The sequence below is a fragment of the Haplochromis burtoni genome, unplaced genomic scaffold (genome assembly GCF_018398535.1).
Source record: "Haplochromis burtoni strain Fernald_Lab_line unplaced genomic scaffold, NCSU_Asbu1 Contig_116, whole genome shotgun sequence".
Taxonomy (NCBI): Eukaryota; Metazoa; Chordata; class Actinopteri; order Cichliformes; family Cichlidae; genus Haplochromis; species Haplochromis burtoni.
In genome coordinates this window covers 737,531-803,554 of record NW_024582477.1, presented here as the reverse complement: position 1 = coordinate 803,554, position 66,024 = coordinate 737,531, and the positions used below count along the sequence as shown (strand labels likewise).

Below are 66,024 nucleotides of genomic sequence, written 5' to 3'. Positions count from 1 at the left end.
TGTAACAATATTTTTATTGCACACACACACACACACACACACACACACACACACACAGCTGCATTTAAACACACACTGTCACACAGACAGGCTGATACACACGTCAGCTCCTCTGTGGAGGAAGAAGGTAAACAATTTCACAATCAAGTAGTGATTCTTCTACATAATGAGATCAATAATCCCATTTGAAGTCACAAAAGAGTGGCAGTAATGCAACACTGTGGGCGAACTTCAAATGATTCCTCTATAGAAGGCCTCCTCACGAAAGAAACTCCTGTGACGGCGCCCTCGGCTGATCTGGAATAAAAAGACCTCAAACCGACTCACATGTGCATGAGCGCCATTTGACTGAATCAGTCCACTAATTTCATTTTGCCGTTATTCCCTCAGATGAAATGAGACTGTGACTCTCAACGTGAACAAAAGCCCTAAATGTGAATGTCACGACACGTCAGCCAAAGAAGAGCCCAATCTCCAAGGAACCCACTTAATAAGAAAACCCAAATAGCACTTCAAATGAATCTGTATCACTGAGTGCTTCATTTACCTCCCATTCATAATCCTTTTGTATACCAGCCCGCAGCCGTATAATCTGTCAAAATCAGTATTCTTCAGCAGTGCTGCTTTTTTAAGTTGCGCAGAGGATGCGTTAAGAGGTTTTTGTGTAACACAGGATGCTAAGAGGGGAGATGAGGGATGGGGCACAAGTGAGAGAGTGTGGAGCACAGAGTCATGACCAAATCGTCATGATCGCAGGCAGGAATGAGAACTTTCAGTCCTCCTCAGGGGATGCGTGCGCGCAAAGAGAGCACTTCATCAGGTATAACAACGTTTTCAAGGAAACAGCTTGCACGTATACGTAGGTGTCTGACTTGTGTGAGTGGAGCAGATGTCTAAAGCACTCCGACAAAGTTGAGAGGTCAAATAGTGTCTGCTTGATTAAAAAGGCGGGGGGGTGGGCTTTTAAGTTTTTGACCCGATAATGGCACTAGATAAAACGTTAAAGGAACTAAAACATCTCACCGCTAATGGTGGCACTAAAGGAAAAAGCCAGGGCATCACCTTGATAGAGATTAGTCATCTAGGATCCGTGCATGCCTGTGAAAAAGTTTGCTGATCCATCCAGCAGGTGTTTAGAAAGTGTACAGCTCTGAAGAGAAAACGCAGGCTTCCTGGCGATGCTTACAGATGAAGTCATGGGATCACTCATCCACTGGGAAACATGACTGTGTGATCATGAATTCACTGGATGCAATGTTGTTGAGATCTTTCAGTTTGCACCAAAGTGAATTAGAGCCAATCAGTACATTTCCATACAAAGATGTGGAGCATTCAGCATTTGCTCCTGTACTACATTGTACTTTTAGAGGTCTCTGGGGTCATACCATGTGAGGTACTGCTGTTGTACCCTGGACAGGGTGTAGTTATTTGTATGGTTTAGTTTTTACAGAGAGAAGTCTTGGTCTTCAGGTGACATTTTTCTATTTTATTCTCTTATTTCTTAATGAGGTACATGGGCTTCCATTAGTTTAGCTTTTTGATTAATTCAGAACAGGGTTGGCATTTTGTAAAGCATTTCTTAGTCTTGTTTGGCCCTTAGAAAGGTACATGTAGTTACCTTTAGGTCCAATCAGGGGGGAATATTCATGTGGATTGTTCCTCTAGGGACAGAAATTGACTTTTAGTGTGGCTTATATTTTTGAGAGCATTAAACAGCAACTCAAAAATATTCCTATGCAGGCCTAAAATTTGAACCCAAAGAACTTCCTTTGAGGCAGTGGATGAATCCCAAACTAAATATGCCTGTCAGACAGTGGATTAGGAGACACGCGCAGACAAATCGGTGTCTTTAGGGATACCTTTGAGCTTTTGAAACAGCACGCATCCTTGCCAGCAAGAGTCAAAGAGCCTTTAGACATATAGAAAGAGAAGCTCGGTAGATAAACTCAGGGAAAATATAACAAGTGGCGAATAGCACACCACTACATGAAGTCCCCCTCTGCTGCTTGATTGAAAGCTGGATGGAAATGCAATGCAGTTTAAGTGAATCAGAGACATTAATTGTGAGAAAACTCTGCAGTGCAATTCACACTGGAGAGGTTTGATGGGTGTAAAAGGGTGTTATTGTAAATCACTGTCAAAAGTATTTATTAATACACAGGTGAAAATAGTCCCCAACAAATGCACTTAGTCCTGCTTGAACTTTTCTTCTAGATATCCATTTAAAAAAAACAAAAGGGCTATGTCTTTAATTCATTATTTAAAGACTATTTTTTTAACAGTAAGAACAATATATAACACCACCAGCCTTATCATTTTACATCTAAGGTGAGACAGGGGATCAAAAATAATCAGCTAACAAGTATGCAATTAGGAGACATTTTGCCAGTGACATCTTTGCTTATTTGCGGCTTCTTTCTTACTGCACATACAGAGGATTAGTCTGTGCTTGGGGTTATAACAGTCTCATCCAGTGTTCTGTTCATTAAATATTTACATCATGATCTATAATTAAAAAAGCTCTGACAACCAGGTCAGATATTGGAGGAAATCTGGTGAATTTCTGTACATCACAAAAGAGGAAAAGGAAGAGGACGAGGGCACCGTTCTTCAAACTCAGGGGGAGAAAAATGGTTAAGTGACAGGGCTAAGAGAGTTCAGGGGAAATGTGATCATTCTTTTATGTTAGCATCAGCACTAATAATATCAGTGCTATTAGAAAGATGGCTACCAATCAGCCTAATACAGTCCCAGTTATGCTGGCTAATTAGACAAATTAAAAAAATACCTGCAATTAAGTTAACAATGATGTATCAATGCAGCACCTTTAAGGTAACCGCTGCAGAAAATAATTTAATGAAGAGCTGGCATTATCAGAAATCGGCTCTGTGGAGACCGACTCCTTCAGAGAGCAAGCTGTTTAAATGCAAATTTGTTTTCTCCTCCTCTCATCAGCCTCCTGGTTTGTACAATAAGTTCTCTCCCGGGATTTGTAGAGATGAAAAGGCTCGCAATTTTCGGCTGCTCTGAATGACACTTTTCAAATTTACAGTGTGTACAAGCGCACGAGGAAACAGAGACAAGCAGGCTATGTGCGTCGTCTCTGTCAGGCAGTTGCATGCAAACAGGCCAAATCCCATTGCAGCTTTGTGCTTTCTTTGGCTATAACGGCATTTTTACATACAACTCTGACATCTAAATTGCTGCTTTTGACTACACTATTGTGCAATGGTGACTTGTGGTAAGCAAGCACTACTATTACTTAGATAGGGCACGGCAGCTCCCGGTTTAGCTGCAAACTGAAGGTGATTTGAGCGCCATTGCAGAGGATTGTGGTTTGTCATCGATTAAATAAACCAAGGCACTGGATTAGCGACTTTAACAAAGTCTGATTGTTGCTTATATAGCTCTGCTTCATCATAATAACAATTGACTTACATTAGGTGACATTTAAGTTAACAATAGTTTTACAGAAAGATTTCTGCTGAACAAACTTCATAGAAGCATATCCACAAATGGTTCTTCTTTGTCTTGGCTTTGACATTAACTGACAGTCTTTGTAGGCAATTATGCAACATCTCAAAGAAACCTAAGCTTCTCCTCTACTTTCAGATCACAGAAAATACAATACTGACAACCCTCATAGAGGAAACATTAATTTCTTCTTCTGTTTATTCATTTCTTCTTCTCCTTATTAAACACCCACTGCTTTAAGAGTCAAACTGCTTTCACTCATTTTAATTTACCTGTCTTAACCTTGTCTGTCAGCGCTCCTTGCTGTCTCCTCTGATCTGTGTGAGTATGCGTCTGTATCTGTATGGGTGTTTGCAAGTGTGTCTCATCTGCTTCTGGGGTGAAAGCAGCACCAGTGTCATGTCAAGAGAAGCATCATATAAGGTCTTTTGAGAGACAGATGAACAGAAGGTCACGCTAGCAAGCTGTGACAGGTTGGTTCGGCTCAGGTGTGCAGGTGGGAGTCCTGAGCTTTTATATTAGGAAACCTGATGAAACCTGTAACACGTCAAAGGGCCCTAAACTTTAGTTTAATAAATGTTACGACCTGTGTAAGACCACGGCAGTCTGTGTGCGTCACTGTTATGTCTGCTGTCACATTGAATTGAATTTATCTGAGTCATTTTGGCGAGGTTTTAATTTTTTTTTGAGTGGCAGAGTGACAAAAAATAACCTTAAACAACAATTAAAATTGATTCTTTTAATTCTTTTAAAACGTATGTATTTAAACACAAGACACACAATCAAATGAATGACGTCACAATTTCCAAATCATAACTATTTAACATATTAGTATGTCTACTGAATACATTGACAGTACTTTTCCATCCATTTATTATACTGTAGCTGTAAATATATGTTAAAATATTTTACCAACTTATTAGATACCATATAGAAGACGCCTGGTAATAGTGTGTAAACAATGCATTAGTAGGCAAAGCATCAAGAGAATGTGCTGCATTCATAACGTTCACATTCACTGTGAATCAGCCACTGACTATGCCCCGATACTTATTTTGTACATTAAAAGCATCTGCAGATTTAATGTTATTATTAGGGTAGCATAATGCATGGTTAGGCTACTGTGAATACAGATGTTCACACTAAAACAGTGGGGATTTTTTTTACAACAAGTGCAATATTATAATTAAAACTGCTTATAAAGATGTTTGAGTTTAAGTGCTGTTTCTTGCATAATTTATTTACTTAGGATTAATGATACAAAATAGTACTGCACTTTAAGAGGCTTAAAATTGGGCTAAGTCTTAAGACAAGGGAGATATTATTCTCATCTAGGCTAAATGTTTTGACCTCTTATAATGGCAAATGCGTAATGTGCTTTAAAATGAACTGCTGCGGGAAACATGCTTGTTTCCTTTGTTGCTTCTTAAATAGGAAGATCCCACAGCTGTCTATTAAATGTAAATCCATGTAAAGCTAGGGTGGTTAGCTTAGCTTAGTCTCTGTTCAAAGGCAGCAAATCCACTAAAGCTCACTAATTAACCCATTATATCTCATTTATTTAATTAAAGAGTGTTTTACTGTATATGCAGAGTTTGAGCTGAGCACAAACACACAAGCACAGGCCCACAGAGAGGGTCACAGCACTTGTTGCTAGCCAGTGTACAGCTAATGTTTAACATAGTTGTTACATTGTTTGTTTAAGATGATTACAAATGGCCAAAAAGGGTGGATTCACACCAATAACAAGGTCAAGAAACATTTTACAAGAGAAAATACAATCACTAGTAATTCATCAGCGTGTCAGATAGGTGTTTTCCAGTCTTCCTAGTTTTTATGCTAAGCTAATTAGCTGATGCAACCCTATACTTAACTGAGAGATCTGAGGATAAATGGGACATTTCCCAAAATTGAAATGTATTCTCTGCGTACTATCTTTAAAATTAAGACTAGATTCAATCATCTGACACAGATTTTAGATTTGTGATCGTTAATTGCATGCTAATATATGCTGTCTTTAATGTTTTTATTTTTTGATATTTCTTTGTTGTTTTGTGTTTTCTTATTGTACTATGAAATTTCATGCTGTAATTTTATGTACTGTTGTAAATATGTATTTGGTTTTTGGACCAAATTGTTGTACATTACCTGATGGTTTATTAAATTTATTATTGTTTTTGTCTGACCTGCCAGGGAGTACAGACAAAAAGTAGGTTTTTGGCTTTTCTGGCATATTTACTTTACGCTGTCCCTTTAAAATAAATAAATTCATATATATAGGCATCAGTTAAGTTGTCAAAATCTGCTGCTAGGCTTTTAACATGCAGCAAAAGGAGTAACTACATTACATCAGTCCATGCAGGCCAGTTAACTGTTAGTTTTAGAATTGATTTCAAGATTTTACTGCTGCTTTTATTAAGTGCTACAGGTTCAGACTCCAGCCTATATCTGTGAGATGCTGACATAAACCTGCACTGGTCCCAACTAAAAGTCTTGGAGCATTTGAAGTTCAGGCCCCACAGATGTGGAATATTCTGGAGGCAGATCTTAGGTGGGCAAACTCTGTAACCTCTTTCAAATCTGAACTTTAAAAATGCATATTTGTTGCTTTTATTATTATTAGGCGCTTTGTAACTTTTATTTACTTTTATTAAGTGCTATATAAACACAAACAGTGTAAAGTCAATGGATTTTCTTTTTGTGTGTGTATAATTTACCTGACTTTAAGAGAAAAAAGAGCTACAGTTTTGTGGAAACTCACAATCAAGAGAAAGGACAAGAGTGAGTCTACAGCGAACCTTAGGCTCTGTCCTGCCTTGACAGCTATAATTTTAGATATTTTATATTCTGGGCCTGCTGTTACTTTACATTGTTACTGAAAAACAAATTGTGGAAACCCTACTGTCCTTTATCATTGACTTATAGCTTTCATGGTATCCTAGCATTTATAAGTGCCTCATGGCTAGGTTGAATCAATAACAGCAACACTAGTAACACTAATTCGTCTCTATCACTGGCTACTTTGTGTATTTGTTTAAACTCATATGAACTCCATCAGTGTTCATATATTTATGAATGAGTGTGTGGGTGTGTGTAGCTGCTTGTGTTTAAACACGTGCTAGCCAAACAATCATTAGTTATACAATACCTTTGACTCTGTTATCACAGTGTCTTACGAAAAAGCAAAATCCATTTCTCTCACCTCACTCGCCACCCCCCTCCCGAGTCTGTCGACACAGGAGGAGATCAAAGCACAGCATCTATGAAGTCAATTTCCCACTGTTTCTACCACAAAAGAGAGGAAACACACACATCTATGCCTTAGATTCATGAAATTCTGATTTTTTTTTTCATTCCTCTTACACATTACTCTGTTTTCTTCAAGTAAGAACAGAAAAAAGCTCTTCAGATTCTTTTGGTAATCAGGAGAGGATTCATGGAAAAAGACTGGCCTGCCACACTGAAAGTCTTGGGTTGAAGATGTTAGAAAATAATTTAGTAATCAGATTATTAATGAATAACTAAAATGGTAAACTAGGGAACTATAGATCTCACTACATATCCATAAACATAATATCATACTAATAATACTGTATGTTTGTGTAGTAGTAGGTCTACATTAAATTGGACTCTCACATTATGGGACATTCCAACCATTAGATTTGGTGAGAGTAAATTGTCACATGCTAGATAAGGAGGACCATTATGTTAATCATTTACTCATGAATTATATATTATTTATTATATAAATATATTTAATATGTAATTGAACAGTGTAAATCTTGTTTGTGCATTGTGGATGCAAAAGTGGAACAAGTGAAAATCATTTCCATGCTCTGTATTGGAAGTGAACTGCACTGTACCTTTTAAATAAATAAACAAACTGAAATTGAAATACTTATGTTATGATTTAGCATTTTTCTCTTCAGTTTTGGGCAGCACAATGGTGTGGTGGTTAGCCTCAAAGCCAGAAGGCCAGTATAGTTACAAAACCATAAACTGTGTGTGAAAGGTAGAAGTAGCCCCTGGTCTGTAACATGAAGCCACTTTGAAAACGCTTTAAACCTGCAATTTTACTAATGGCCAGCAGGGGGCAACTCTTCTGTTACAAAAATCCTGGTTATGTGGAAGTCTATGAGAAAATCACCTTACTGCTCATTTGATTTGTGTTCAGTAAGTATCTCATAATGAGTTTATAGTTCCAATCACTAGTTTAAAATCTTCCACAACATGATGTGATATTCATTGAGTAAATGTAAAGTAAAACAGGTAATAAAGCAGGTCATTCGTGCCAGCATGCTAATTATGATTGGCAAGATGCTAATGTATAGGTGTGCCCTTACATCCTGCAGTTTCTCAGCCAGATCTTGACAGTATTTGTTGCTTTTATTACCTCTGGTCACCTCTGGTTTTTCTGAAAGTCAACACAGGAAGAGCCAAGACGCAACCTTGGATATACACATGCATTCATTCAATTTATTGTTTATGTCAAAAAGCCATGATTTTAGCTAATAAATAGCAGTACACATAGGCTGTCTTCCTCCTTTCATCCTCAACTGATTGTGGCAGATGGCTGGCCTTCCTAAGCCTGGTTCTGCCAGAGATTTCTTTCCTGCTAAAAGTGCAGGTCATGCACTTTCTATGCAGCAAGTTAAATAAGAAATATCCATTGCAATAATTTGAAAACATGCCACATTATTTAATTTTCCCAAATATTTTGCACAGTACTGTTTTAAACCCTTTGTAAAGTGGTTATAATAGATGCTCTCTGAGTTCTTAGCATCATTTTGGGAATTCTCTTCAAAATTGTATCCCTAGATTCTAACTTAGCATGTAAGTGTTTTTTTTTTAATGTGTCAGAACCTATCTGTTGTGTTTCTCTGTGCCTCTGCATGAATAATTTTTACCCCTCTGTCTGTGGGGAAATTGCAGGAAGAGTTCTTTACCTCCAGTTAATTCAGTCTTTGTTTACGATAACTGTCACACGGGTAATTAAGTGTCTTCTTGCGCAGTAATTGCCAATTTAATCTTCCGTTCTTGTCTCTTGATTTGTTGCGTCGAATCTGTCAGTCAAGCAGGGCGTGGTTTCCATGGGGATGAGTCAAGTGTAGTAGTCATTCCCCTCAACAGGTTTCTGAACTAAATTACCTGTGGCCTCCTTAACGGGGTTGCTATGGAAAGGCAATTAAATTCAAATTTTATTTGTCACGTACAGAGTCATACACAGTACGATATGTAGTGAAATGCTTGGACAACTGCTCGTGACCTAAAGAAAACAAAAAAGGAAAGGCTATGAATAAGATAGGAAATAAATATGAAAAATTAAAAAGGGTAAATTTAACTAGGAAGGAATAAAATATAAATTAAGGTTAAAAATGAAATAACTGTACAACACAAATTAGAATGAAAGGTAAATTTAACTGGGAAAGATAAAATATATAAATTAAAGTTGAAAATAAAATAACTGTACAACAAAATACACAATTACACTAAATAGTAATCGTGCCAGACTAATTCGTCAGGCCTTTACCTCTTAAATTAATAGGTTTTTCACCTCTTGCTCTGCCTCACCCCATCCCACTCTGCGATAAGCAAACACTGTAAATAGGTAAAGTTTTTCTAAGAATGCTTGATTCTCTTCTAAGTAGCAAAGGAGAAACACGATTAATATTTTGAAGTGTGTAAACAGCTGTGATTGGTTGCATGCATGCTTTATTTAGCCTGATACCATGGGCATTGTTTACTCTGAATCTGAAGTTTCAGCTTTGAGATTTCAGATTCCTCTAGGTTCCTTTTTAAACACTCGCCCGCTGAGACCCAGGTGCATCCATGTCGTCCTTCGAGCACAGACCAACGTCCTTTCCCCCACGACCACCTGCTCAGCTCACTAACTCGCACAGCACAAACACATGCCAAGTTCCCTCAGGTAATGCCAACATTACAACACAGGTGACTTGAAATTCACTGGGCACCGCCAATGTGGATGCTGATCCAGTTTGACTTGCGATCATCAGAGTAGGAACATCTGTGTGGGAGTAAATCCTCATTTGGAGCCTCATTAATTGTGTTTCTAGGTTGAAGATGTTTGAAAGTGGGCTGTCAGTGAAGAATACATGACCCGCTTCTATCGTCATTCACTGGATGGATTAAATCAACTCTCATCATTCCTGATCTACCGTGAGGAATGGGATTAATCAATCGGAGACAGTACATCTATCTGCAAATTAAAAACTGCGCTCATCAGTGAGCACGTAGCGCCGTGATTCTGCTGTTATTTTAGTGATGTGTTGAGTGGGTGGCTTCTTCGCAACAAGAAAACGTCAGTCATAAATGGCTCACATGCGTAAACTGACCAGTTTTATAACTAAATGTTAGAGTGACTATTCATTGCCATAAGATTTTTAGGAATTAAACTTTAAGGACCACTAGTTCATAGAAAATATATTTCTGGAAGTGGAAAACATTCAATATAACTTCCAATCTTCCCAGAACTGAACATCCCAGGAAATTCACCCCAAGGGCCAACCATGCAACGTTCAGAAAAATTGTAAAAGAAAATCCAAGTGCTCGAGCTCAGACTCTACAGCTCTCAATTAGATGCTAACATTTGTGACAATAATCTTTGGCCTTTGTGTCACTTTGGAGAAAACCAAACACACCTACTGTCAGCACAGTGGTGGAGGGAAGATGACTTTGGCTTGTTTTGCAGCCACGGGACCTTGGCAGCTTGTTATCCCTGAGTTGACCATGAACTCCTCTGTATACTAAAAAGGCCATAGCTAAAGAAAATGGACAATGATCCCAAGTACAGCTGCAAATCTACAACAGAATGAATGGGGGGGGGGGGGAGTCAAGATCCTGCAGTAGTCCAGTAAAAAGTTCAGGTCTGAACCTGAGTGAAATGCATTGGACCTTGAAAGAGCTATGTATATACAAATGTCCATAAACCTCCTTGAGCTGAAGCAACATTGTAAGGCACAATTTAAGAGAGCAATCAAGACACACAGAAAACAATGACCTTAAATTCTTCAAACAAAGAAGAACCACCCATGAGAAAACTTTCTTTTTCACATGACTATAAATTGGCTGTAGATGTGAATGTGAGCAAGAATGGTCGTAACCCTCAACTTGCTGGCCCTGTGATAGATCAGCAACCTGTCCAGGGTGCATCCTTCCTTTCCTCTTATGACAGCTGGCATAGGTTTTAGGCCCCCATGACCCTGAATAGGAAAACTGGAAGAAGATAGACGGGTGGAAAAGTTTAGGAAAAAAGATAGCTGGTGAACAGGTTCCAAATCTTAGAAAAATGTTATGATGGTGATTGAGTAAAACTCAAAATGATAGCTGAGCAGGTTTTAATTTAGTCTTGTATTTTTCATCTTTGGTTTGCTGTTACAAATGTCTTCAGTCTCTCACTCGTGTAGATGATGAGTGGCTCTTGAGAAAGCTGCCAGGGCTGCTTGATTATGGAAAAAACAAAACAAAACTTAATAGCACTTATTTTGCCCACTGCTGAGATCACAGTTGTTTAATACAATTACACACAAACTTTAGGAAAATTGTAGTCTTATATACTTTAAAAAGGTTGACCTTTGAGTTTAAATAACTTTAATAATAATTCAACTGAAGATGACTAAATAAATAATTTAGTCATTCAGGGCGATCGTGGCTCAAGAGTTCGTCTTGTAATCGGAAGGTTGCCGGTTCGAGCCCCGGCTTGGACCGTCTCGGTCATTGTGTGCAAGGCACTTCACCTACCGTCTACTGGTGATGGCCAGAGGGGCTGATATGGCAGCCTCGCTTCTGTCAGTCTGCCCCAGGGCAGCTGTGGCTACAACTGTAGCTTGCCTCCACCAGTGTGAGAGTGAATGAATAGTGGAATTGTAAAGCGCTTTGAGGGTCTTGAAAAGCGCTATATAAATGCAATCCATTATTATACATCATATCTTAATTTTTACCATCATAGTCACACTTGTGAGTTTCAGCAGAGACGCCAAATAAAGAGGACCGTGGTTTATGCATCATGGCAGCACAAACAGCATTATAAAACAGACAACATCTACTTGATAAAGCATTGTTTCGTCTTCTTAAAAGTTCACAAAAACAGTGTGTCAAAATCTGGATCATCGTAATAATGTTGCCAGTGGTTCCCCCACTCAGCTCTTTGACTGAACCGATATACTGTATTGTCAGTAATTGTTCAGTTGCATGGTGGGATTTAGTCACAGCTTTTGCTGACAGCTGATTATATCACTTTGTCACGACACTGACAAAGACATACTTTTCAGTGAAAGCTGAAATGATTTCACTTTGAACCAAGCTGCTTGTTCTTCAACTCTGAAAAAGGCGTACCTTTGCAGTCCAATGACATTTTTTTAACCTTAGTCTTGCTTCTGCACACATGGTAGATTTTAAATCAAACAATCAACATGTGATGTGCAGATTTTCGAAGTTTCCGATTTTTAATTCAGGGGGTTTAACAAAAGTAGTGCATCAACTGATTGTAAATTACAGCCATAGCATATGCAGAGAAATGAGGGTGTGACTGTATGCAGATAGTATGCACAGTGAAGGCTGCAAACATAGCCTGTGGATTCCTTAATCTAAATATAGCAGTAAGCGGTTTACACATTCACCTAATAAGCGGGAAATCTCTGGTTCGATCCCAAGGGGAGACACAAATCCCTTTGGGGTTAAATCAGGAAGGCCAACCTACGGTAAAAAATCTGCCGAATCAAACATGCGAGCTACCCCTGTGGCGACCTCTTGTGAATAACACTGCAGCTTAAAGTAGCTTTCTACAGGACTATACTGTGTACACAGATGCAGCCAAATACTGCAAAACTGGAACACCATGTCAAAGTGCAAATGGATAATGACCCAAAGAATACTGCAAGAGCAACCGAAGAGTTTCACAATGCACAGAAATTAGATATTCTTCAATGACTAAGCCAGTCATCCAATCTGAGCCCAACAGAGTGTGTTTTATAGTTTCTGAAGACCAAACTCAAAGCACATACACCCAAAAGCAGCAACAGAAGGTCGCTGAGCATCTCATGCAGGAAAAAGAGCATTTGATGATCTCCATGGGTTCTAGACTTCAGGCAGTCACTGACTGCGCAGGATTTTCACAGAAGTATTAAAAATAACCTATTTCAAATTATGCTGGTTTTGTTAGGGTCCCTGGGTCATCGACCCAGTGTTTTGTGTTCTTGGTTCTTTGATTTTGTTATTTCATTATATTCTAGCTTTGCTTTATGGGTTTTAGGATTATTCTTAGTTTAGGTTCTCTGGGTGGGGTTTGGTTAGAGTTTTAGTGTTCTGGTTTTCTGTCTGTGTTCCATAGTTGCTGTCTCCCCTGTCTGCAGTATCCCCACGTCCAGTCAGTGTCTGTGTCTGCCCTGGTCCCACGTCTCTGTTCCCTTTGTTATAGTGCCTGCCTGTGAGTCTGTGTTATGTTTCCTGTTTTACTTTGAAAGTCCATGTCTCATGTTAATGTGTCTGGTTTTGCTTCCCCTTGTCTCGTTAGGCCTGATTTGCCCCAGCTGTGTCTCCCTCCTGTTGCCCATTCCCTGATTGCTCCCTCTATGTATTTAAGCCTTGTGTTTCAGTTTGTCAGTGTCATGATCTACTCTTATCTTGCTGTGTAGGTGTATTTTGTAGTCTCAGTTTTGTTACACTTTTGAGTTCAGCATTAAAGCTGTACTGAACGTTTGTCTCCGGAGTCTGCACTTTGGGTCCTTTTCCTGCCTGCATACAGTCGTTTCATAACAGGTTTATCTAATTACGCCTCTGTAAATGGGGGATAGTGTATAAAAATGGCTGTAATTCTTACAATGCTTACTCACTGCCTGCAATCCACACATAATCCGCATATCGCCACACCCCCATTTAGTTATACAGCTGTAATTCTTAATCAGTCAATGCAGGACTTTTGTTAAACCCTTGAATTAAAGCTTTTTTCTTTTATCTAAAATCTCCCAAAAATGACAACAATTTCAGCATTGTCCAAATATGTATGTATTGAGTATTTCATATTCATTATCCTATGGATACACACAAACCGATGTTGTATTTTATTGTTTGTTGGTCCCTCTCTTACAGAGAGCAAACCTTGATGCTTTAGCTGATGTTTGGTTGGTCTTTAATGCCGAGCAGCTCTGCTGAGGGCTTTCTTGATCTAAAAAAAAAATACAGCAGAGATTATGGAAATCATGTATGGAAGGAGGTGTCATTGCAAAATATATGCAAAATTATGGAGTAATCAGTCCACTGCATAAAGTTTGAATCTTTTTACACACTGTACTATAATCAAAAGAAAGACATATATTTTTGTGTCCACACAGCTGTACTCCAAATCGAGATAACCACACACAGTCTTTACTCTACACTTTTCACTTTTCATGAACAAATCGCAGCACTGCAGGTTTCTTCATTTCAACACTGACACTCCACTGCACTTTGCTGCCCTCCTATGTGCTTTAATGGAACTAACAGTACATACAGTTGAATGCATCCAAAAACACCCTAGCAAAGGCTGGATCACCAAATACCTCACTCTATAATTCAAAAAAAAAAAAGGGCTTTAATGGTCTTAGTGCTTATAGGGTGTTGGTGTTAAACCATACATGTGTAAAACGGATCTCTACTTTTGCTTCCCTTGGAAGAAAGACAAAAAGGTTATATGCAGTTATAGTCTTACCTGAGCCACTGATTTCCAAAGCTAGGTAACCATCAATCAAGGAGCTGAACCCTGTCAGCCCACCCATGGCAGCATAAGGGACATCCCTGCCCACAGGCTGACCCCGTGCCTGCCTCTCCAGTTTTGTCTCAACCTGCCAAGAAGATAGAGCAAACACAATAAAGTTTTATTTGAAATTATGCAGAGTAATAGAAATCTAGATCTAGCATCTGCTTCTTTAACAAGAAGAAAACATGTTTGATGTTTGAGTTGTCTTACCAGAGTCTGGTGTTCAGAGCTGGGCTGGCCACACCCACAGGTGTAGGGACTCTGGAATCCAGAACAAGAACTGCCTGATAAAAAAAGTCAGCAGAACAAGAGTCCACATAGGTGCTGGAGTTCACACTGAGTGGAGTAAACATGTAATACAATTTTAAAATGTAGTGATTTCAGACTCACAAGACTTGCACAAGTGGCCTGCTGCTTCACTGTGATGTTGAGGTAAGTGTTTACACCTGCAGCGCACAGGGTTTGGTCCAAGCCGAGGGACGTACTCGTAGGCAGGGCAACGGCATCCCTTGACTCTGCATGGTAAGGCCAGGGGTCGCTCAGAGGGAACCACTTCCCAGTCTGTTTTATGTTGCTTGTACCTGGATTACATTTCATTACTGAGCATGTGCAAGAGAGAAGGATGTCTGAGTGTGTGAGTTATAAAGGAATGTGTTACCTATGTGCACAGAAGCACTGTGTTTCTGGGCCAATCAGCTTACAGTCAATACCCCCAGGCACTCCATAGCTCACATATAACCGGTTTTTAAGTCGCTGAGAAAACATCTTCTTCCTGTATTCCTCATATTGCTCTGGAGTGAAGAGCTTTTCTCCATCATCATCACCCACAATCCTCCAGAAGACGAACCACCAATAGGAATAATATTACATACAGTTAAATCTATTTATATTCATTGTTTTCCTATAATACGAGCTTATCTAAGTGTAATAGCATGGTCGCTATGTTAACTTTGGCAAAAGCTGTCACGTGACGGTGACTGAAAAACCAAAACCATCAGTCATAAGACACTCGCCAAACAAACCTTCTGTATTCCCAGTAGTCATCAACTGCTTTTAAAGCGGATTGATCGAGATCTATTTTCTCCATGTTGTTAGAGGGTTTAACTTGTAGCTGTAGCTCGCTCCTTGCACAGTAGCTACTCTTTGTGTTTACAACCAGTTTTAAAATTGCCATGGAGATGGTTTTAGACTTCCCTCTAACGGGCGCAGGGTGAACTACACACACGCGCACACAAAGCAATGACGGATTTGTGGCTTGCTATCGTCGTGAACGTTACAATATGCCGTATGATTTTTTTTTACGGAATAAACTCATTGTTACTTAAAGGTTTCCCCTTAAATAATACTCGTAGATAAACGAAAATAATTCAATAAAATATTTGGTTAGAGGCGATACACCACGATAAGTAGGGTATGAATACATTTCCCATAATTCAATAGCACTGACGCATGCACGAGACGTCCAGTGGAACCATGACATTCAGCGCAGTTGCATGCTTGGAATTTAGCTGCCGACTTTTGCATACAGAGACCCCGTCGGTTTTTCGAGGCTGTGTCGGAAGGCGGCGGAATGACTTTGAGCCGGAAAAGACACCTTCACTCGAAGTTCGGTAGCTAACTTTTCGTTAACGGAAACAAAGGGAGGGTGCCGTTCACAACACAGCAACAACAGCCCTGGGTTGCCAAACAACAAGCATCATTCAGTGTCAGCCACCGGTAGCCGCTGGAGCTCACAGTCGCCTCGTCACTGCCTATCTGCAGCCTGCAAATTTCCACTTCAGTTCAAGTTAGTTTCCCAGATAACACGGTGGGTTGAAATGTGTGTTTTTTTGAAAGGTTTTGGGACACGAAAAAGGTTTACCTTCCCTTTTCGCTGTTGACTGTATGGTTTCAGTGCTGGCGAGCAGAAATGTCGAGCTAACGTGAAATATCGACAGAGTTGGAAACCGCTTCAGTGACTGTTAAGTAGTTAAAAACAAATGTCCCGAAATGCCTATCAGAAACGAAGCACACGTGTGGTTTGGATTCGTTTTCAGTGCTGGGTTGGATAATCTACTTTAAACATGTTTATTTTATATTCTGCTAGGTGATAAACAGGTTCAGTAAGTTCTGTATTTTGTTTTTTTGTAAAACCCAAGCACTGTTGACAGTTCGGTATTGCGCACCTGTCGCCCAATTGAACCATTCGCTGACCCTGCCAGTTGTTTGCCTGTGCAGATGACATGTGACAGCTGTTGTGGTCAATATTTAACTTCTGGGATAGATGTGAATGGCTGGTAAGGAGTCCGATAAGCCATGCGCCCGATTAGGCACGCTGTGTTAAACAGTCCTCTAACCAGGTGGAAGATTATTTGTCTGAAACGTTTGTGTTTCCATGAAATTATGGTCCGGTCATGACAAGAGTCTCACTTCCTGACTTACTTATACCGTTACTTTAAGAATTTCTTCCTAGTTGAGTTTGTATTTGCTGATAACTGGTTTTGCCCAGGTCACAGAAAGGACATGTTTGCGTGTATGAGAAGCATCACTTAACAGATTGTGTTACTCATCTTTTCATAATTTATCTGCTCAATCACCATCTCCTCTCCAGCCTCACAAAAAGAAGTGACACTCCCTCACCCAAGAGATTTTTCAGAAAATGAACCTGGTGACAAAGTTGTGAAAGCTGAGAAATTGTCTAATGTGCTTTGACTGTGCACAGTGCGCTTGCAGATTATTTGTCACTATTGTGCCCATTGTGGAATTGGGGTATGAATGCCCTCTGTCTGTTTCTCTCTCCCCTATTTGGAGCTGCAAAGTAGGTACGGTGAAATCTAAACTAGTAATCAGGTTTCTGGGCTAAGAGGGCTGAAAGAGATTTGTAGCTTAGTGTTTGTAACCAAAAGCAGTAAAAGGGGGAAAATGTCACTAGTAACAACAAAGTATTTCAGGAAACCTTGCTATTAATGATAAGATAGATGTGATCATTCACATGAGATTGTGCTTTCATTAACTCACCCAGAAATACTCATTCTGTGAGCCCTTACAAATTTAGAGGATGAACAAAAATGAGACTGCAATGGGTTTAAGCTTTTTTTTTAAGCTTTTTTTTTTTTCTTTTAGTCATGACATTGCAGCACTGCAAAAAAAAAAAAAATCCATCTCATCCATTTTCTTCTGCTCATCCTTATTAGGGTCGTGGGGGGCTGGAGGCTATTCCAGCTACCATAGGGCATGAGATGGTGTACACCCTGGGGAGGTCGCCAGTCTGAAGCAAGGCTAACACACACAGAGAGAGAGAATCAGTCACACTCACATTAACACCTGTGTATAATTTAGAATCACAAGTTAACCTTATCTCACTAACTGCATGTCTTTGGATTGTGGGAGGGAGTTTTGCTGCAGTGTTTAAAGTAATTGTTTTGTCAGATTTTTCATTGCATCCCTAATGTAAGCATGTTTTTCCTTCTATATTAATGTTTTTATTTCTGTCTGTTGTCTTCTTTTTCTTGTTCTTGTTTGTTTGTTTGTTTTTAAAGCATTTTCAGCCATGTCTGCTGATCCCCTGCCTAAAAACCCAGTCTGCATTGGTGATTTGGTCTCACACATCTTGCAACCCAAGCACCTTTCCAAACACCCCTGAGTGCAGATGTCTGTGGCTACACTTCTTGGCTTCTGCTGTTACTCCAGACTTCTTCATATCCCCTCACGATGAGCAGGATGTGCAGCAGACTTTGACAGCTTTGACCTCTGTTTGACTAAGGACAGCAGGATTTGTTTCCTGCAGGAACTGCTACGTTGTCAAGCTGATTGTTTAAAAATTCAAAGAACTCAAGACCTTCAGCCTCAGCCGGGCATTCATAGCCACCTTTCCCCTTCACCACAGTACCATGCTGGCTGCACTACTGCGTAGGAACATGTCTCAGAAGCTGAGTATGCTACTCCTGGCATTTGGCCTGGCATGGGGACTTATGCTGCTGAGGTACACTGTGCAGCAGCCTCGCCATCAGAGCAGTGCAGAGTTGCGTGAGAAGATACTGGAGCTAAGCCGGCGATATGTCAAAGTGCTGACAGAAGAGAACCAGAATGCACCAGGTGGGCCACAAGGAACCTCCATGGCAGGATATGGTAAGAATTTAGAAAAATTCAGAAGTGGTGCAATATTACCATACTTTTTAAATGGAAAGTATGATGATATTGCACCATATTTTACTAATACCTACATGACAAGTGTGTCTCATAGTTGCAAGAAAAGCAGCCTCAAGGACTGATTTTTTTTTTCCCCCCTTCTGTCTTTTTCTCTGTACTTTACTCAAACAGCTGACCTGAAGAGGACTATAGCTGTGTTACTGGATGACATTCTGACACGGCTTGTAAAACTGGAGGGGAAAATTGAACTGGTGGTCAATTCCTCCTCTACAAACAGCTCCCACACAGCAGGGGGCCTGCTTGCATCTGCTCCTGTAGCCCTGCAGAAACCTGTGAAGCAGCAGGAGAAACCTGGAAGTCACCCAGGGACATATCGCCTTCATCCACACATACCTAATAGGGCCCGACCACATTAAGAAGGCCAAATATTATATCTTTTTTTTTTGTTTTTTGTTTTTTGTTTTTTGTTAAATAAGCACACCAAGTTTTACATCTTTCATTGCTAATGAAGCAACATCAGATAAATAAAGAGCTGCAGGGATTCTTATGGATGCCCAGAAGCTTAAGTTATGGAATGTGTCTCAGAAATATTCATCCAACTCAGAAGAAAGAGGACCTCTTTAGTCTCTCAATGCTGATATTTATTTCATTTTTTTGTACCAATACTTCCAGCACATCTTTTTCTTGTTTTGTATTTCCATTGCTGAAACTATTATGCCTATTTTTTCAAATGTAAGGTGACTGTTTAAGTATATGCCAAAAGCAGATGCTTGAAACTGTTCCTGAATTCTAACTGCTTAATCATAAAACCAGCTTAAAATGCTCCCATCGCCAACAAGTTACAGTACTACTTCAACATATCAAAATGCTGTACATGTATGATAGCTTAGAATACAGTTTTAGTTTTTTGCTGCCACGATTGCTAAGAACTAAAGAACTTGAAGATTCTTCCTTTAGCTTACAGCTAATGAGGTTTTAAGGCAAAATTAACTAGGTAGTTTTCTTGTAACAAAAAATCCAAAGAATATTATTTGCACTCCATGTGAAGGCAATATAAATGTGTATGTGCTGTTGCTGTGAGACGTATGGAGAATATCATGGGATGATGCCTATTTGCCGCTGTAAATGCGTGCGAGTGTGTGTGCTTGCTCTGTCTCACTTCAAATCCAGTAGCTCAAAGAGACTGAATGTATATGCAGTGAGTTTTTAGCCCACTAATGCTGTTAGGATAACTGACTCACTGCTTACACATATTCATGGTGCACTGTGATTATAGAAATCTTTTAAAATTAAATCCTCTGCATTGGACCTGTGCTCTTAGCATAGTTAACACTGGTTTGTCCACCAAGAAAGAAAAACTTGTTGGTCGTTATACTGGATTTGCAACATTTTTATCAACATTTCTTCCTTTTTTTTGGCAGGAGGGGGATTATACAAAACACAGCATGAGTGGCAGAATAAAAGTGAGGAAAAATAAGGCAGTTAAAGCAGCTTTGTTTCAGCTTAACAGTATGTGGCGATCACAGGACTAAATAATCGAGTAGTGGCGCGACCTTAATTTGCTACATGATGCAATGAAGTAAAAATGATAAGGTGGTGACCTGATGGGAGATGTCTTTACTCATACAACCCTATTTTCCAAAAAACAAAAAAAAAACCAAACTAAAATAACTGATTTTTAAAAAAAAAAAAAATTAAGCAGTAGCAGCATGCTTCCCAGAAAGCCTAGTCCAACACTAAAAGAAAAATGCAGTTTAGTCCAGTACTAGGTATAATGCATGTCTGGGAATCTTTATTTAAATACAACAAAAAGAGCACTACTATTTGTTCATGTTTTTATTGAGAAGTAGAATAAAAACTTCACCATCTTCCAATGTGTATGAAGAAGGAAAGAAGACACAACTCCAGGAGCATAATGTAGAAAACAACTTTGTTGCTAACCCGTGGACTTTATTTTATGACCTCAAGCTAAAGTGTCACACTGCAGGAATAAAGTTGCTTAATATTTAACTGCAGCTGGACGTTTGTCTTTTTTGTAACTTGTATTTGGTGGCGCTTTTTTTTTCTTTTTTAGGAAATGGGGTTGTAAAGTGTGATTTAGACTTCTGCGGAAAATCTGGCACAACTGACTTTGCAACCGGGAGCTCCTAATATCTACACCGCAACCTTTGTCGCCATTCAAGTCGTTGACCTGTAGTTACGTTTGTCGTGAGGAGTACGTCAGGTTATACAGAAGGTTCCGGCGTAAGGTTAAAATGGGGTTCCGATTATGGTGTACATCTGACGCGGAAGTGTAATTCACCTGCAAATTAACATCATGATTTAAAAAAAAGATCACCAGTAAGTTTGTGTCCTGTCCTCTGACATAAAGAGAAGCACACCACTGAAATACAAACATTTAAATGTTTTTTTTAAATCATGTTTCTTCACGTGACTGTAGCCTCTACTCTGCCTCCAACGATCTTAACTCTCACTCTCTACAATGAGAAATTTTGCTCTACTTGACAATAAATTACTTTATCCTGTGTGGCAGGGTTGCTTTGTACTACAACATCTTAATGTTTCTCCGCGACACTAATGGTCCGTGAAAGAACATTACAACTTCTCCGTGTGTTCGCCATGTTTTTTTTATGTCGAAAGGGGGGGGGGGGCGTGGGAGATGACGTCAGATCCTGCGGCTCATAAACATATCAGCAACCTACGTTACGCGCCATCTTCTAGCTACTGACCAGAAAATATACGTAGCATATAAGCCCACTTGCTTATTTTTTGTCCAAATAACTGCTTTTATTAGCTATACCGAGCAATGAGTGACCTTGAGGAAGGAAACTATGAAGGGCGGGTAAGTAGTTCCCGTCGAATGATATCGGTGACATCTTCCTTTCTTCCCTTTCTCTTCCGTGTGGCTTTCAGTAAAGAACATTGTTAGGATACACTAACTACTAGCCAATGGTAATGTGTGCTAACTCTAAATAACCTGCAACGCTTCATCGGCTTGCGTTACAGTTTTCAGACAGAGGCAGAGAAATGCCTCAAGTTAACAGAAGAAAACTGCTAATACCTGTTTTAATGTGAAAGGTTAATGCTCTGCTAGCAAGGCTGCTTCTAACAGGCGCTAGCTAGCAAGCTAGTTGGCTTAAAATAATAACCAGTGTTAAAACACTGGTGTGTGCAAATTGGCTTCATGCTGTGTGAGTTTAATTGAGTGCACCTGACTCATTCGTTAATGAAAGGAATCACAAGTTATCTCTTACGTTATGCTAGCGTCCTTTTGTGCGGATAGCTCTGCACACTTACGGTTTTTTGTTTTTTTTTTTGTCTGTAGTACTGCTTTGTGTCAGTGTATGAGGGTTAGTCCTAAGCCACTCTTCGTTCTCAGCGTTCATTCTCTGGTTTATCAGGTTGAAACATTGCTAGAAAATTCATTTAAGCTCTTTTTATTCCCACATATGTTACATTGTTCTGCTCATTTGCATAAATTCTGGGTTATTCAAACCTAATGAAGCAGCACTGTAAATGTAATGATGCATTCAGTTTTCCTTTTCATTTCATTCACGATATTCTCCTTTGCTAAAACACTCTGATCTTAATTTCATTGAATGTTCTTTTTTCATTAAGGTTATTGAACCTGAAGGATTTGAAGAGTTTTATCCAAGAATGATGAAGAAAATTTTCAAGATAAAAGAAGGCTAATGAAAACATATACAGAACAGAACATAGAGCTGGAAAGGGAGGAAGTGTACCGGAAGAATGGTGTCAGATAGACGCGCTTGCAGTGTAATGGCTAAAATGAAACAGACCTGGAATCAGAAAATGAGAAAACTGAAAAAAGAAGAATGAAGAAGGATAGAAATCCTCAGAGAAGGGAGTAGCGTGTAAAGAATCTGGAAGAATGAATGTGTCCCTAGGTTAAGTAAATATATTGTTTGTGTCAAAATGTCTTTTCTTTATCATGCTCCGTTTCTGTAACATAAGAAAATGCATGTTTTTTTTTCCCGTGTTAATAGTCCAGGTGAACATGTACATTGTTTTAAATATAGATATTTTAATAATATGCCACACAGAGGTTCATTTATTGAAATTACATGATTACTAACCCTTTTTCCCGCAGTATATAGGCTGCACATTTTAGATAAGTGTACTCTGTGTGATACTTCCATTTTATTTGACTGCTTATTGTGATTTGTATAAATAAATAAATTTTGAATGATTAAAGGTTGTTAACATACTGCTATGGCAATAGGGGTCACGCTCCCCATCTAAATCGGATCGTGGGAGTCCAGCTCGGGTCAAGTCGGAGAGCAGGTCTCACTCTCCGAGCCCATCCCGGGTCTCCAAACACTCCGAGTCCAGATCACGGTCTCGGTCAAAATCCAGGTAAGCTTGGCCCCCACCCTTCCCAAAACACACACACATACACACACTCTGATTATCCTAAATGTTGCCATCTTCTCTTGTGTCGAATTCACTACTACTTCTTCATTTTTAGATCCCGTTCTAGACGGCACTCAAACCGCCGGTACAGCCGTTCACGCTCTCGGTCCTATTCCCACCGGAGGAAGTCCCGTTCTCGTTCCTACAGCCCTGAATACCGGCGCAGGAAGAGCCAGAGCACGTCCCCCATGTCAAACCGGCGCCGTCACACCGGCAGTAGGGTAAGTGTAACTCAAGATGTTGTGGAAGGAAAGGTAAAGAACGTATACATTCACAATCAGACTTGTAAAGACTGGGTTATTGTGTGTCATAGCTAGTAAGTAGTGAGGACATGAATATATACTGCACGATATACTTAAAGTGAAAATTTATACGCTCAAAATGCTTGGGGGGGGTTATTTTTAAAGGAGGCCATGCCTGTAAGTGAATTTCACACCACATTTCACTCAACACATGACACATTTTTATTTAGCGCACCTACATGTTTCCAGAGGCTTCAGGCTAATCTCAACAAAACAGTTTTGTCATTTTGGTTTATTTTTTCAGTATATATATTATGTTTGTTTGTTTGTTTGTTTTAAATTGTTATTAGGAATTACAACTGTTTTAACAGGAAGTGTTTAATTAAAAGTCTTTACAGTCCAGAGAAGTGTTCTCATTGTGTTATGTTATAAAAATATATTGTTGTGTAAAATATGTTTTATGTTATCAGTTGATTGTGGTAAATGCGGTGGGAATCTGCTTTGACATGACATTTAATAACCCCTTTGATAAACCTTCCCTCCCTTTCATTATATCAACAGAGCCATGACTTCACAAAAGAAGCATACAGTCATGGCGGTGGTGCTGATGTTAGGGTATGTGGACCTTCTGACATATTTTGGGGGGGTGAAGTAATGTTGTGTGTGGGTCAAAGTTACCACTCTCATTGCAGTGCTGCATGAGGTATAAATGCATAAATAATCATAGGGAAATTTTTAAAAATACAAATAACTTGATGTGTGTGGACACTGTGGCTGGTTTGCAACCAGCGTCACCTTTATTATCTACAATAAGTATTAGGTCACCTAATAAATCAAGTTATATTTTGAAACTCCAGTGGAAAAGAGGCCTCAACTAACATTTAAGTACTTAAAAAAATGCTGTCACTATTTCTTTACTGTATGTTTATTTTGTTGCTCCAGTAATTGATGATTTCTGATGTGTGTGCAGTTTTAATGCATATAAAGTACAATGTGCTATATGTGTTTGACAATAATTTTTGAGCAGATCAAATGATATACAAAGTGCCCTGCCTTTTTTAATTTATTTTTTTTTTAAAGTGACTTTAAAGATTCAAATGTAAAATGCTGGTAAAGTAAAAAGATCAGTAAAAAGATATTGTATATATTTATGCCATATGCACTAAAAGTAATGTGTTTCAGTGGTTCCTCATTTGCTGACATGTGCTTGCAGCACCATGTTTAACTAGTTTGACTAGCTTTCTTAAGCTCAATATTTGTAGGGCACAGCTGCTTTTTGTGGGCCATATAATAATACAAAACAGAGCAAGCATGAGGCAAGTGAAAAGGTTTTATAGCACGTGTGTGTATACATAGCTCTCCCTGTGACATATTTTTGAAAGCAGTTTAAGGGGTTATTAAAGCTGTCATAGTTTACCCACTGAGAATTTATTGTGCTACTGTTTCATCATCTTTTGTTACCCCATTATACAAACATAAATTATATGGATTATATCCTTCAATGCAACTCAATAACTGCCTCAGTTATAAGTCAAAAGTCACAATGTAAGAGCATGTATCCAGTGTAGGTGAAACAGTATTTTGTCCATAAGCTGCAAAACTGATCCAAAGCAACTATTAAGCATCAGCTGCATCAGTTATAAATTAATTGATTTAGTGTATTTTATTAGTGATTATTTTCTGTGCTGGGTTTTAGGGAAAGACCTTTTTCTAGCATCTGTGCATAAAGTATGTAAAGTGATCCTGTGTGTATGTGGTGGAGGGTGAGGGGGGCATCATAAATTCATTAAATATATTCTGTATGCAAACCATTACATGGGTCGATGTGGTAAGCTATGTCATCAACTCTTACCCCTATCGCTGACCTTTCCAGGCGAACCCTGATCCGAGCACGTGTTTGGGGGTGTTTGGTTTGAGCCTGTACACGACTGAGCGTGACCTGAGAGAGGTGTTTTCACGCTACGGTCCTTTGGCTGGAGTCAACGTGGTGTATGACCAGCGCACAGGTCGCTCCCGTGGATTTGCCTTTGTTTACTTTGAGAGGCTTGAAGACTCTAAAGAGGTATGAAAAATATTTGGGGTGTTATTTATGGATCAGATGCCCAGTGGTCTTCAGACTTGATGCAAGCAACTTATTTTTATTGTAATATTGTATTTTCAGGTTATCTCGGTTTTTTTTATTTACTATTTTAAATCTTTAAAAATGTTATTTAGATATCTGACTGAAATTTTGAAATGCATCTCAATTTTGAGTTAAGAATGGAAATGATTAAAACAAAAACATTGTTGGCAGAAATAGGCTCGTTATATCAACAAACATTATCAAAATTGCCAGAAGAAAAATGTTTACCCCATAAAATGAAAACAGTTTTGGCTACAGTTCCTAATGTTTCTGGACTATTTCACTGTTACCCCAATGAAACCCAAAGTCCAAAAAGAGGCAGTTCTCCATTTTTGTTACCAGTTGTTTAGATTTGCTTCTTCAGAAATTTTATTTTATTTTTTTCTTAAAAATTGGGTGTGATTACTTGAATATGCCACTAGGTGTCAGCCTTTCTTTACATTCTCTCACCACCCAATCATGGGGTCTAATATAGATGGTTTCAGTGTCCAATATTGGTGGGCCTTCATTATTTAAATACATTTTTACCAAAGAACTTACAGTGGTCTGACAATATCTTTGTATTCCCCTTTCCTTTTGTGTTCCCAGGCAATGGAGCGAGCCAATGGCATGGAGCTGGATGGGAGGCGCATCAGAGTGGATTATTCCATTACTAAACGTCCCCATACCCCTACACCAGGAATCTACATGGGCCGACCTACACAGTAAGATCAGCATTTGTGTCAAATCTTAGATACCTGTTCCCTTAACCTACTGCATGACACTGGAGCTCTATTTAAAATCTCCATGAAGCTTAAATGCACCTCTGAGTCATACTGATTAAATGCAGTATTGTCTGTGCTTAACATGGTGCTTTTTTTCCCCCTCAGGTTTCTCAGAAGTCATTTTACTTTTTTTTATGTATTTATTTTTTTAATTAACTTTTTTACATTTTTACAGCAATGGTGGTGGTGGTGGTGGTGGTGGTGGTGGCGGTGGCGGCAGCAGCAGAAGGGGAAGAGAGTCATATTATGACCGCGGCTATGATCGCTACGACAGATATGATGAGTACGACTACAGATATAGGTGAGCGCTAATTTTTCCGAGTACAAAGTGTTGTAGTGTTATATGGTAGAAGACGCATTTAAAGTTCCTTTTGTCTTTTTGCAGTCGCAGGCGCTCTCCATCACCGTACTACAGTCGATACAGGTCTCGCTCACGGTCTCGCTCCTACAGCCCACGTAAGTGTGAAGAGAAGTGGCGCACAAAAAGCTGGTTATTGCACTTGTTCGAACACATCTCTGTGCTTAACTCTCTGGTCAAATGATGATCAGTCTTTTTGCACTTCACAGACTTCAGCCATTTATTAACACAAATGTTTGTTTCTTGTCTTTTGCAGGCCGTTACTGAGTTGCTTCTTTCAACATTCAGCATCCCTCCAATAACTGATGGGTGTGTGTGTGTGTGTGTGTGTGTGGTACATCAAAGTGTTTCAGAGGGAAACATTTTGATTAAGCATGTCTATATCTGCAGAACTCTTGAGTTTTAAAGTAGTTCTTGTTTACATGAAATAGATGTCTTAATTTTTAGACCTTTGGATGCATCCGTGTTGAGTTTGAGCACAGAAATCAGCACCTGTGGCTTACTCTTGCCTCATTATTAGACCTCCATCTTTCCTTCCTCCTTCATTTTCTGGAGCTCGGATCGCGTGTTTTGCTCACTTATGGTTGATCAGATTTCTTGTACTCATCACTGTTAACTTTGTATTAAAAATGGGGAAAGAAAAAAAGTGACACTGGATTTTGCAGCCTGTGTTAATGATGCACTCTATGTGTATAAAGATAACAAATTAATGCCAGTGTTAATTTTGACACTAAATAACTTTAATGGTAACTAAATCAGGTGGTTAAAATGAAGTGCTACCAACATCAGAAGTTAAATTTTTTTTTTTTTTTCCCCCCCAGTCAAGAAGTCATTGTTTAAGTTTTCAGAGAGTTTTAATATCATGTTTTGCAATTTGTTTTATTTTTATTGTCATTTCTTTGTACGGAAAATACAAATTTATGAAAACCGCGGAAAGTTTGTAAGGCGTTTTTCTGACTTAATGTTCATGAAATTGAAGTTGGGATTTAGTTGTACAGGTGGGAGTGAATGCTGTAAGTTGAGTGGGTGAGGTGGGAAAGCAAGAGATTCACACAACAAGATTAATTCCAAGGTGGTGTGCGCGATAAGATATCGACACAAACTTAAAGTCGCCTGCTGTATTCTTGTGTTGAAACTACAGTGTATCCTCAATATACATTCAGTTTACTTTCATTAAGATGACACCAAGGAAAATAAACACAACGGCTTTTAGCAAGACTTTTATTCGACTGAGTTAATAAAATACAAAGTTCACATGGAGGGGTAATACATTAAAATGCATTAACTTCTCCACCGTTGTGACAGTGGATATTACATAATGAAAAGGAGACAACATGATTAGATTTGTTTTGCATACAATGGTGTTACCAGCCACAGGTACAACAACCCTGCAGAATGCATGAAACCACCATGATCACTCACTCTGTCCCCCACAAAGACAGCTAAAATTTGAACAGATTGAGAGGAAATGGGAATTTGACACAGCGGATAATCACAAAAGTAAACCTGAAGGAATGAAGGGTCCTTTATCTGTAGACCATGGGACCAATAACAAGGCACTTCATTCAAATGGGGTTAATAATCACTGCTGACATGTCATGGGGCCCCTCAGAGTTATGCATTCATTCCTAGTCATTCACATAATTCTTATGATTTCAAGGTAACTACTAGCTCGAAGGACACAAGGGTCAAAAACTCAACACTTTATCGTCGTCTATATCATCTCTAAGTGTGCCTGAGCATTCACTTTCACATTTTCATGAGTGAACTTGCACTTGTACGTACACTTGTTCCTATAAACATTTGATTGATGAAGCAAATTACAAAGTTGTTTCCTGATCTGAGTCCTGTGGTAGCCAAATTAGCGTTCAGCGTAGAGAGCAGGTGCAGGGAAATGAGAGAATCCAGGACATTTTCTAGATTGTATAGTTACATGTGCAGTTGTGGGGGGTTTTTTTTAGTCACTGAAATTGTCCTATGACCCAGGTGTCATGGCAGGGGTCGAGAACCAAAAGGAAATATGTTTAAGGGTTAGCGAGATATTATTGGGATTCCATAAATTACACCTATATACCTAGCTTCAGAGTAACATAGTGTGTTTAGACGAAGAATTAAACACATATACTACACTGATTTTTTTGAGAGAAAGATAACTAAATCATTGCAGTACACTGATTCTACATAAAATGTAGAACTTTCTGAATTTTCCATGAACCTTCATGCATACTTTAACTGTTTCATTTTTATAAAACTGAACCAAACAAGACCAAGGTTTACACCAGGTGCAACCTGTAGCTTTAACATGCCTTTGTGATTAGATTAAAACTGGGAGGAGACGCTTGCAGCGTACAGGACACCGTCTGAAGGTTAAGAGGCAGCAGGAACACTGATGGGGGTACTTCTGAATTCTTCACATTTAACCAATAAGCTTGGGCTTCTACTTGGAATAACATACATTAACAGTGGTTGATTACCTAAAAATTTCTATTTTTCTGTGAGCTCTGTTCTTAAAGAAATTGGGGTCTTACATAAATACCGCCGGCCTCTTTTAACTGTTTTCATTTGGACAATTATCTCAAATTCTTAATCTTAGTCATCAGATGCTTTCAAAAATTACATTTCTGAAAGTTAAATTCATTTTTCTATTCATAATTTAAAGAGATTTCCACAAGTTCAGCAGATAAACAACATTTTATTACACTAGGAGTGTATTTTATTGCTTTACAAACACTAGTCTAATTTGTATTAACATGTTAAAATAATTAAATAGCCATTTTAAAACATTTTAATGTTTTGCATGCATCTATACCTGACTGCTAAACCCAAATGGCAATCCACACACTAATTAAAAAGTTAATTATTATCTATAATATTTAAAAGCTAGATGGTTGAAGAAAATGCCCATAAACGATTTGTTTTTTAAACACTTAAATTAATGAGCAAAAATATTCAAAGTCACAGATGCTCATCACATCACTTTATTTTAAATATTCAATATTCACATGCTTTCAAATCACACCTGCATTTCTAATCAGAGGAAACGGACAACTTACTCTGCTTAAGATTCATCAAGTCACGTACTTTCTCGCACAACAAACACAAGCCCATTGCAAAATTGCAAAGTGTTAAAACTCCAAATAACAGCAAATCATGTTTCCATCTTCTTTCAGAAAACAAGTCATTGCTTTTTTGAGGGGGTGGGTTGGCGTTAAGGAAGGAATTGTTCTTAACACGTAGCACACTGTAACTAATCAATCAAGGTGCTGAAACCAGTAAACAACAGCTGCCAGAGGGGAAGGTTTCCTATAAGAGAGACAAAGCCACATGCTAAAGCATGGCCGTTCAGTATAGCTGCAATATATACCAAAGTCTGCAAATGTTCATGTGACTCTGCCTGAAAACTTTTCCTGCTGCATCAACATGTGCTGCTAATCTACACAAAGGCTCCACAACAATAGACTAAAAAAATGCAGTGATCTTCAGTTCACATGAAACACACAAAAATCAACAAATGTTTATGACGTCAAAGTGCATTTTTGTCCATTTGATGTTCAATTTTTAAAAAGAGAGAAAAAAGAAGAAGAAATAAGAATTCCTAATTACAGCTGCTACAAACGCCATGCTTTGAAGGGTGTGCACTAAGCTCAAAATATAACCAAATGATCAGCTACTTGGTAAATATTTTAATTACAAAAATAGATCAATTAATAAAGGAACAGTTGCTGCCAACTGAAACAAAACAATCGTGTGACGGCAGCTACGTTTGGCCGCTTTTTAAACCTCCCCTCCTCTTCCAGCAAAAAAACAAATGGATGATTATTTCATTTAAAACAACAGCATATATAAGCAGTACTATCATCTACTGATGGCATAGGAAGAAGAAACTTTTCCACACAAATTCCCAAGATTTAAGTTGTGTATGGGGGGGTGAAAAGGGTGTGTAAGACAAGAAAGCGAGAAAAAAAAAAGATAGAGCAGATTATTTTCTGGGATTATTCGTCTTTTTAAAAGAACATAAAAGAGATATTTTCTGGAATATTTGCTAATTTGCCAGCAAACTATGGCTATCCCCATTTAACTGCTGCAAGAAATATTCCTTGGCATGTGCTTTAGGGGGCACAAACCGCCATTTTCTAATGAGATGAAGGGTGTCATCTCAAAGCAGAATCTGTGGAATAAACATGCCCCTTTTTAAGGGTTTTTGGAGCCTACATGAAAGCACTTGATGACAATAGAAAACACATGTATGGAGCAGAAAAAGGAAAAAAAGAAAAACGCAGTTGCATTAACATCGTTAAGGACATTGTTTGCTTTTAGTTAATGATACTGTAAGGCTCTAGATTATTCTCAACATGGCGTTCACCATAGTCTTCCCTGACTCTTGTCCGAAGCGGTCAGCAACTGGATTAAATGGTTAAAACTCACGTGGAACGACAATGTTGTCAAAGATGCGAATCGCCTCGCAACAAATAAATAAATAAAAACATAATAAAGCAATCTCACCGGAAAACAGAATCCTTGATTCTCTGTAGCCTAAATAGGATTGTGAAAGAGCCTTGCGCTTGGCGACGTAGACTATATCTTGGAGCGAGGCCAGCTCAAAGTTGGGCTATAAGCTCTCTCTGTTTTTTTTAACCTAAACAATCTCCCTCCCTTCTTTCCCTCCTTGACTTTCCCTCTAGAAATGTCCTACACTGTGATTAAACAGATCGATTTTGTCAGTTCTTTTCCTACACCGACATTAACCGCAGAAAATCTTCCCACATAGGATGCAGTCTAGTCTGAAACTTTATGTCAGTTTTGCCCCCTATGGAATTTGTCCATAGCGAGGAGCCCTGAAGCTGGGGGCGGGGAGACTTTCTGTACATTCCTCAGCGATACATTCACTACTCCTCTTGCAGAGCCTGCAGCCACACGCACACACGCGCGCGCGCGCGGGCTGCAGCCATGCATCGGCTCATTTAAACCGACAGAGACTGGAGAGCAACTTAACATGACTGCTGTCTCTATACGTTCAGCCTGTGAGACTACCAGCTCTGAGACACTGCCCAGCTGGCAGAGCTGGCATTCACACCGACCCCCATCCGTGTGCGTTTCGTTATTTCATGAGGAGTGGAAATGGTTAACGACTAATAAACGGGGTTTCAAAAAATTGTATGAGTTTAACTAGGCCGACGGAAAGCTCCCTGGTTTTAAATAACCCTCATATAGATCCATACAGGAGAAAGAGTACAGAGATCTAAGCACTCACTCATAAGTTAAAAAGAAACTTTTCGGGGAGCAGGTCTTGTAACAAATTATGAAACGATTAAAAGTCGATAGAAAGTTGCCCTAAAGTTGAATTTTAAACCCTATTTCACGCCTTTATCGTTTAACCTATTTAAGGGTTGCCCTATAAATCCAAATACAACATAAAGTTCTCGGAAAGTTTTAAAGAGGGTATTTTTTTTTAATGCAAAGCGCCTCGGATTTAATCACTGGCGTGTTTCGTTACATCTTCATGCTTCAACCCATGACAAAAGCCAAACTGGGCAAACATGGGGAGAAATGCGTGATTGGCGCGCTGATTCATATAGAATAGTCGAGCCGGGGAACCAATGAATGAGCGCGTTGAGGCCGAGCCAGCAGGAGTAGTGCGGAGCAGGTTTGCGGCTCTCCGATTGGACAGCCTTCTCGACCAATCAGACAGCTCGGTGTGTTTGTTCAGCAGCAGCAGAGAAGTAGACCCACCGAGTCAGCCATGGCCCCGGTCTGTGAGCCAGTTGCTGAAGGGCCAACACTCCCTTTGTAACCTGCTTTACATGGACACGCACACCTTGGCCTGTTCATTAGCAGACGCTGCAGAGACGCGGTGCCATCACCTCAGCTCCAGAGAAAAGCTTTTGTTCCCTTCTCTTTTTTTGTAATGCCACTTGCAGGGCTGCAGAGACGACTACACCCACCTGCACTCACGTTTCTAACTCTTTCTTAAAATACTTTTCAAAATAAGACGACCACAAGTCAAACACGGGCTTACAATGAGTTAAAATAAAAGAATAATGATAATTAAAAAACAAACAAAAACACCATGCCTTTAAAGGAGAATGAGATGAAAGTTACTGCTATTGTGTAAGTTTTTTTTGTAGTTGACATTGTTGCTCTCTGGCTACTTCTAACTAACCCGTCACGCCGATTCATCTAACACAATTTTATGAATGAAAGCGTGCCCTCCTGTATCCCCACACACGATCCTGAAAAGAAAATAGATCCATGCAGCACATATCTAAAGTATACTGTGTCGCGTCTCCTGAACACGTGATGAAGTTTAAGCCTCGCTTTAAAGGTGCTGGGTTTAAAGCTGAACTTTAATATTATAATGCAGAGAGAGATGCATTTGGGTGCCAGCTTGTTTGGTGCATAAATCTGAAACTAATGCTATAAAATGAATGCTATCTTCATAAAAGTTTTCTACTTAGCTCTTCTCTCAAACCGCTTTAAAGGGGCACGGATTCAATTTTATGGTCATTTTGGCAGACACTGCGGCTGAATTATGCTCTCCGTATATTGCAGTAACGTTCAGCAACACTGCAAACTATACCCTGCACAAAGGCAGAATTTATTGTGGTACTTGACTGTACATGTGCTTATAAATTTACGCTTTGGGGGATCATTAGTGTTTTGAAACTTTGTGCCCTGACAATATATCATCCTATTGACATCGCCAGGCATGGATTAATCTGCCAATTAGTCCTGTGCATGCAGAAATGACCCGTGGAGCGACCCGTTCGTAAACTGTCGACCTCTGCCTATGGTTTACAAAATCTTACAGACAGTTGTGTAATGTTTTAAGACACGTATTCCACACGTGATTGAACTGGGCTTTGCTTTACATAGTACGCTAGGGGCACATTGGTGTGGGAGACCCCTCCCTCTTTCAGTAAATTCAAATCCATGCTGGGGTATAGCAGAGAGGATTCGCCATGTGTGATTCGCTCCACATGGCCAACGCTTCGTAGTTGTGCCAAACAGCCCGAAAGACGACAAAACAAATGGCGTGGCTGCACTCATTTCGCCCAAAGATACCCCCTCGACGTGACCAAGAGCAAATGGGGCCTGCTGTTGGACTTTGAGTTGTGGATCAGAGAGGGCATGGCTCCACTCCACTCAGAAGATGGATGCCGTCATGGAGAGTAGTAGCCTACGTGTCATTCCCACAATGCGTGAGGGCCCAAGGAGTTTCACAGGACCTTTCCCCACTCAAAATACGTACAACTGAATGCGCTCTATATGCAATTTGACAATATGGTGTCAAAAAAAAATCATTTATGAGTGGCCCCACCCCCTTTTCCATCCGCTGTGTCGCCAATATAGCGCACTTAGCACAGCCGTGCGCACAAGCCCTCGCAATATCAGCGTCTCCCTGCTATGGGCGTGCGTGCGCGCACCGCCGTTTTTACTATTCCTCATTTGACCAATGAGAGTCGAGGCTGTGCAGAGAAAGGCACACGAATGTGATTCTAGTAAAGATACACTAGTTTCTCACGGAATCCCTTTACGCACAAAGCTCGCCAGGTTTTTTCCCAACACCAATCCACTCTTCCCCTCCTTTTTTTCTTCACTCCCCTTTGCTGTCCCCACCCCAGACTCCCGTGCAATTTTCCCCAATCCCAAACACTTAATTGAGCAATTGGGATTCCTCACGTGTGGGCTGATTTGTAGTTTGAACACGTGGCTCATTCAAAAAAGCCGGAATAGCTGAGGATTTTTTTCTCTCCCCCTTCTTCTTCTTCTTATTCTAGGCTCTAGACTTAGAGGCGGGCGCCAGCCTTACCGTGTGTGACATTCTCTGTCTCTTTGCCAAGGGGTTTGGAGGAAGACACAAAGTAGTTTCTCCTCCTTTTCACCCAGCCCGCCATCGTTCGGAGACACGAGATTAATAATTGAGCATTTATTTATTGCGCGATAGAGACAGAGGGGCGAGGGAGCGCAAACGCACCGTGAGGCTGCCAGTTTAAATCTATCTGTGGCTTGAACGACCGGGAAGCACGCTACAGCCACTCCGTAGTAGTAAAGGCGATTTAGGCTACTCCAAACACTGCACATCCGCGAGAGCAAATAACTATCTCTCCCTCAGCGTAAAGATTGTCCCTTTCGGCGCAGAACATGAATAAGCTATACATTGGCAACGTAAGCGCAGAGGCGAGCGAGGAGGACTTCGAAACTATCTTTGAGCAGTGGAAGATTCCGCACAGTGGTCCATTTCTTGTCAAAACTGGCTATGCGTTTGTGGATTGCCCGGACGAGAAGGCAGCAATGAAGGCCATCGATGTTCTTTCAGGTGAGACAATCTGGGGCAAAAAGGTGCTATTAGGAAATTATCCCAAACTGCTGCAATTGTGTGAAGATTGCTTTACTTCTGGTGGTGGTGGTGGTGTTGGTGGTGGGGGTACCCTATGAGAAACGCATGTAGTCCTGTAGGGTGGGGGTGTATCCAAGCGTTTCTTTCTCTCACACAACCTTTACTTGGCCTTTTGACACCGTGGGGCTCACACAAATGGCTTCCCCCAGGTTTGAGTGAAATTCTGCCCTTGTAATTTGACTGAGTGTGGCTTGGTAAAATGCTAGAGTAAACTCCTCAGTGTGAGCAATGCACGTTATGTCCGTTCAGGGCAGCGAGCGGGGGTTGTGGAAGCCGTGAAGTGAACCCTTATTGTGAGCTCTATCACACAGCCCCAGCTTGGCACGATTGAAGAGTAATGTGTCGTCGCTTTCACCAGTTTCTACTGGAACTTGCACTCTTCTCCAGGTTTCAAAATACAGGCCTTCTCCAACAGCCTCCACTCGCTATACTGTGAAGCCATTTCGTCCATGCTGACACACCAGGTGGTTTAATTGTGTTGGCCTACATTTGGCCAACAAACTCAGGCAGGCAATCCACATTTAGCTTTTTTTTTTTTTGTACATTAATCACTCCAACCCTTCACGGCTTGTTGTCTAATTTCAAGTTAAGCGTGCACCTACAGAACACGTAACAGCTGAGCTAAACTCGTTCACTATTTTTACGAATAGTGCTAATGTCAGGCTCATTTGTCCTCGTGCTACCAGTGGCTCGCACACTTTGAACAATTTGTGCTCCTATGCGAGAAATATCCAGCTCGCAGTCATGCTTACGTATGCTTCTCTGGATTTTTAGTAGTAAACATTAACCCCTGTTTTCTTTTTTGGGGGGGTGGTTGTTTACTCAGCAGTATGGAGGCCTACACGAGATGTCATGTGGTTAATGAAATTAACGTAGCTGTATTTTGCTAATTTAAATTTCTCTTTTCTTTTTAAGGTAAAGTTGAACTTCACGGAAAAGTTCTCGAAGTGGAGCACTCGGTCCCTAAACGTCAAAGGTACGTGGGTTTTTATTAAATAGTGCTTGGTTAAACTCGTAGAAGCCCCACATATATTTTTAAATTGTAGTCACCCTCTCTTCCTCGTCACTCTTTTTTTTTTTATTTTACTTTGACCTCGTGTGTGTCTGTGCGAGTGTGTTTTAATAATGCTGCATGTGTGTTTGTTGCCAAACCTTTACATATTTATTTTAGTTAAAATACGTACGCCCATCACCCCCCACCCCCCTCTTTCTTTTTTCCCTGAATGCTTTTTGGGGTCAAATAAAAGGGGCGTATGGCGCTCTGTTCCTTCCTCTCGCCATGACTGAGGGGGTGCTCCCAAGACCGTCGTGCATTTGAGTTAAACCACCTCATGGTTGTCTTCTCCTCGCTTGCTCCATTCCCTCGTGTGTATGTGTTTAGTGTATATGTGCAGTTCTTGGCGATATTAAAGCACAAAGCTCAGGGCGAGTACCAAAGTGTGCAGGCTGAAATGTGTGCTGAGTGAGTGCAGGCTGGATTTGAGGCGTACAGGCCTTGTGAAGTCGTCCATTTGAGAATGATCTGCCCGTCATTCTCCCTTGTTTGCCCTACGCTTCCGCCCTCCTCAGCACATTGTGCTGCTGTTGCATGAGATGGACTCCAAACGCGAGTGGAATGGGAGGTTTGGGACCCAAGTCACGAAAACCCTATGGTTTCCGAGTTAGACGCCCGTAACCACACTGGGCGGTTCGGTGTATGATTTCCAAACCTTCACAGACAAAGGTGCACAATATATTTTTTTGTGTGGTTCTCGGGATATGTGCAGTGGACTTAAAAATAAGGGCCATTTTTGACATGGTGTGTATTTTTATATTATTTGGTGGCGATGCTGTTTGGTGAAAAATTAGCATTTTCCTGAATTAAATTGCTTTTGGTTGATGATAGTTGCGGCAATTTCTGACTAGTATTGCAGGTTTGCATTGCTTGCTCTCAACGTTTAACTGTGATCTGCTCTTATGTAAAGAAATGGGTCACACTTGAAATCACAAAGTCCTGCTGAAACACGTTGGCATAAAAAAAACTGCTCCCCGTGACTTGTATTTATTTAAAAAAGCGTTTTGGATATAAAATGGAGCAAACGCAGAATTCGCGAGACCTTTACATGAAATGTATTTTCCACGTGGACATCATAGAAGCATTTCCCGGTGGGCTGTTGGTCTAAATTGTAGCTTGGTTAAATAAACCAGGTGTACTTAAATGAGAATTTGCGTCAGATCTTCAGACGTCCCCTCTAAACGCTGTGGTGATTGTGTTTTTGTGCACACCGCAGAGTCGAGTTTGCGCCACATTTCAGAAAGGTAAAAAACGTGCCCTTCCTTTACAACATGGAACACAGTCAATGGGAACAGTATTCTGAGTATACGCTACACACACGCGCATACACACACACACACACGGACACTTGGGCCCCTCTTTGCACTCCAGCTTGAAAATATGAACTGGGGCTTGGCCAATCACCTTTGAACCTATTAAGGGGGAAGTGCTAGAGCAGACGAGGATCAAGGGTGGGGTGGCTATAGTTTGGAGTTCATACAGATTCCACTGAATACGATGACATGGTTTGTGGGGATGTGGTATTTTTATAGTTTCAAGCGAACCAGGTTAGAGCCCAATTACATTACGCACAAAATTATTATATATTTTTTTATTCTCATGCCTCTATCACGCGTGACCAAAGGGGAACCAAAATTATGATCTATGCATTTGGTGTAACATTGGGTTTGTCTTAAGGAGTCTTAAAAATGGGCTGTAGGCATTAACAGTATAACGCAACGTAATTATTTAATTGGAAACTCATTTTCTGCACATACACGGCGCTTTTGGTTATTTAACTTTGAGTTAATTTATGAACGTTTGCTTTTTACGTTGCGTGACCTTTTCCTAAAAAAAAAAAATGTGTTAAAGTCTTTTGAAGCAAAAAAAATCCGCCATTTTAAAGATAACATTCACTTATTCTCGCCAATATCTCCTTTATACGATTGTTCTGTGGAAAGCCTGTAATTTTTCTTCAGCTTAAAAATTCAGTTGTGTAAAGCTCTGACCTAGTTTCATATTTTCATGTATTTGTGTATGTATACATAAAAAAAACAAACAAAAAAACCTAATAAATAAATGGTTTTAAAAATCTCCTATAATGCAATTGCACCACAGGTAAACCCAAATTGAGGTGGTGTATAGGGTTGAATTCTACTCTCTACTTGGATATTTTTATTTTTTTATTTTTTTTCAACAACGTAAAAAAATGCAACTTGCCCATTCCCACGTGCACATATGTCACATGTACTGGAAGAAAGAAAATGGCATGGTTGTAAGGGGGTGGTGGCCCCACGCATGTATGCGTGGGTATGTGTATTTGAGAGGAAGACCGACATCAAACACGCATGTTTAAATGTACACAACTTCCTTTAAACTCAGTTCTTTAGTAACATTTTAGTCCTGGTGTTTTTGTTTCTAAAGCTGGGTTTAAATTGTAAATTAAATTGAGACAGTACTCAAACTTCTCATGGTTGCTTATAGAAATCACTCCTAGTGTAAGAATTCTCGGTCACAGGGTCAGCGTGGGGCCCCACCTGCACCCCCCCTCCAAAAAAAAAAAGAAAAAGATGAGTTGGGGTGCCAGAGAATTATGAATGTGGCCCCTTGTTTTACTTGGACTGCAGGCAAATGCTAACTCTCCCTCAGTCTAGACTCAAATCAGACTGGCATTGCACTTATAGCTTGTTCTTAAACCTGTTCTGTAAGATCTGGAGGTAAAGACATCGGTGCGTAATGGCTTTTCGCATATGGCAAGCTCTAACTGTTCAACTCTGGAACTGCCAAGAATTTCAATATATCCAAATGCATTAATGTAGTTTATTGGGTTCATGGTTTGCATGCACATAAGACCTGTGAGGGCAGTGGAAACCAGACTATGTGGAGTTCAGTCATTCAGAACCTCTGCCTTCTGAATAAGCAGTGGCTGTGGATGGGCGTTGAGCACAGACCTCGTGTGTTTCTCTCTGTCAACAATGGTGTTGACGTACAGTGCTTCATTATGGGGGGGGATGAGTGAGGAAAAGAAATGGAGATGACTACAGGTATCATGTAGCATTATTCTGCTCAACTTATGAACGCTGTTGTAGTATACATTTGCATGCTTGTGTATACGTGTCTATTGAAACCACCTGTATGCACGGTCTCCCATCAGGAGGCCACAGGTCTCAGCTGGGCTCCAAGAATGGGGACGAATGTGTAGAATGTTGGTCCGTTTGAAAGTAAATAAGGTGCTCGGCCTCCTCCTGGTCATCACATGACGAGCCAACCCTAGTCACTCTTGGCCCTCCCTCCTTTCCTCCCCCTCCCACTTTTAACCCTGCTCTACATGTTCCTGTCAGTGGACTTGTCCGTGTCCATGGCAACGGGGCCCCACCCCCACGGGGCAGAGAGGGCCCTTGTTACCCTTGCTTGAAACTGGGCTATCCCCCCCCCAATACCACACCCCACTCACACAGCCTCACACACACCCACCCCTCCCCAAATCAAAGACTGGGACTGGGGAATGTATACCACCCACACCCCCCCACCCCACCACATACCCTGGCTGACTTCTTGTGTGTGGGTGGGTGGGTATAGGTTAATCCAACTGGAAGTGCTTTGTGCATTTGCACATTTCGCATGGCGTTCCCACCGCAATGCAGAGCATACCAAATGTGTGGGGAGATGCTGCAAGATCAGCCAGGAATGGCACAGTGGGCCGGAAAGGGCTGAAATTCCTGGTGGGAGTTATTTGGGAAGTTTTCTTTACAATTTGCCCATTTAGAGTTAAGTAGTTTCTTTAATGCGTGGTACTAAATATATTGTACCCCTATAAGTGTGACTGTAGTCCTAGTGGCTAAGTTGAGTAATTTCAGCTTTATGGCCCTTATTGCAGCGGTCTCCAACCTTTTTTGCGCCACGGACCGGTTTATGCCCGACAATATTTTCACGGACCGGCCTTTAAGGTGTCGCGGATAAATACAACAAAATAAAACTGGTACCGAAAAAAAGATTTATTCATAACACACGTGAAAAGACCCAGGAAAACCGAGTTAACGATAAAAACGATAACAAAATAACGCTGAAAACCGATAAAAACCCTGAAAACCATACATTTCACACCTGAGCCTCAACTCTCGCGGCCCGGTACCAAACGACTCACGGTACCGGTCCGAGGCCCGGGGGTTGGGGACCGCTGCCTTATTGTACACATGCAGTACAATTTTTAGTGTGCGCACATTCATGTATGGAAGTTTCAAATTTGTGTAGTCAATCTTGATCTTAAAAATTAAGTTCACTGTGTAAAAGGGGAGTTCATCAATGCTGCATGTTGAAAGGTGCCATCTTGTGCAAACTACCACACTGTTAATGGTCTTTTTAGAAGAAAAGAAAAAAAAATCTGCCCTGTACATGTAGATCCAGAGGCGCTCAGGGACACAAAGGGGGTGAAAATATGTAGTGAAATTCTAGACTTTACACAAGGGGCAAAAATGTGCACGTAACGCTAAACTGACTGCACGGAAGTGTGTGTGTGTGTGTGTGTGTATAATGCGCATGTAAAGGCGATGTGGAACTGGTCTGGGGTCAAGGTTTCATTCCACGTCTCGTGTGTGTGTGTGCGCGCGCGCCTCAGCTCCAAGCCATATGTACGCCTTTTCTTTAGGTGTGTGTCAACAGGCAGTGGACTTTGGAGTGGCTTGTACTTTTCTCACATTTTTACACAACATGCAGACAGACCCTTATGAAACTTAGAGTAACTGATTCAGAAGGCCTACTGTCTGCATGACCTCCACACATAACCACTACACTTATGCAGCTGTAAACATAATGAAAGTGGGAGCCATAAGCAATAATTCTGTCTCAATTATTCCTTCCTATGCAACAATGCTAAACTCAACTGTTTGTCTTCATTTGCGTCTTCTGCATGCACACTCTGAACAAGCGCCTTTTTTTTTTTTTTTTATTTTTTTACTCCTCCTATGTAGTGTGATGTAAGGAGAGATGGGGGGGGGGGGGGACAACCAAAAAAAAAAACAAATGGGTCTGAGACTTGAAGTTGTTAAAATCTCATGATTCTGCACTATAGGATGCATGCTAGAGTCAGGTTGCGTAGACGAAACATTTTAATACATTATTCTCAGTGTTTTCTTTTCTCCGCCCCCCCCCCCCCCCCCCCCCCAGCTTCTTCGTGATGCATCTTACTACTACCACCATCTGTTGGATTTTACTTGTTTTTTCCCCCCCTCTTGTCCCCTTCTTCCCCTTGTCACTCTTTGCTCTCTGTAACACAGCTGGTAATTTGGGAGAAGGGCGTGGTGTATGTGATTGTGTGCGTGTGTTACATTAATTTGAATTTTGGGAAACTCGAAACTAAACTACCCCACTTTTTTTTTTTTTTTTTTTTTCCCCTCTCTATTTCATGCAGGCTGTTTCAGTACACCTGAGTTTAGAGTGGAATTAAAGACCTTCTGTCAGTGTCCATCTAACTGAGAAATAAGTCCTTTGTTTGTTTGTTGTTTGGTTTTTTGTTTTTTAAAACAAACCCCAAAACAAAACACAAACCTCTTCTGTATTATCCTTGGTATTGTCACTTATTAACTAGCTGTTGCTTTCTCTTCCATCTTTTGTCCCATCTACCTTCACTTTCTTTATCCATTCACCCCTCACCCTCTTTCCCTCTTGTTCTCTCTCCAGGAGCTGTAAGCTGCAGATCAGGAACATCCCGCCTCACATGCAGTGGGAGGTGAGTGCTAACAGGCTGCTAACCGCTTCCAGGGCGGGGCACCATGGGGCAGCCCAACTGGGCTCTCATTTAGTGGCCTCTGGAGTTACCTTGCCTCCTTTTGGGTTTCAATTGAGCATGCACTTGATGATTAGTTTGACTTTGGCTGCTGTAGCTTAGTGCAACATACTGACCGGTATCGGTGGGTAAGGAGGGTGCGGGACTCTTACTAATGTCACTAGGCAGTTGACAGTCGGGATTAGAGATTTTAATTTGTTTTTATTAAATTTTCACTACCTTTGAGTGTTGTGGTGTTTTGGCTTTTTAGGGGAAAAAAAGATTTAATGAGGGTAGACTCTCCAGATGATGCTGACGGGCTCAGGCAGGAGTATGTTTGTAGCACTGGATCTACATGCGTTTGCTGCTCGCAGAGACTTGTAAAACAAAAAAGCTGCATGCTGATGTTTTTAAATGGGGAAACGTGAGTTGATTGTTTTGCCATGGTGTCCTTCACCACTGATCACATGGGCTTGTTTGTGTGTGTGATGAGGCTTTCACTTTCAATGTGTGTTCTTGCACAAAAAAGTGGAAATGAATTAAAAATAAATCAGTGTTGTCTGAAGGGTTGTGAAAGATTCATGCAACCCAGGGGTTGGCCTGGCTTTAAGTCCTCCTTTAGTGTATGGCAGTGCATTATTTTTTTCCTTTAAATTGTCATTTTACTTGTTTGATACTTGTGAATTTTTCTTTGTCTAAAACATACAATGCATGTGGGTATTGGTAGTTTTATTATTTGCTACAGGTATCAGTACCTGACATTGAGAAAGGTGGCTAAATAAAATCAGCCCTTGCTCAATTGTATGCAGACCACTGCAACAGATACATCTGTAATGCTTTTGTCAGGTTTGTGAGATGGTTAGCGGTGCAAGCTCACATGGAAGTGAGGTGGATCTTAATTTGCTGGACACATTTTACGCAATGCACAATTTGAGGCTTATTACGCTGTTGCATTAAACTGTAAAAAAAAAAAAAAACCTGTATTTTAAGCATTGTCTGAAATAACAGTTCAAGACTTGGTGTTTGCTATTCAGCTCCAAAATGACAGCTGCTACATAAAGTAGTATTTAACAGGGTGTATTATTTGACTTGATTTTTGAGTTTCATAGTGTACCTTGATATATTAGACACCCCCCTTCCAAAAAAACCCCCCAACAAATTTTCTCTTCTGTAAATTCTTCACAAAACTGATTTTTAAATTTTACAAAATTGTTCTCAGATGTATAAGTTCATGAGGTTAAGAAGTGAGTATTCTGACAGGTTTAAACTAAGCTGACGTAATTAATTTGCACAAAAGCTACACGTGAAATGGGGGGGGTGGGATGAATACCAATAGAAATGTTGAGCTTTGACATGGTCAGGACTTCAAGGCCGTTGCCTGATTAGTAGGGGAAAGAAATGGTCTGTGTTGAGCAACAGTCATGTGTGTGTCATGCGTAGCACCTTTTTTTTTTTTTTTCTTTTTTGTTTCTCCCCCCCTGCATTTAAAAAAACAAAACAAAAACTGGTGTCTGCTCCACGTTCTTACACACTAATCTGTTGGGCACACCTAAAACTTTTTTTTTTTTTTTTTTTTATGTGAGCTTAAATTGCAAATTTTTGAACTTTGGCAGTGATTTAAAAAAAAAAAAAAAAAAAGATTTAAAATTTTGCAATTTATCTAAAGTCAAAATTACGCACTTGCATGTGGAATGTGGCAGCTTTAACACGGCTTTACGTGACTCCCTCCCCCCAGCTACATCACCTCCACTGCAGAGGTTTAACTGTCTTGGCGTGTGCTTGCACCGCAATTTATATTTTAAAAAAAAAAAGGAATAATAAAAAATTCTGCTTTGTAAAGACCATGGAAGCCAAACAAGAGAATTCTCATGTTCAATTGCATAATTGTTCCACACTGTTCTGAACTACAAGAGTGTAAAGGTTAATGCATGACTTTAGATTTCAGCCTGCTTCAGTCAGTATGATCAAATGGCTACGGACACGCTCAGGGTTTTGTATTTTGTGTAAGTAATGGTGGGCTCGCTTTGCCTACGCATGTTCCTTAACTCCAGCTCCAGATACACCCATGTTCTTACTATGTAGCGAGGCAGCTTTCTCTAAAGGTGACATGGAGATTCCTCTCCCCTCAAAAGCGAGGGGGGAGGTGATTTAGAAGAATGGAGGAACTGAATAGAAAGAGGTCTTTTGATGCAAAGGCCTTGTTTGTATCTTATCAGGTAGATAAGACAAACGGGTCATATTTTGTGTGTGTAAAAACCTTCCAGCTAGAGAATGGTGGCGAGAGTAGCAGCGTGTTCACGAGCTGTAGTGAGTGAGTGGGTGGGCCTGGACTGTTTCCCCTTCCCTTCCATGTGCGCTGATTCACAGAATGTGTAGCATGAACTCACACCCCTCCCCCAGCTGCTGCTGTTTCCTGCTGGAATGTACCCCACCCTTTCCTGAATGGCCTGGATTCCCATTGGCCAGACTCTGTAGATGGACAGGCAGAGTAGCCAGCCAGCAGTCAGTAACTCCTAGCTTCAGGGAACTCGTATCGGTGCTGGAGCAGCCAATGATGGAGAGTGGAGATGGCAGAGAGGCGGGAGGCAGTCTGGTTGGTGGGTTGGTAGGGTTGGGGTGCGAGGTGGGACAGACGGGGATGCGGTCCTGTTGGCTAGAAAGTGGGGTTGAGCTCCTGAGGGTGTGGCCATGGGTTCAAGCATGGTGGAGGTCTTAGCTCAGATGGGAGCCGGCTCGCTCCCCCCTCCTCCTCCTCTCTCTCACATTTGATCACATCTGTGAAACGAAGTCCCGTGGTCTCGTGATTTGAGCGGATTGCTAGCTTGGTGGGGTTTTCTGTTATGTGCATATGCTAAGGTTTCTCCCAACGCGCCTCTTCTATGTGTGGATTCAACATGCTGATGATCTTAATCTGGTGCATTTGCCACTGTTCAAATAAATCCCACAAACAAGTCCTTCATTATGCAATTTATGCTTTTGTCTGCCTTTTACAGCGTTTCTAAGATTTTCTATTTAAAATGTTTCTTCTGTTTTATCTAAAAAAAATAAAAAAAAATCAAGTAAAAAATAAAGAATGAAAGGCACCAGCTTCCCACAGGGAGTGTCATAATTTGAGTTGACAAGCTTTTACAAGAAGCAGCGAATTTATCAGTGTAACTCATCTTTGAACTTGGGTCCAGAATTGGTGGAGTATGTCCTGGCAGTGGGCTAGGCCTGTTCTTCTGGATGATCTTCTGTTCACCAGTGGGTTCAGATCAAATCCTTTAGACACAATGTACTCATTTTTTATTTATTCATTTTATTTTATTTTTTTTTCTTCCCTCTCCCCTCAGGTTTTGGATGGTATGCTTGCTCAGTATGGTGCAGTACAGAGCTGTGAACAAGGTAAATATGCTGTTGATTAAGCCTCGTGTTACAAGACACACCCTGCAATGAAATCAGTTTTTCCAAATCCTTCCTTACTGTACAATTGTTTTCAAGTAAATGCTTTATTAGCTTCCTAATGAAATTTTAGAGTAACCCAGGTTGGTCAACTTTCAGTCATTGTTGGATGTGTGCTGACTTTGTGTATTCTCACAGTAAACACTGATACAGAGACTGCAGTTGTCAATGTTCGGTATGCTACCAAGGACCAGGCGAGGCTGTGAGTACGCACACACAGTATTCACGTCATTAACCTCTATCTCATCGGTCTTGATGCCTCTGACATGAATCTGCTCAAGCTTCCCCCCCCCCCACTGTGTTTGACACCACATCAAGTTCCTCTGTAAAGTGTTCTTACAGTGCACCTGATTTCCTCCTTCCAACACCCAGTCTAGTTTAATTTGACATGCAATGATAACTGGGGCTGTGTGTGTGTGTGTGTGTGTGTGTGTTGGAGATGGAGGGGGTTAAATTGGCCATCTGGTGCCCCCTGGTGTACATGTATCATACTACTCTGCAAGTGGTTGGAAGAGTCTCTTGGAATAATTGATCAGTTCATTAAAAATCTAAATCCTTGAGGCTAATGAGGAGTGAGTGCTGACAGGATGACTGTAAGGTGGCGTTTGGCCAGATCCCCAGTACCTGCTGGGAATGTTGAGTTTGGACCTTGTTCTTAAGACACAAATAATTTGCATTAAAGCCTCTTTGTTTAAATGTCCCTACCTGCTTTTTGGTTTCTTCAATTAATGAAGAGTCAAACTTGAAGCTTTGTGTAGTGTTTTTTTTTTTTTTTTTTTTTTTTTTTTTTTTACTCCATGTCTGCAAGCCTTTTGCTCTTAAATTAAACGTTCGGTAGCAATCGAGAGGTTAACATGCCAACATCTTTAATTCTTTTCAGGGCAATGGAGAAGCTGAATGGATCTATGATGGAAAACTATACCTTGAAAGTGTCCTACATCCCTGATGAGACGGCGGCACCAGAGGGTCCTCCAGCAGGGGGCCGGAGAGGCTTTAATGCCCGCGGACCCCCTCGGTCTGGCTCTCCGGGTTTGGGCGCCCGGCCTAAAGTGCAGTCAGACATCCCGCTACGCATGCTGGTTCCCACGCAGTTTGTAGGGGCGATCATTGGCAAGGAGGGCGCAACTATCCGCAACATCACCAAACAGACCCACTCAAAGTACGTACACGGAGGTCAGGAATTATACTCGGCATCGCACGTCAGCGGTGTCCTCCTTTCCTTTTCTGCACTGCTGGCCGTTGAGCAGCGATATGATGAGCGCCTTTTCTTTGTGTCAGGATTGACATCCACAGAAAAGAGAATGCAGGTGCTGCAGAGAAACCCATCACTATTCACTCAACCCCTGAAGGCTGTTCGAACGCTTGCAAAACCATCATGGACATCATGCAGAAGGAAGCCCTTGACACAAAGTTGTGAGTTTATAACAAAATAAGTAAATGTGTACCTTAGTTCAGTTTTGTCACCTATTAACCTTTGGCTGAATCTACTGTGACACTGAACTAAAATGAGGGTATAACTGCAAACTGTGATGCTGTTATTTATAATTTTATAAATAAATCACTTTGACAAATCGTATCAAAGCTGCTTCATAAAAACAGCTTTCCACGCCCCTATAATGGCTCCCATTTTTAACTTCTTACGAGTTCAGACGTCATATCTTGGCTTTGCTTAAAAATATATCAGCCCTGTCTGTTTGCAGCATGTAGGAAAAGTAATAGAACTGATTGTATCAGATTTTGTTTTTCATTTGACTTCGCAACCCCTTTTTCCCACAGTACTGAGGAGATCCCACTAAAGATCCTTGCACACAACAGCTTTGTGGGAAGATTAATAGGTAAAGAAGGACGCAACCTGAAGAAAATTGAGCAGGAAACGGGGACCAAGATCACAATCTCACCGTAAGTTGCAAAGAGTTCATTGAAACTCTACCTATTGACAGTTTGCAGTCTGTGAGGTTGGTTTATAAAATTACACCACGCTTAGAACAATAAGTTCTAATGCACCTCCAACCTTTATTCTGTCCAGTCTTCAGGACCTAACCCTGTACAACCCAGAACGGACCATCACAGTAAAGGGCTCCATTGAGGCATGTGCAAAAGCTGAGGAGGAAGTGATGAAGAAGATCAGGGAATCCTATGAGAGTGACATGGCTGCTATGAACGTAAGCAATTTAAAAAAATTAAAATTTGAATGAATCGCTTTTTCAAAGGGGAAATCTGAAGTAACTTTGTTCCAGTAAATATAAATGTGACTGGTTTCTTTAAAAGTGACGTAGATGGTCTGTTAATGTTCTTGGCTTTCAAGTACACTGGCCAGACATGGCCAGTAAACAGGCCCGGGTGGGGGAGGTGGGGATTTTCTGGCAGGTCTTAGAGTCACCAGGATACTTTCTGTGATTAGGGTTTACATAAAATCAAGAAATCAGATAACAAATTAATCTGCCAAGGAACTGGAACAGTGACGTTTACATGTACGGGAGTGATCTGAAACTACCATGGTGTAATGGCACTCTTTCATCCTCAGTTTTCTTGTAAAGATACGTGTACATTTTTAGTGTTTTATTATTTATGTATTAAGTCTTCAATACAAAAGACACTTCCACATGTCAGGTATTGTGAAATCAGTAGAAAGGAATACTTTTTATTTATTTATTTATTGTTTTGTTTTTTTTTTTGTTTTTTTTTTTTTGGGCTACTCCTGTGGGTGAAGAGGAAATTTTGCTTAGTTTCCTAGCAGAGCTCACTAACCCCCAATGTGTCTGTGGAAATCATAACAGCTCCAGGAAATTCCCTTGAAGGCTAAGGAAAGGTGCATCACTGCTTCCTTTTAGCATGGGATCAGCTGGACCTCCCTTTTTCTGAAAGGAAGAGGAGGAAATCCCATCTCACGATTCAAACGTTACACATTTAAACCATTCATGAAAAACAAACCGTCAACGTAACTGGGAAGAGGTGCAGGTCATGTAAATGTAAACTAATGGGTCATGGCAATCAAATGGGAAAACGCACTTGATATTTTGAGCCTTCGCCAGCAGGTTTTAAATCACAGGTGATTCTTGCACTGCTGTGATTTTCTTTTTGTTTTTTTTTTGTTTTTTAAATCTGCGTGTAAAGTTGCCTTCTATGATCATTAATTATACATTTATTCCAGTTAAGCTCTGTACATGAAGACTGAGCTATATCAAAATAATACCAATAAGTGAAGTCAATCTTTTAGCACACTTAAACTGATTTTCTTTTTTCCCCCTTCATATCTTTCCTTGGCCTTTATTTATATATTTTCCATCAAAATTGGGGAGGGGAAAACGCCATAAAATTGTGGCGAGGGACTGTACCATTAGTCTTCCTTCTTAGCTGTTGAAACTGAGTTTACAAGGAATGTGAAAAAAGCTTGAGAAGCTGCACTGTGCGGTTGTTTACCAAGTGGACAATGCCTCATTTGAGATTTTCTGACTGTCCTAGAAAATATGCTTCAGGCTCACAATTTGATTCATTTTGCTTGTCCAGGGTTTGCAAAAGTCCCAGCTGAAGTCGAGCTGTTTTTTGCTTCGGGAGTTGATGTTTAATTCAGAAAATTGTCAGGTTGTTTTTTTTTAAGTTTTCTTTACCGAAAGTGGTGCATGTGCAGACACGAATATGATTTGATGGCAGCTGTCGTTGGAAGTCTTTACTTGTCCACTTCAGTAGTAGAAATTCTGTGATGTAGCGTGGTTAATTGTCCAGTGCATCTTTCAGCTAGTGAGTGGGCGTGAAGTGTGCTGCCTCCAGGCTGCAAGGAGCATTTCCAGTAGTGCAGGCATATCTAAAGGAGACAGTTTCCTGCTGTGAGAAATTAAACTTAAAGCTTGAGGGGTTTTTTTTTCTTTCCTGGGGGGGGTGTATTTTCCCTTTGTCCAGAGATCATGTGTGATAGCAGTGTTGGTTAGATAATCCATGTGGTGGTGATGTGAATTGCTAACAGAGCTGTCCTTTCTTTGCAGCTCCAATCCAACTTGATTCCAGGCTTGAATCTGAATGCTTTAGGTTTGTTCCCCACTACAGCAACAGGCATGGGTCCCTCCATGTCCAATATCACACCTCCCGGAGCCCATAGTGGATGCTCATCATTTGGAGTAAGTGAGAGACACTCTTGCAGATATGCGCTTACTGCATACACTACATTACACAAATCCAGGGCAGCCCATGTTTAATTGTTACGCTTGGTGTGCTGGTTCCTTGGGTCAGGTTGGTGAAATCTGTTAGAGTAGAGACTTTGTCTTTAGCCACTCGGTATCATGTTTGTTTTTTCCCCTTTAGTGCAGTCCTTATGGGGGTGAAGGGCCATTTTGGGCTCCTATGCTGTCAGCGAGTAGCCAGTCCCTTGCTGTAAGTTGCCCATCCCCAAAGTGCTTTGCACGGCTTGTGGCTGCTTGCTGTGGGGTTTTGTTTTGAGTTCATTTATTTTTATTTATTTTTTTAGGGGGGTTGCATCCAGTTTGTCCTCTTGTGACATTTAGGCAGCTCCTAGTGTGTTTGTGAAGTGAATAGGGAGGCTGTCTTTCTCTGATCAGTTTCAGGAGATTGTTTCTGCTAAATGACATTTGAGTTGTCAGGGAAGGTGAAGGTTTGAACGGCAAGTTCATCCTCTGCATCAACAGCCCTTCTCCACATTTTGTAGCCTGCCAAAGCAACTTGTTAGTGTGCCCTCAGCTGGCACATGGACTGGAAAATTGCACTCGCTCCAAAACCAACAAGTACTACTACTTCTGTTTTTTGTTCCTTTTTTTGTTTGGGGGGGGGGAGACAGTGCAACCACCTCCCTTTCAGATCTTGAGTCAGCCGCACTAGAGACTGGTGATTTCCTGGTCCAGTTTGCATTAAGGCTCCATAGTGTAATAGCTTATTTAAACATTACTGTCCACTTGAGATTATTTTTTTTTCCTTAGCAAAAATTAACAAGTTCCATCTAACGGTAAACCTTTGCATGCAGCCAACTCGGACTATAGCTTCTGTAAACAGAATCGGTGTGCAACTGTTTGCCAAATGTTTTAACACCAATCTGAGCATGCAGCACGTTCCCAAAAACACCCAACGATTTTGGGAACATGCTGATCAGTAATGAGCAGGAACCCCACTGGACAATAACGGTAGCATCTGCGTTTACTGCTGCGGGGGCAAACATGCCTCTTCTGATCAACCAGTGATTTCAAGCAGAGGGTGTAAGCGCCGATGACACTTAATGAGTTTAACAGCTTCCACAAGATCGACTGTTGGCATTTGCGCGTTGGTGTTTGAAAGTTGAGCAAATGTTCTGGGGGGGGAGGTCTGTGCGTGCGATCTTCTCCTAGTCGCAGTAGTACTAAGCTGTTTATATCCAGCAGGGACACCCAGAATCGGAGACTGTTCACCTGTTCATTCCTGCACTTGCAGTGGGCGCCATCATTGGAAAACAGGGTCAACACATCAAACAACTGTCACACTTTGCCGGAGCCTCAATCAAGGTGAGTGATTGACAGGAGGGTAGAGACTCTGAATGTCAATGATAACATTTTGATGCTTGCAGTCTTCCCGTTTTTCATTTGATGGGAACTGGAGCATAAGTGAAGTTTCTTTTTCTTAATGACCTCTTTCAGATCGCCCCTGCAGAAGGAATGGATGCGAAGCAGAGGATGGTCATCATTGTCGGACCACCAGAGGCTCAGTTTAAGGTGTTGCACGTGCACAGCCAAATAAATGCATTAAACTCTCATGCTAAGATTAAAAATTAAGATGTCACTTTATTTAATCATAGCGGAAGTTTGCATTTATCTTGATTTTATTTATTCGCGTGTTAGTGGAGCAGAAGTATTTCTGAAAGAAGTTTTTACCTAATTCGGTAGGATTAACCTGTGCTTGAACACATCTGACTGCAGGCTCAGTGTCGAATCTTTGGCAAGTTAAAAGAAGAGAATTTCTTTGGACCTAAGGAAGAGGTGAAGCTGGAGGCGCATATCAAGGTTCCCGCCTTTGCTGCTGGACGAGTTATTGGGAAGGGCGGGAAAACGGTAATCTAGATTCTTTCATGCCCGAATTATATTCAGTTTATATTTTTGCCCTAATGTTTTGAGTTAATTTTGATCTGTGTGTGCAGGTAAACGAACTGCAGAACTTGACCTGTGCAGAAGTGGTGGTGCCCCGGGACCAGACGCCTGACGAGAACGACCAGGTTATAGTCAAGATCAGCGGACACTTCTTTGCATGCCAGGTGAGTTGCATAAAAGAAAAGTGCTCTGGGCATGTTTTTCTGACACTGAATAAACTGCTATATATTCTTTGCCTTTCACTGTAGCCATACAGTTAATTTCCATTTATAACAAGAACAACGTTATGCACGCTGAGATGCTTCCAAAATTGATTAAAAAAACACAACTAAATTTGGCTATTTGTCTAACATTTTGCACAGGAGGTCAGCATTCTCAGGGCAGATTGCGTGGCATCCTTGTACACTTCATTTTATGCTTTGCTCGGCAGTTTTAGCTTAACACTTGTTCCTCTTGTCACCTAGCTGGCCCAGAGGAAGATTCAGGAGATCCTAGCCCAGGTGAGGAGGCAGCAGCAGCAACAACAGCAGCAGCAGCTTAAGCCTACATCTGGACCCCAACCTCCAATGCCACGCAGGAAATAAACATCCAGCGGACCTGGAGGAACGGTGACCGAATCTTGCAAGAAGACTCGACAGAAGGACAGATGCAGCAGAGTCCAGGAAGGGGAGAAGACGATGACGGCAGTGGGTCCTAATGCTCATCTCAGGGGTTAAAGGTTGTTGGAGCCCAACCAAACATCCTCCCCTCGTCTTACTTGGGACTGCGTAGCTGATTTAAGAAAAAAAGAAAGAGACCCTGCGCCTCTAAAAGTTCCACCCACTCCGCCTCTCTGCATCTCTGCGAGAATGTACTCCTGAGGGCTCCTACCGTCGTCACCTGCCCTCACAAGTGCACACCCCTCAACCGCTCTACTCATCCCCCAAAGGATGTGTTTAAACTTGTATTTTTTTGTTTTCTTTTTACACTAGAAACACAAAGAAATAAGGACCCCCGCCCCCTCCTATCACCGCTTTGGTGTTGTACTTTAAACATGACAAGATGTTTTGGTTGACTTCAGATTTAGTGAACACCTGGTCTATATATATATTTTTTTTTTCTTGATGTTTAATTGGTTGGTGAAGCTTTCTTATGAGTTTTCTCTGGAATGGAAAAAGGCATTGCTATCAAGGTCCTGTTTGGACCACCTGAAAGATTTATTTGGGGAGGGGGCGTGGGGAGGGGGGGTGGCCCAAAATGGGGGGGCCAAGGTTAAAGGGGGGGTTGTTTTAGGACAGGACCCCTGAAAGGGTGAATTATATGGGGCGTCCTGCCCTTGTGATAAGTGGCATTTTATAAATTGGGATGCATTTTACAGATAGACCTATAAACAAAAAAGAATTATATTAAAAAAATATATATATATATTTAGAGTTGAGGGCAGCGCCACGACTGACACAGGGAAATGGTGCCGAACTGCTGCTGCCCAGGAAAACCAATTAAATATGCATTTTTACTTAACTACCTCAGGATCTAGTACCTCAGAAGAGAAAAGATATTATATATATGAAAAAAAATTGTTCCTTTCTTTTTTTTATTTTGCTTTGTGGTGTTTTGTATACTTTATAAAGCTGATAGTCTTTGAACATTTTTATTTTTTTAAGAAAATTTAAAATTTTGGTCAGCTGCCAACTGACCTTGCCTTCAACTCTGGTGCTTTAGGTGGCATTGTACATGTGTATGTGTGACTTAAGATGACCCTGTACATAAAGTCTGTTTGTACATAGCAGCCCCGGAGCAAGAGTTGGCGCCCCCTCAGCTGGCGGCTGACAGAAGTATAGAGAAAATCGCCTCAGCTTTTCCCCTGAGGGTCCACCATCTTCAGAAAGAAGTGCAAAACAACTACGACATGCAAATAATGCCAACCGTACATGACTGCAGCAATGCAATTTTTCTTTTTAAATTTTTTTTTTTTTGGGGGGGGATTATCATAGTTAATGATAATGGTACTTTAATTTGTCAAAATTTCCTTTCACCTTCCTATTTGAGGGCTGTGGTCTGGGTGCTGCAGACAATACTGTAATGGGGTCCTTCCTGTAGCTGCCCTCAAGTCAGCAGAGCATGTGTTTGTGGTCTGTTCTGTTCCCAGGCCTCCTGCCACCTTTGTTGGCGAGTGTCTTAGCGAGGTCCAAGCCCCCACTAGGTTTAATTTCATATAGAGCGAGCTTTGTCATTTCAGACTGGCCCTTGTAGCAAGGCCATCAAGTCGATGTCGTTAACTGCCTGGTGAGGGTAGGGGGAGTCACACTGATAGATGCAAACGTAACTTTTTTTTTTTAAGTTTCAAGGAAAATGATTTGAACAAAAGGATGTTCTCTGTAACCCGCAAATGTACTTGATGTTTCATTTAGTTATGCTTACAGGGAATAACGAGCCAGGATAGGTGCACACACCATACTGGGTGAACCCTGACTGGCGTTTATTTTAGGAAAAAAAGGAAAGGAATCCAAAAAACGTAAAGATACAGTTATTATTATTATTATTTTTTTCCATGCCGAATGTAAATATGTTGATTGTGGTAAAAGTGCTTGAGTGTATCCATGCTTCCACAGTAGAACGCCGTCTACCTCAGCTGAGGGGGCGGGGGGTTGTTGTGGCACTAGGCACCCAGCCCTGCCCCCACTGAGCGCCAGCGCGCACTGATACCTCAGTCCCCCAAACACTTTCTATTTGGGCGCGCCTTCCTAACACCGTGCTTAACTGAGGGGCACAAGTGATACTTAAAAAAAAAAAAAAAAAAGTCCCTAACATCTCCCATCTCCCTGCCAACCCACCCCTCCCACAACTTCCCCCTTCCTCCAGTTTATTTTTGATCTACCTCTTTAGAAATGTATTTGAAGTAGAGGCATTCTTCTATTTGTTAGAATTTAACCCTTCTCCACACCTTTACGCTCCCCTCCCCCAGATAAGATTAAAAACTAAGATCATGAACTCTTTAGAATTGAGAAGAATCAAGTGATCAATTTTTTTTTTCCCAGTGTTTATAAATATATACATGTCTTGACTTTAATTGAAATCCTCGAAACAATAGTTATTTCCTTCTGCTCTCTATTTTTGGTGGTGTGGCTTCCATGTGAACTTTTGCTTGAATTTTTCTTTTTGCATTCAGTAGCTAAAACAAGACAATACAGTTTTGTTTTTTTTTGGGTTTTTTTTTGATAAAGGGCCTGCCTATTGTTTCTGATTTGTAAGACTTCAAAATAGATAAGAGTCCTGTATTTTTTTTTTTTCTTTTCTTTTCTTTTCTTCCCCTTTTGTCTTTCTCAGATGTTACACTCGCTGATTCGGTAGCTGTTTTGTTCTGTTAGCATTTCTTGGCTGTGTAACGTGGAACATCCTCCTTGGTATGGGACAGATGAGGGACCGGGCCTGAGTTTTTGTAAAAGTGATCAAACTTCAGCTTGATATTCTCTCCTCTGCAACAATGCTTGTGCCCCTTCACCTCCCCCTCACACACAGCTCCACTTGTCAAATGCCTCTAAATAAAGAAAAACAAAATGGAGAAAAACATTTGACACAAATGCATTTTCTTCTAAGATGACTGGATGCTTTAACTTTTACAGTTAAGTATGATATTACAAAGTGTTTGGGAACCCCAACTAGAAAAAGTCCTGCGGTGCATAGTGTGTGTAAAAGTCAGCCTCTGCTGACTCTGTAGCTGGAGTTTTTCAGACCTGCTCATGGTCTGGGTTTCCATGACGGAGCAGCTCCTGAGGGTGTTAGGTCCTTGGTTAAACTGGATATGTGACAAATGGCCTTTATAATTGGGTTGACTGACCCTGTCAAACATGGTCTTTATTTATCACAATAGGTTAAAGAGAAAAATGGACTCACCTGCTCTATTTTCTATGAATAACACTAAAAGAAGCTGTGGGAAGTTGCTTGTAAGAAAAGGAAAACCAAACATTATCATGAGGTTTCAGCAAAGACCCACCAATCTTGTTTTTGATCAACTTGATTAGGTGATCATCAAAATGTAAGCACCTCTATAAAAGCAGCGGTCTTGGCAGGGTGCTATTCAGGTGTGTGTGTGTGATAACACAATGCCACAATTTTCTCAGGAGTGAGGTCCCAGCAAATTCACCCCAAGGACAGAGCATGTAATGCCCAGAGGCCTCCAGAATTAGAGCCATGTCTTATACTCTCGAGGCCTGGAGACACGCTGATCAACTATGATTTGTATGGAAGGGTTCCCAGGAGTCTCTAAGAGCATTACCCCATGGCTTAGGTTTGTGAAGTTGCATCTGAAACAATGTTTACACATAATACGCAGTGCTACATTTAGCAGAAACCAAACGGTGTATCCACACAGGCTCAGCCCAACTGTCTAGGTCTGTGGCGGAGGGGTAACAATTTGGGCTAATTGTGCAGCCACAGGACCTGGGCACTTTGCAGTGAAGTATTGACCATGAATTTCTCTGTATACCAAAGTATCCCAAAGTGAAATGTGAGTCAAGTCATGCAACAGGACAATGATGCCATGGATGGCACAAAATCTAGAACTGACTGGTTAAAGAGAACATGTTGCAATGGCCCGGTCAGCACCTGAATCACAGGGTGTACTTTACACAGGGATGCAGAGAGTCCTGTGAAAACATTTTCCACATGATTGAAGTCGTGTATGAACTCGATAAGAGTTCCACATGTAATGAGTTGACAATGCCCCAAATTCCAAAGCAACATACGTTAGGTAGTGCTGCATTAGAGAAATATTTAAAGTCACTTGGTAAACTTTGCTAAAGGAGTGAAAAATGTGTAATAGTACGGTATTAAAAACTTTAAGTTTAACAATTTGCCTCTGTGCAGTTTAGTGTACTGTACAGTAAAAGCATTAAGTATGTTGTGTGAACTACCTGCTTTAAAATCGGCGATGTGTGATTTGATTGCATTTGATTTGCAGTGTTTGTTTTGATCACAATGATATACAGGATTGTGTTGGGTTACAGGAAAGTGGTGACTTCATTGCTTGTTTTAAAAGCCCCAAACGATAGTGCTAATGGTTAAAATCCAGTTTTTCACTAAACCATGAATTTTCTGCAGTTAATGTGATTGTGTGAAACAGTTTTAAAACAGATTTAACACGAACACACGAACAAATTAATAGAACACTAAAAATCAGTTCATCTAACGTTAAATACATTTTTTTTCAGCTCCATACAAACAGATTCCAGTGTCTTCAAAACATAAGTGGTTAGTTCACAGCCTTTATTTAGTGACAGACTTATTTATCGGCCTTTCATCCTCCTTGATTATGGCGATGTTTAAATCTCGGAGTTAAAGAAATTAAATTTTTAACTCATTTGAGGAAAAGCATGCATGTATCACTACTAGTAGGATTTTTACCCGTACATTAATATACAGTATTCTAAAGCAATCCATGACAAAACGGTACAAAAGCACTTTTCATCAAAAACAGCCATTGCTTGAGCCTAATTCATTTTATAGCAGCTACTACACCCTATGTTGCAATCAAAATGAGTGCCTCAATCACATATTCGACAGCCTCTTCAGTAGAAAATCATCACACCAATCAGCAGCTGCTGTAGCAGTAGCAGTTTTCTGGAGCACCATCAAACAATTAAAACAAGCAAAATATTAGTTTCTTTTACAAATATGGTATTCCTGCTATTTTTGCACTTTAATGCTTAAACTTTTGATTAGATTCATATCTGACAATCACATGCTTTAGGTGTTTTTTTATTTTAAGTGATGATGCAGCTCAAAGCCTACAGGGGGTTTCTCTCAGTCAGCAGGTGACGGCTCTCCTCACTGGAGGGGAAGAGTGCCTCCTTCAGGCGAATCATGTGACCTCCAACCCCAGCATGAGGATCCTCCACCAGTGACCTGCGAATGGGCCGGTACACCTTGTAACGCCTGGAAGAAAGATGCAGGACACAAAAATATGATGGGAGGGTAATGACTCTCTAACTGGATGTGAGCGGCAAGAGTTGGAAAAAGAATACGAGGTGTTTTACGAGCAGGGTACTAATCAACTGGAAATTCAGTGAGAATCAAAGTGGCTTTGTGTGCATGTGTAAATGCTTTTTAATGTGGCAGTAAAAGCCAAAGTTGTGCATTAAAATCTTTCTGCATCATATATTCGGGTCTTCACACATTTACTGAAGGAATGCTGCTGCATCTGAAGACTACTCACTTGTAGACCACATAGGCAATGAATGCAAAAATGGCCCCCAGAACAGCGCTCGAGGAAAGAACAACTTGGGCAGTGTGAGAGGTTGTGGACACTGATGGGTACAAAGGGCAGTGAAGAGAGTGTAAAACAGACCGGAAACTACAACACACCAGGCAACAGTTTCTACAAAGCTGATTTCAAGAAATATCCTGTTGTATGTGTTTGTGTAGCTAACCAGGTGTGTCCTGGGACTTGTTGATGGTGATGGTGGTGCTGGTGAGGGTCAAGCTGCTGGAGTTCTCCAAAGTGATGTTCACACAGTAGGTGCCCGGTTCCAGAAATCTTCGCGTCAGATGCACTTTGCACTCCGAGAGCGGCGGCACATCGTTGCACATGATGTTGCGTACCTGAGTGCAGCTGGGGTCTGACACGATGGTACAGGCTGAAGTGGGGATGCTGTGGATAAGGGATGAAGGATAAATCAAATAAACCTGTTTCTTTATCTAAAATGTATAGGTTTGTGGGGGGGGGGAGTGCCATTGCACCCAAGTGACTAAATTGGATGTGCAGGGAGAAGATCATCAAAAATAAAGTTGATAAACTCCAAAGGTTACTGTGATTTCCTCTTTGAATGTTTAAAAAATTATCTACAGAATTATTATTTTTTTTACATAAATTTAAACAAAGTATATAATAAATGCATACCTGCCCAGACATTTCACCAGGAAGTTGATGTCAGTGTTGGTGACTCTGTGGGCTGACACTTCCAAAATCCGACTGCTTGGCAGGGTGTTCAGTGGGTGCTTGGGCTCTGTGGGGAACAGATTAATTATTTTGTGGGTTTTGGATGTGTAATCCTCTTCCCCCTAAATAATAATATGATGAAGGAACCAGTCAAAGAATCATAGCATGAGGTTGCTTGAATACAAGTTTGTAGAGAGAAACTGGATCGCAACAATCAGGATTTAATGCAGTTTAAATGGAAGAGTGTTTCCTTTTCATTATCAGGGGTGGTTACGCCACACAAGTACGAGTCCCATCCCTAAGTCCATAGTTCGTGATGAAAGTGAAGCAATTCTGGGATGAAATGTGGGCTGGTTTCTTGTATGTTATTATGATAAATGTGACAAATTGGTTTTTGTTGGAAAGCTTTTAAAATCATACCCACTTTCATTAGCATTAAAGCCATTAAAGTATATTGGAAAATGTGCAAAGGTTTGCCCTCGCGTTTAGTTTTTTAAACTGCTACACCATGGCTTCTGTACAATGGTTCATGAAGAAGACTCAGTGGTATACAACATAACTTGAAGGATCCCGCACACTCCCACCTACCAACGACAGTGATATTGCCTGTGAAGGTCCCGTAGGCGTAGCGGAAACACTGGTTGCTGTTGCGACGCCTGGTGCGGAGCCACAGCGGGGTGGTGGGGTTGGATTCTGGGGCAACAGTGGAAGGGAGGGGCTCTGTGGTGGGGAGACCCGTGGAAGCAAAAGAGGAGGTGGTCGAGGGCAGGCTGGTGCTGGGCGGCACTGTAATATGAAGCAAATGGGCTCTGCATAGTGATGCACGCTGGTATTTTAACTTCCTCACATGATATGATTCAGCCTCTGCATTCGATATTCCTACATAATCACAATCATAATACACATTTAGCTGTAAAAGCCTCACCCTGTGTTGTCTCCATCTTGGCTGTAATCGCATGAGTAACAAGTGGAGTTGTAGGAGCCTCTGAGGAAAAGACACGGGAGAAACATGTTTTCCATTAGCACTGATTCCGTCTTTTTGTTGTTGTTGTTGTTTTTAAACAGATACTTGTCTGTGTAGGTTCTCAGTGACGTCATGGTAGTCCTGCGAGCTTTAAAAAACTTTTTTAAAGTTAATTGAAGATGTGTAAATACCCGAGACTCTCCCTCTTTGGTTTTAGATCACCTCTCACCTCTTGGATGAGAGGTGAAACTTCTTCAAGAAACTTAAAGAAGTGCAGTCACCTTCTTTTTACGCTCCTAAGAAACTGTAGGCACTTGCAGATAATGATTCTGTCTTTTAAAGTTTTACATGTATTTTTTGTTTTTACATTCTTCATAACATAACTGTTTAAGTAGCAGTTGCTTCATATCCCCAAAGTGAAGAGAGATAACTTACTTTGTGTGGCTCACATTTCCCTTTTTAAAGTTTATATTTTGGCATTCCAATTATATTAATTAAAAAAGACTGAAAGACTGTATATAAAATAAGCCATAGTCTCAAGGTCGAAAAAGTCAATCGAAAGCAGAGATGCAGTTTTTCTAATGGCCAGCAGGGGGCAGCTCCTCTTGGTTGCAAGGAGATATCTAATTGTATAGACACATTTGAGAAAATGACCCAATTTTCATTTTATTGATGACTTCAGTGAAAACATTCCTCATTAGTTTATGGTCTCAATTGCTTGTTTAACATCTTAATCAATATTATACATTTTCTCCTCTTTTTTTCCCAATTGCAGAGAAATTGATGGCAAAGACTTGTCTGTTATGTAAGTGTGCAGTATCCTTGGGTTCTCAGTCAGAGCTACCCCTCTGGTTTCAAAACACCAAGATGGTGACACATGACAGTGTGCTGGCCATCTCCATCTGGTTTTAAGGTTTGTATAAAAAGTTAACAAGTCTTCAGATAATACTTTGCTTGTTTTGTCATGTCTATATCTTTGTGACTACTTGTGACAGAACCTGTGGACGTGGTCGAGGTCGGGGTGTTGGCAGAAGGTGGACATTCAACTGGAAACGCTGCCTCGACCACCAGCTTCACAGTCATGGTCCCCAGCTTACTGTAGGCGTGCGTGGTTACGTTGCGATGCGTTACCAGCTGATTGCCGTCTCGAAAATCCCAGATGTAGTCAATGGAGGCAGCAGTTTTCAGGTAGCCGCTGGGGTCATGGAGGTGGACTTTGAAAACCACATCCTCACCACGGATGAAGATATTCTCAGATTGGTTGACTGCACCCTTCTGAGAGATGTCGACCGCCACTGGAATTTTATCTAAGGGAGTGTGTAAGAATAATGTAAATGACGTATTAGGTTTCTGCCTGTTTGTATCTCTGTTTGGCTGAAACATGTAGGCAGATAAAACTGTATAAGCAGAATATTTGTTGTTCCCACCTGTGACAAAGAAGACGGCGTTGTCGGTAGAGAGGGGGCTGTACTTCCTGCGCTCGCGTTTCCTGTAGACCATGACTTCCATGACCTCTGCCCCCAGAGGGATGTTGGTGGTATTGATGGTCACACTGGAGGAAGAGCCGTCACACGTCTCAAAGTACTGGCCTGGGACAAAAAGAAGAGACAAACTGAGTTGGTTTAGATGTTCTTCTTTTTCCTTTTGTATCCTGTGTACATGCAAACTTGTAAACTTGTATCTCACCCATTGTGTGCCAAACATAGACGTAGCTCTTTCGTCTCCAGTCATTGCTCTGAGGGAAGGGTCTCCCATCTGGGAACACGTTGCATTTTGCCTTGTCTATACATTTTCCAAAGCCATAGTCATCCAACCAGGAAGTCCAGTTGTACACGTAGCCAGAGCGAACCTGCCCATTGGCTGTTTGACAGAAAATAAAGTGATGTAAAAGCTTTAATTTTAAAAAAATAAAAATGAACTGATTTTGCGTGACAAATCTGTTCAGCGACTACACATGGCTGGTAGCTACAAATGCTAAGATAACTATACTATGATAACTAAAGACAATGAGTAGCCAGGTTCATTGAGGCGTAATTAGTCTATTTTAGTGTTTATCAGCAGCTTGTTCTGGTTTTTATCTTAAGGGGGAGCCTACTTTAACTCTTTCCCTCATAATGACGTGTTTTGACACCCCCTGTGCCCTTAATAACATGTTTTGACATCTCAATATGTATCAATAAACATGTGGTTTGATGACCATCAGATTATGTTCCAGATTTTTTCAAGACTCAAGGGTTACTCCTAGTGGGCGACTAAGGGGAAAAGAGTTAAGCATGCTAGTGTATCATCTTTATTGCCATCTTTTTACAACAGTGTACAATTTAATTTGCTCTTTGGTGGGCTTACATAAATCAACCACAACATTTAAACCACCTGCCAGCTGTGCTGGTCTCTCTCATGTGGATAAAACTGCTCTGACCCATCAAGTACAGGCCATTTGATTGACTCCTTGTGATCAGTGTTTTCACTTCACCTGTCAGTGGTTATAATGTTGTGGCTGATCAGTGTATATGGCCCCATGATGCTTTGTGGTGGTGTGATGCTATGTGTGTGCAGGTTCATGGCCTGGCCCGGCCTGGCTTTCTTGGCAGCACCTGACGCCTCCAGCTCCGTACCATCCTCACAGTGCTCATCCCAGATCAGGTTCCCATTGGCATCCTCCTTCTGGCAGGGAGGATACTCCAGCTTTGCAGTGAAGGTGATGGAAGAGCCATTCAGAGCTGGACTGTCACTGGTCAAACGGACTTTGGGTTTACCTGCAGAGAGGTGGACTTTCCAGGTGAATGACCTGAAATACCTACGCAAATGTTTCAATGGTGAAAAAAAAAAAACACCCAGAAAACAAATTACCCACCTCTGTGGTGCATAAAATCATTTAACTTTATGTTTAGTGGTGGGTAGATGTAATCATCCCATGGGTTGGTGTCGGGAAGCCAGCCAGGGATCGGTGGGATTGGAAATGGAAACTTCCCTGATAATGAGTGCTTGTGTGGGAATACATCCCTGTATGCTGGGGAGAGATAAAGCAGAGAGACAAGGACAAGGAACCTTAAAATGTATTTTGGTTTGATGTGAGTCCCTCACTAAAGAGCTTCTGTCATTTACTTGAATCCATTTAGAGGTTAAATGTTTCTTTCCTTACTTGTGAAAAGAGAAACCTACTTGGATTTCATTAGGCTCCTTTAAAATGTAATTAACTGTTAAGTAACAGTGTAGCCCCAAAATACCCGCATAATGACCATAATGATCATGTTTATTTCCTGACATGGAAAAATCTGCTTCCAGTACCTGGTTTCCATCTTTAGTAAAAAATATTTTACTAAAAGCTCCCATGACTGAAATGATGAAATGATTGAGGGCTGTACAACAGACTACATTTAACTAAGCCCAATAAAACAGGAGGAAAGCGTTTGGAACGTTAGGCATAAATAAAATGTTTATTGTTATACAAAAAAGATATTGGATTTATACATTTTTAGTAAGATGACCTAGTTTTTGATCTTTCATCTCTAACATTCTTACTTATTAATTTTTTTTATTCGGATCTCCACGCCCTTGTTTTCTGCTTTCTCGTCATCTAGCCTGAGTGACATATTTTTCAGCGCAAAAACAAATTCAATCTGTGTAATCTGGTTAAAGGCGAAGAAAAAAAACGATCCAAACATCTGGAACATCTGTACGCAAACAGAAATTTATTCAGCCAAGAGAGCGCATGGCGTGAAAATAGAGGGGGAAAGGTGATTTTAAATTTGCATTTATTAAATTAATGTCACATTTGCTTTTTTTATGATACCGGAGGAAAAAGATTGTTAAAACTGCAGGAGGCTTCTTTTTACGGGATTCCATCTGGTTATGATATCAAATTAGAGAAAGCTACGATTTCTCCGTTTTTTTCTGGATGTAGAGAATTGTCTGTTTGTGGAGTGAGTAGCAGTCTTAACGGAGCACACGCCTTAATCAGTCTCATGGGACTCTGACTGTAGAGAGCGGATGGCAGGACGAGTTAAATAAACAAATGAATAAACAAACAACCCTAGGAGATAAACATCAAACACCAAAATTATTCAATTCACGTAAAGACATTAAATTAAAAATCGGAAATCAATAAACCAACGTTTTTAAACCACAGCCACAACTCTTTCACTTCAAACTATTCCAAAGTTGCGCCACTTACTTTTGCGTCCATCAGCTTGATAAAGAAAGCAGGCACAAGCCAGGAGGGAAACATACTGCCAGGCTTTCATTTTCACTCGTCCGTGGGGGGTAAAAACAGTCGTCTCTGCAGCTTTAAGTACCCACGAATAGTGTCTCTGTGCGCCGACACAGCGTGTCCCTCTTTCTCCTCGTCCGGATTTCCCAGTACTACCCCTCCGTTTGTCCCGCTGTCCACTAATTTAAAGTGGCTCCGCTGAGCGCACAAACATGTGATGTTTCCTAACGAGACGCATCTCATCACTCATTAGTCCCCCAAACTCAGGAAACTCATGAGAGACGAGATGCGCGCGGACTGCACCGTGCGCATGCTCATCCTCTTCTTTCTCTCCCATTTGACAAAAAGTTCAGTGACTTTTAATCTGCTCAATCTTTCATACTCTTGCGTTTTTCAGAAGTGTTATTCCCTTTCGTGTTAATCTGTTTATTTTATTTTTTCCCAGTTTATCATTTCTGTTTTTTATTGTTTAATGTAGTCGATTTTTTAATTGTTAATTAACACGGCAGCACATTGTCCACAATAAATATGTTTTAATTATATCGTTTTTTTTGTCCCTTCTTAGTTCTCAAATTTGAGAAGTTTTATTAACTTCATTAGATAATAAAATTTTGATCAAACAACAATGTTTTTCTTAAATATATAAAAAGAGGGTTTTGTGTGTGATTTAGTCGGATCATGTAACTATATAATTACATTAGGAAGCCTGGATATCTTCTTATAATATTATATTTTCCTTAAGTTCTGCCACGGAAGTCCGATAACAGATAAAGTCCAAGCGTGCAGAGCTGTGCACACATGACTGAAATGTTTGACACAATGAATCGGAATCATGCTGAGACACCTCACTCCGCGCGTGGAGGTTGCGCCACAGATGAACCCTAAAAAAGCAGAAGGGATGCCTAATGTTCCTTCTGCGTCGTGTTCGCTTTCGACACCATCCACCATGTGATGAAAGTCACTGTTCACGGCAGGTCTGCTGCTGCAGCTGCTGTCACAAGAGAGTTTGGAAAAGGGTTACAAAGGGATCCTCGCGTGCAAACAGATTTCTTAAAACTGGGTTCAAAAGTCAGCGGAGTCTGAACGAACAAATAGCTCACGCGGAATATTTCTAGCAATGGTATTAATGGACAAAATACTGAAAATAAAGCAATTATTCGTCTCTATTTAAATAAATAAAAGCAGAAACAAAAGAGAAGGAGCTTGAATAAATTGTGTGTCCTTGCTGGGTCGTGCGATTTCAAGCATAGAAAAGCAAAGCAATGTCAGCAGACAAGGTTTCTAAAGAATTACGTTTTTAAAATAAATAAATAAATAAATAAATAAATAAAAACACAAGAAATAAACAAATAAACAGAAACAAAAAAACTTAGATCTAAAAATCCGGGGTGTTGATTGTGACAAATCCCCCCGGCCGACAGGCGTGCTCGCCTGCAATTTTGCGAATTTTAATCGGTTCAGTTGTTGGGAGAGCTCCAATAGTGACCTCCTTTAAAGCTCTGAGATCTGCTTTGCATGTTTTAGATATCGAGCTTCAGAATCCGTTGGCATTCGAGTGAAATCTGTGTTTTAATTCATTAAAACCTTTGTGGTGTCCTCGGGATTCCCATATGCTTGTTTGCCACTCGCCTAGGGACCATTATTGGTCCGAGGACACCACAATTTGAATAAATAAAAAAGGAAGAAAGTCATTGTGGCGGTTAATTGCTCTCACATGTCAGAATAAAGCCACCAGACATTCAGCAGCTTGGAAAAGCTGCATTGATAAACGAAACACTGATGACCACTGATCAAGACCACGGGATCTGACAGAAGCTCTTGAAGAAAACATTATTAGAGCAGATGTTTAAAAACGGCACGTAACATGTTATATTTCTTTGATCCAACATGCTTTGTTTTGAAATTCTGAAATTAAAATTTGTGCTTTTTTTTTTTACACTTGTTGTGTTAAAATTCTCACAGGGAAGCACATTTATCACGACTTTTCTTAAAATGACACTACAGTGCGGATCCTTAGATTCTTCTTCTTTTTTTTAATCAACCAAGTGTAGGGGAAACATCCATTACTTGCAATACCGACTTTCTCCAGTAGAGGGAAGCACCCCTCCGCAGCTTCTCATGCAGCCTGTTACTAAACCCCATTCCTCTTGAATCAGATCAACTCTTGATCATTTCCAGGGTTCAGTAAAACGTTACTGAACACTAAAAATTAAGTGTTTATTCTGATTCTGCATATGTTGTTTTCATTATTAATGAACCTCCTGATTAGTTTCTACATTCATTCAAGTCCTTTGCTATAAAAAAAAATAAATTTTAGTGAAATTCTGAAATGTTTTTATATCCTCAAGTTCAAACCCCCGACAAATGCAGTTTATTTACAGAAAACGGTAAAGCTGGAACACGTTAATTATCGATGGTTCAACTTTTAAAAGTAACCCAAATGTGTATTATTTGTCCAGCCGGCACAAAAATATGTCTCTGTCTGCTTGTCTTCTATGCAGCCCAGAGAATAAAAAGTGCTCCAGGTTGTAAAAGACAGAAATATGATTGAAAAACAAGCCAACTGTGCAGCCAGCAGTCCCTTTATCCCCCCCCCCCCCTTCCCCTTTCTCTCTCACTGTCGTGCCGTCTCATTTACAGCTCTGGCTTCTAGCTGGTGGACTGGATGGAGGAATGTAGAAACATTCCTGGGAATGTGGACAGGATCTTCAATGTGTCTGTGTGCGCGCTCGCGCGTGTGATCCTTTGGTGTTTGCACGCTTGTCTGAAAACGTGCTGGCGGTGGAAACTTTAATTCGGCGTGTGTTTTGGCCGCACAGTGGAACATATGAGACTGTTCACTGCGCAGAGCTGGAGCTACACAGAGACATTCTTTCTTTTCCAACCCCGAGGCGCGTAAACACATTCCCACCAGAACACTGGAGTCAGGACCCGGTCACCGCTCTTTCTCATCTTCGATTTCTCTCTTTC

The 66,024-nt window shown here is 40.7% G+C and overlaps 5 protein-coding genes across 12 annotated transcripts; 3 read left to right on the top strand and 2 right to left on the bottom strand.

Moving 5' to 3' along the window:
- Window positions 1-13,470: 13,470 nt before the first annotated feature.
- On the bottom strand, window positions 13,471-15,570 carry fam221a (family with sequence similarity 221 member A). The gene is made up of 6 exons (XM_005928598.3): window positions 15,247-15,570; window positions 14,883-15,056; window positions 14,615-14,805; window positions 14,435-14,508; window positions 14,177-14,309; window positions 13,471-13,654 (listed from the first exon to the last, which is right to left on the bottom strand). The coding sequence occupies exons 1-6, from the start codon at window positions 15,396-15,398 to the stop codon at window positions 13,551-13,553; spliced, it is 828 nt and encodes a 275-aa protein (XP_005928660.1). The 5' UTR covers window positions 15,399-15,570; the 3' UTR covers window positions 13,471-13,550.
- Window positions 15,571-15,656: 86 nt separating this feature from the next.
- On the top strand, window positions 15,657-20,367 carry ccdc126 (coiled-coil domain containing 126). 3 transcript variants are annotated; one of them, XM_005928594.3, is made up of 3 exons: window positions 15,657-16,010; window positions 17,743-18,331; window positions 18,524-20,367. In XM_005928594.3, exons 2-3 carry the CDS (start codon window positions 18,094-18,096, stop codon window positions 18,766-18,768), a joined length of 483 nt encoding a protein of 160 aa, XP_005928656.1. In that variant the 5' UTR covers window positions 15,657-16,010; window positions 17,743-18,093; the 3' UTR covers window positions 18,769-20,367. The 3 variants fall into 3 exon arrangements, with proteins under 3 accessions (XP_005928656.1, XP_005928655.1, XP_005928659.1); XM_005928593.3 differs by having other exon boundaries at window positions 15,657-16,031; XM_005928597.3 differs by lacking the exon at window positions 15,657-16,010 and adding an exon at window positions 17,486-17,616.
- A 645-nt stretch (window positions 20,368-21,012) lies between these two features.
- On the top strand, window positions 21,013-40,252 carry tra2a (transformer 2 alpha homolog). 2 transcript variants are annotated; one of them, XR_006054726.1, is made up of 10 exons: window positions 21,013-21,194; window positions 22,596-22,729; window positions 22,842-23,007; window positions 23,590-23,643; window positions 24,902-25,090; window positions 25,739-25,854; window positions 26,090-26,215; window positions 26,300-26,370; window positions 26,529-26,606; window positions 40,210-40,252. XR_006054726.1 is itself a non-coding variant. In XM_005928599.3 (9 exons), the coding sequence occupies exons 1-9, from the start codon at window positions 21,159-21,161 to the stop codon at window positions 26,537-26,539; spliced, it is 903 nt and encodes a 300-aa protein (XP_005928661.1). In that variant the 5' UTR covers window positions 21,013-21,158; the 3' UTR covers window positions 26,540-27,484. The 2 variants fall into 2 exon arrangements, 1 of the variants encoding a protein (XP_005928661.1); XM_005928599.3 differs by lacking the exon at window positions 40,210-40,252 and having other exon boundaries at window positions 26,529-27,484.
- igf2bp3 (insulin-like growth factor 2 mRNA binding protein 3) lies at window positions 33,824-52,194 on the top strand. 4 transcript variants are annotated; one of them, XM_042223630.1, is made up of 16 exons: window positions 33,824-34,589; window positions 35,586-35,646; window positions 41,380-41,428; window positions 44,797-44,848; window positions 45,044-45,107; window positions 45,786-46,064; window positions 46,184-46,318; window positions 46,682-46,804; window positions 46,932-47,067; window positions 48,886-49,017; window positions 49,202-49,270; window positions 50,263-50,385; window positions 50,518-50,592; window positions 50,797-50,928; window positions 51,015-51,128; window positions 51,429-52,193. In XM_042223630.1, exons 1-16 carry the CDS (start codon window positions 34,415-34,417, stop codon window positions 51,546-51,548), a joined length of 1,839 nt encoding a protein of 612 aa, XP_042079564.1. In that variant the 5' UTR covers window positions 33,824-34,414; the 3' UTR covers window positions 51,549-52,193. The 4 variants fall into 4 exon arrangements, with proteins under 4 accessions (XP_042079564.1, XP_005928664.1, XP_005928665.1 ...); XM_005928602.3 differs by lacking the exon at window positions 49,202-49,270 and having other exon boundaries at window positions 33,827-34,589; window positions 51,429-52,192; XM_005928603.3 differs by lacking the exon at window positions 49,202-49,270 and having other exon boundaries at window positions 33,828-34,589; window positions 50,266-50,385; window positions 51,429-52,192.
- Window positions 52,195-56,191: 3,997 nt separating this feature from the next.
- gpnmb (glycoprotein (transmembrane) nmb) lies at window positions 56,192-63,314 on the bottom strand. Of its 2 annotated transcripts, none has more exons than XM_014335604.2 (12): window positions 63,019-63,314; window positions 61,699-61,854; window positions 61,439-61,600; window positions 60,531-60,704; window positions 60,272-60,433; window positions 59,843-60,151; window positions 58,806-58,865; window positions 58,469-58,666; window positions 57,842-57,947; window positions 57,372-57,592; window positions 57,158-57,248; window positions 56,192-56,877 (listed from the first exon to the last, which is right to left on the bottom strand). In XM_014335604.2, the coding sequence occupies exons 1-12, from the start codon at window positions 63,086-63,088 to the stop codon at window positions 56,730-56,732; spliced, it is 1,857 nt and encodes a 618-aa protein (XP_014191090.1). In that variant the 5' UTR covers window positions 63,089-63,314; the 3' UTR covers window positions 56,192-56,729. The 2 variants fall into 2 exon arrangements, with proteins under 2 accessions (XP_014191090.1, XP_005928669.1); XM_005928607.3 differs by having other exon boundaries at window positions 61,460-61,600.
- Window positions 63,315-66,024: the final 2,710 nt, after the last annotated feature.

Excerpts from the sequence above, each read along its gene's own strand:
- fam221a (XM_005928598.3), bottom strand. The coding sequence starts at position 15,398 with ATGGCAATTTTAAAACTGGTTGTAAACACAAAGAGTAGCTACTGTGCA. Across the intron at positions 14,806-14,882 it reads CAGTGCTTCTGTGCACATAG|GTACAAGCAACATAAAACAG; the intron begins GTAACACATTCC and ends AATGTAATCCAG. Across the intron at positions 14,509-14,614 it reads AGGCCACTTGTGCAAGTCTT|GCAGTTCTTGTTCTGGATTC; the intron begins GTGAGTCTGAAA and ends TTTTTTTATCAG.
- ccdc126 (XM_005928594.3), top strand. The coding sequence starts at position 18,094 with ATGCTGGCTGCACTACTGCGTAGGAACATGTCTCAGAAGCTGAGTATG. Across the intron at positions 18,332-18,523 it reads AACCTCCATGGCAGGATATG|CTGACCTGAAGAGGACTATA; the intron begins GTAAGAATTTAG and ends TTACTCAAACAG.
- gpnmb (XM_014335604.2), bottom strand. The coding sequence starts at position 63,088 with ATGAAAGCCTGGCAGTATGTTTCCCTCCTGGCTTGTGCCTGCTTTCTT. Across the intron at positions 60,705-61,438 it reads TACGGAGCTGGAGGCGTCAG|CCAATGGGCAGGTTCGCTCT; the intron begins GTGCTGCCAAGA and ends TCTGTCAAACAG. Across the intron at positions 60,152-60,271 it reads CGCCGTCTTCTTTGTCACAG|ATAAAATTCCAGTGGCGGTC; the intron begins GTGGGAACAACA and ends ACACTCCCTTAG.
- tra2a (XM_005928599.3), top strand. The coding sequence starts at position 21,159 with ATGAGTGACCTTGAGGAAGGAAACTATGAAGGGCGG. Across the intron at positions 23,008-23,589 it reads GCCGTCACACCGGCAGTAGG|AGCCATGACTTCACAAAAGA; the intron begins GTAAGTGTAACT and ends TTATATCAACAG. Across the intron at positions 23,644-24,901 it reads GCGGTGGTGCTGATGTTAGG|GCGAACCCTGATCCGAGCAC; the intron begins GTATGTGGACCT and ends TGACCTTTCCAG.
- igf2bp3 (XM_042223630.1), top strand. The coding sequence starts at position 34,415 with ATGAATAAGCTATACATTGGCAACGTAAGCGCAGAGGCGAGCGAGGAG. Across the intron at positions 45,108-45,785 it reads ACCAAGGACCAGGCGAGGCT|GGCAATGGAGAAGCTGAATG; the intron begins GTGAGTACGCAC and ends AATTCTTTTCAG. Across the intron at positions 51,129-51,428 it reads GACACTTCTTTGCATGCCAG|CTGGCCCAGAGGAAGATTCA; the intron begins GTGAGTTGCATA and ends CTTGTCACCTAG.